Here is a 69,232-nt window from a genome sequence, read left to right as displayed (position 1 = left end):
CGAAATGCGAACACCAAATGGAGATTTATGCAGTCTGCCTAACTTTTTCTGTTCTCTCTTGTAGTTCAAGTCCCCAGGTCTCTGAAGGAGAGGCTAGGACTGTCCTCTGAGCAGACCAGTACAGAGACAGATAAGAACTGGCTATTAAGTATGCCTTCACCTTTTTCCTTTCCATGAGCTTTCATACAGCCCTAAAAGTTAATTTAAAAACACCTGCCTGATTCCTCTTGCTCGAGTGCTGAAGCTGTCCTCTTTAGCTGCTGGCTAAGTACACTTACCTAGAAGGATTGTGGGACTGTTAAGAGAACCTGTTTGTTTGTTGTTTTTTTTTCCCCCTGAGGCAGAGCAAGACGGTATCAGTTCTCTCTTCCTTTTACTCTAGCCAAACGGAAGGTGTGCCTGAAGCCTTTGGATGGGAAAGCCACCTTCCCCACAAAGCAGCCACTGAAACGTAAGGCAGCCGAGAGTCATCCCTCTGCCGTGGCGGCTGTGAAGCCATTGAGTGCCACTGGTGGCGACGGGAAGGAGCCTTCAGCTAAAAAAGCAGCTGTGGTAAGGACAGCGACTGAGGCAGTAGTGGGTCCCTAGTAAAATTGATGCCCAAGTTGTACGCTCCTCTTGGAGAACAGGTGGAAGACTGAAATGTTCTCCGGGTCTCTGTTCCCTTTTAAATCCAGAAGTGGTCGACAGGACGCTTGTAGTACCTTTCTGCTTTTTACGAGGTGAATGGCAGTGTTTACATAACGCTCTGCTACGTCCATTAATGCTGTGTTCTTTAGGAAGACCCAAGGTCGTTAGTAAACTTTAAGGGAATACTAACTTTTCTTCAGGTGTGCCCTGGTTCTGTATTTTGGTTAGGGCTCAGCAATGCCAGAGGAGAAGCAGTGGAGGAAGAATCTGCAAAGCAGTCTTTGACCTGTGTATCATAAAAACCATCTTGCTTCTTCCTAGGCCATTGTTCCGGCTTTGCCAGAGGACAGCCTCCTCTCCATATGTGGGAGAGAAAAACCCCAAGCCAGGTAACAACCACAACTTGTTCTTTTTCTTGATCAGTGTGCCTTTCACGTGAAACTGAGTTGTGTTTTTTTCACACGTGGAAAAATTAGAGTTTTGAGATAATTCATGCCAAAATCCAGCAGAGGAAAAATTTGTCTGAAAGAATAAGCTTCTAGCAGCTGGCTGGACTGCTTATTCAGATTCTTGTCTGAAAATGCTGCAAGTTGGTACAGCTTTTCAGTGGCTTCTTGGGTTTTCTGAACGCCTGCAGAGGTTGACTTGGTAACATTTTGCAGTCAAATTAGTAAAGGTGGCCAAGTACCTCTGGCTACAAAAATGGAGCCTTCTTTGCCAGACCCCAGATGCTGTGTCTTTGCGGATAAATCCCCAAACTGCAAAATGTACCTGCTGATACATTGGACTCTAAAAGCAGCCCCAGGTTAATTGAATAACAATCCCTGTGTAAGGCTGAGGTGTAGGAGGGATTAACTACCGTTTTAAGAGCTGGCTTGCAGAAAACATGTCTCTGCTTAAGGAATGTCATACACTGATTTGCTCTCTTTCTTGTTCTTCCAAGTCCTGAACTGCACCTTGGAAGCCAGGCAGACTCTGTGGCACAGTCAGAGGTCACAAGCTCGACCTCAGCTTCCACACAAGTAGCGGTAAAGACACACCAGCTGAGCTCCACAGGGGCCTGGGAAGCCCCCTTCTCTGTAGAAGATGACTTTGAGAAGTTTCTTTGGGAAATCTCAGGAGGCAAACTGGAAGACATAATTGACCCGGACCCAGAGAAGGATGAGGATGAGCTCCTCATGGAACTTGCTGAAATGCTGGACATCTGAACCGCATAGTCTTAAGGCTGAAAATAAAGAAATAAATAAATAAATTGCAACTGATTATTTTGTTGGATACCCAGAGGTGATTCTTTTTCGAGCTGAGGCTTTGCAATGAGTCTTAAAGCACAGGTGAACTGGTAGAAATTGGCAGTATCTGCACTCAGTTGTCCTGAACTTCCCTGCAGGTCAGAGGTGCGGTCTGAATTTGTGACCCTGCAGAAGACAGCTGAGACTGGGGTCTATTGTGTACCCTGCCACCAGGGATCGTTTTCCCTAGCAGCTACCTTTTGAATGATTTTCTTAAATTTTTGAAGAACTTGAGTCTCTTCTCTTCCTACGAGGATTTGTGAAGCTGCGGGGGCCCTCAGGCATTTGCTGCTGGCAGAGGAAAAATCGGTTGTCGGAGTTGATTGTCAATACTTTCTCTCTGGGAGAAAACGCTCGTGTGCTTTGATAATCCACTGTGCTGTCTTAGTTCCTAGAGGAAAGGTCTGAAACCAAAACTGAGCAAACTGCTGTTCCGGCTCCAGAAGGGTCACCCAGCCCCAAGCTGCCGACGCTTTATCCTGCTGCAGGACTTTCTCCCGCTGAGACTTCTGCGCAGACTTCGGGAGAGAGGAAGAGCGCGCGAGAGCCCGGCGAGGAAGGCTTCCCCCTCGCTGCTTCCCTCCTCCTGCTCCGTCGTCAGCCTTCGCTGCCCCCGGCCTAGGCTCTGCCCGTGGAGACGGGGTTTGGTGTACGCCATGGTTTCTGTAAATATTTTATTCTTCCCTCTTTATATTCGTATTCTCCTGAAGGTCCTGTATTAAACGTAGCCTGGGCTCCTCCGCCTTCACCGGTAGTTGAGCTGTTCCCCATGACAGCACTTAACAGGGTTTTTAACGAACCCTGGCGCAGGAAGGGTGTGGGTGCGTGGTCTGTCTGTGGGGCGTCCTTAACGCTCCGCTCCAGATCCTCATCTTCCGCTACCTGCAGAACGTGAGTACCGCCGGGCTGCCGCGGCTTCGGCCCCGTGTGAGAGGAACGTCCCGGTGCTTCTTGCGCAGGGCCCTTAGAGCCGTGTGGGGAGCGGGGCGGCACGCCGGAGGGGTCTTTCCGAGTTCAGGATGGGGTTTTTGGAGCCGGTTCCTGTTGAACTGAAGAACTTGCTGTCGTTGCGATCCGTGAGAAGACCAGCTAGTTCCGAGTTGGGCGTTTTTCCTCCTCACCTTAAGGGGTTACCTTTGTAAGAGGCGTTTGCTCTTGCAGTCGGGTGTGCAGGGATGTTTTCCGTGACAGTCTTTAAAGCCTGTGCTGTTGCGTGTCCGCCAGTGAAGGCAGAGAGTATTTCCAAAATAGTCTACCACCTTAAAAATGACCGAGGATGTAACCGAAACCACGCGTGAGAGTTACTGCCTCGAGTGTTACGAAGCTATCGGCAGCAAGGAGTTGTTAATGCACAGGAGAGAACAAAATTGTGTGGAGTGTTTATGTTCCTGTTGTGCTCTCCCCCTCCATCATTTTGCAGAGGTCCAGGATCCAGGTGTGGCTTTCTGAGCAAGTGAACATGGGGCTAGAAGGCTGCATCATTGTGAGTATCAGGATGTCTTTGGCTTGGGGTTTTTGTTGGTTGTTCTTCAAATTGATAAAACTGTTTCTTCCTGTCAGGAAAAACTAGCATGGGGGGTGGCAAGACCTCGTGCCTCTCCAATTAATAGTCTTAATTGTCCAGCCCACGTCAGCACAGCTCACGATAGTTTGTGTCGTTGTTGCTGAAGTTTAGCGCAGGGGACGTAGCTCACCGACGGCTTTTGTTGCTGATTTTTAGGGCTTTGATGAATATATGAACTTGGTGCCGGACGACGCAGAGGAAATTCACTCCAAAGCAAAACCAAGGAAAGAGCCGGGTATGTCAGTGTGTCTGTGTAACCCGAGCGATGCCTGAATCCTGGCTGCGTGAGCCTTCCCTGTAGCAAGGCTTTAAAGCACAAAAGGTGTGAAGAGTGTTGAGTTTGGAGTACAGTGAGCAGATACTGGCTAGGTCTCGGTTCCTGCTGTTTCCTGAGCTGGTGGTTTTGTTGAACGTGAAGGAGAAAGAATCTGCCTCTGCCTGAGGCGAGTCTTTGTCTTTCAAATGTGGGGAACAACGGATGGACTGCGCTGCACGTTTTCTGCAGCCCGGGTGGCTGGAGGGGTCCAGTCGAACTCCTGCTCAGGAATATGGAAGGCAACACGCAAAATGCTGAGCTGCTTGGGCACTGAAAAGAGCTAGGTCTGAGGGGATTTCTCTTGTTCCCCCCATGGTGGTGAATGTAGTAAAGTTGCACTATACAGGTGTCTCTCACTTCCTAGGGAAAAGAAATGGCGCCTTCTAGACCGTGAATTCCTCCTGATTTGTATTGGAATGCCTCTGCTGGGCAAAGCAGTGTCCCTTAATTGCCACCCATTTAAGCGTTGGCTTGTGCAAACTGCAGAAATCGTGCTTGAAATTTAATTTAATTATCAATGGCATCAGCAACACATTTGGAAGAATGTTTCTTGTCAGACTTCTACCTGAAGGAGCGCCAGTAATTTCTAGCAGGAGATGCGTAGGAATCTGTATGACACAAGAGCCTGTTTTTGAAGGTGCTAAGGGTCAAAAGTGAATAGTCCCATCAATACTGAAGAAGGGAAGAAAACCTTGCACTTAACAACTGGTCTTACTCCTGTTGTGGTTTAAGCCCAGCCGGTAACAAAGCACCACGCAGCCGCTTGCTCACTCTCCTCTCCCCCTGCCGCCCCGGGCCACGGTGGGATGAGCAGAAAACATAAGGCAGGCTCGTGGGTCGAGGTAAGGACTGGGAGAGATCACTCACCCCTTATGGTCACGGGCAAAAGACAGGCTCAGCTTGGGGAAGAAACAAAATCAATGTAGTTTACTACAAATCCAAAGAAGCCAAGGATATTAGGAAGTCAAACCAAACCTGCGAACACCTGCCCCCCACCCCTCCCTCCTTCCCGCCTCAACTCCACTCCCGGGTTTCTCTCCCTGCTCCCCCGGCGGCGGGGAATGGGGGCTGGGGTCGGTTCCTCACAGGTTGTCTCTGCCGCTCCTTCCTCCTCAGGGGGAGGAGGACTCCGCGCTCGTCCCCTGCTCCACCGCGAGGTCCCTCCCACAGGAGACTGTCCTTCAGGAAGGTCTCGTCCTTGCCGCGGGCTGCAGTTCCTCACAAACTTCCCTGGCGTGGGTCCTTTCCGCGGGCTTCAGTTCTTCCCGAACTTCCCTGGCGTGGGTCCTTTCCGCGGGCTTCAGTTCTTCCCGAACTTCCCTGGCGTGGGTCCTTTCCGCGGGCCGGTCTTCAGCCACACGCTGCTCCAGCGCGGGCTTTCCCATGGAGCCACGGCCATCTTGGGGGGCCTCTGCTCCACCGTTCGCCTCCAGGGGCTGCAGGGGCATCAACCTCCTCAGGTGCCCCTCCTGCCCCCCGACCCCGGTGTCTGCAGAGCTGTTCCTCTCACATTCCTAATCCCCCTGCTCGCTGCAGGTTCCCCTTCTGAAATAGTTTATCCCAGAGGCGCTACCACTGTCGCTGATTGCGTCGGCCTGGGCCAGAGGCGGGTCCGACTCCGAGCTGAGGGAGCTTCGAGCAGCTTCTCACAGGAGCCACCCCTGCAGCCCCTGCGCTGCTACCAAAACCCCGCCACACAAACCCATAACAACTCCCTTTGCCAAGCAGTCAAAACCCAGAAACTAACATGAGAACCCAACTTGTCCTCTCTTTATTTCAGATTTGGGAAAATTCCCTGCTGGAAAAAAGAAAATCCTGGAAAATCCGCTAGTGTTTGTGTGAGTAGAAGGTTCCAACCTTTTGTTATTAAGCTGTAAGAACTATTTCATGCCGTTTTGTCCAAAAGCGTCAGAAATACTTGCACAGAAATGCGCAGCATCTGAATGGAAGGCGTCAGAACCGCTTGAATTTGAGCTTTATCTGGTGTGGCTGCAGGTTTTGTGGCATTTAGTATCTTCAGAACAGTAAGAATCAAAGTATCTGACTTTGCATCCAAAAAACCTGCTTGTGGCTAAAGAAGATCAGTTTCAGCTCTGGAGGCACCAAAAAATCATCAGCTGTCAAATTGGACCTAAGCCATCTTTTCAAACCTTCCGTGATCTTGCTGCAATGCGTGATGATGGATATATGGATTAGAGAACAGCGTACGATGGCAAACTTGTAGCATTGGCTCTGATGTAAAAAGAAAACAAATTCTTTCCTAAAATCAAAGTAATTCCAAATTCTTGGTACCGTGCAGCCACGCCACTTGCAAAGGAAGCATTTCCCTGCCTCTCAAAGCTTGCTGTATCCTCGATCTGCTGTCTTCCTGCTGTTAATTGATTGCAACTCTGCGTGTCTGATTAGGGCTAAGAGTTGCTCTCGATAGGGATATCATACAACATATGCTGTGCACGCTCGTGTGTATAGATACGTTTATACTGTACGCGTGTACATAGGCATGCCTGTTTGTGTGCTGGCCCTAAAATCACTCGTGTTCTAAAGCATCAGCCTTGAAGGCATATTCATCAAACCATTCTGTAGATCTTTTGTTTTTACGGGTTCCCTCAAAATGAGAGACTTTTTATGCAGTCTGCTGTGGCAAATAGCCCCACATTCTAATCTTTACTATCACTCTTGTTGACTTTATCGTCACTCGCTCTTGGTGTGTGTATAAACAGGTATGTGTATGTATGTTCAGACAGTATTTAACAGGTAGAGTTGACTAAAACAAATGTAAAGAGTGGAAATTCTGACTCTTCTGCTTCAGCTTTGGACAACTTGGCTTCAGATTCTCATCCAGAGATGAGATGTGTTAGCAAGAGCTTGTTCTGTGCTTCAGACGACCCGATGGGTGGTTTGCATACGCATCATAACGCAGCATTGTCTATGTAACTTGTGACGCCTAGGGCGCTGTCAGCCTAGTGGAGTGCGGTAACAAGCAGGTAAATCATCAGCAGCTGTTTGCAGCTGGGGTAAGGCTGACGGATTGACAGGGGGGATGAGAACACGTAGTTCCTGGTGCTCTGCCTTCCTTGTGATCTGACTGTCGTAATAAACAGGGGGGGCGTTAAGCATCTTTAATACTTTTGTAAGCGATTAAAGGCACAAAGTAGAGCAGCAAGAGAGACTGCCCAAGTGGAATACTTTGTGCTTTATAACCCACAAGTACCCACAGGTAGGTGCAATAATACTCCCCTCGTGCGTTTGTTGGGGTGCAAAACAAAGTTTTGTTCCCTTCTTGGTCTTTGGTACAGGATAAAGGCAGGTCAGCAAGCTGGAAGGTTAGGCCAGGGAGTAGGACTGTTTCTTCTTTTTCACCTACTGATACCTTTCTTTAGGGTTACTTTGAAAAAGAAGATTTGACTGATCAAGCCATCAGGAGACTTTCAGTCCAAGAAAGAGCGAAGCCAGCTCTTGCCAGGACTGGAGGAAGTCCCTGTTGAGAGCGAACCCTTAGGACCTGAGCTCGTTCTCAGACTTTGTCGATTATGTCTAAGCAAGGAGACGACTGCTACTTCTATTTCTATTCCACCTGTAACAAGGTATGTTTGGGCTTCTTTTGCTTTGGGGTTTCTTGTTGAGTTTTTAGGAGAGGAGGGGGCAGAGGGGGAGGGGACATCCAGATTTCTGTTAACTGAATAAGCAGTTAGATTCTGCTTCCAGTTCTGCTAGCATGGATAATTTTTTAGGCTGTACTGTTTTAATTTCCTTTTTGTTGATTTCCTTTTGGTTACAGGGAGACAGCTGTTCCTTCCGCCACTGTGAGGCTGCTCTGGGCAATGAGAGAGTGTGCAGGCTGTGGCGGGAGGGTCGCTGTTTCGGGACTACCTGCAGGTTCAGACACATGGAAGTCGAAGTGAGTGTTTGCCTAAAGATGTGTTCTCAAACTAAATCCCTGAAAGCATTTTTCCTTGCTGTCGGTAGACTGAATGTGCTTGTACGTGATAGCTTTACTTGCTTTAAAATGATACTGGTTTCTGTTACTTGGAGGGGGGTGGGAGGAATTTGGGGGAAGAAAAATCAATTTCTTAGGTATATCTCAGCAAGACATTTTTGTATTAGGTGCTGACGTTGTTCTGACGTCTTGGGGTAGCACAGGGTGGGGAGGGAGAAGATGGGAAGGAAATAAGGCTCTGAAAGATAAATTGAGAGAGATTCAAGCTAGGCAATTTAAGGCATTTTTTCCCTCTGAATAATCTCAGTATTTTGCACGTTGTCTTAGTTTAACCCACCCTGAACTGATGTGTGAGAGCCCCCGTCTTCTCCAACGGAATGACAGGAAAGCTAGATAATATGTAGTTGTTACAGCTTACGCAAACTTTGTCGATCTGCCCTGAAATGCTTTCAGTGATAAACTGCCCTTTGGAATGATGTTTCCGCAGTGCACTGCAATAGCCCTGTCTCTGGCATGACGTGTAACTATGTCTCTTAGCAAATCTCAGGCGAGTGTTACCATGAGCTTTTATTTCTTTCTGTCTTCAGAAAAAACGCAGTGAGATTCCTTGCTACTGGGAGAATCAACCAGCTGGCTGTCAAAAATCCAACTGCGCGTTCCGTCACACGAAAGGACGTTATGTCGACGGACGCTTCTTCCCGCCAAGCAAAAGTGAGTTTCTTGGGTCCTTTTTCTTTCAGCATTAAAGAATTAATTTTGAATATTACTTAGGAGTGGGTACAATGCCGTAGAAGGCATCAGGTAACTGCTCACTGATGAGTGTAGGGAGAAGTGTGCAGTCGCAGGCTCTCAGCTAAACGGACTGTAATTCTGGTATGTAATTTTTTCTTTCATGCTCAGCTTCTCTGTGCTTTGTGTGATCTTTGCACTTCAGGTTGCTTTCCCCTCATTTAATCCTTTCTGGATGGTCGGGTGGCGAGATTAGTGTGTGAAGGGAAGCCGTTGTTCCTAGTGTGTTCATAGGGGTGGGGAATAGGAAACTCTGAATTCAGTAGCCAGGTGGGTTATGTACCTTATCTACCCTATCTAGACAGTGAGTGCAAGGTTGGGGTGAAAGTTTTACATGGCCAAATGAGAGATGATCCTCATCTTCCTCTAGCTACGCTTCCAAGTCCCCCTGAGTCTGCAGAAGATGCTGTGAAAATGGCTCAGGCGTCACTGCAGCAAAACAAACTTTCTGTCCAGTCAAATCCCTCTCCGCAGCTGAGGGGGGTGATGATAGTGGAAAACTCTGAAAAGGTCCCAAGTCCTACACATCCTCCAGTTGTAATCAATGCTGCAGATGATGACGAAGATGGGTACTTTTTACTTCCTGAAGGCATTTCTACTGGAGGTGAATGTATAAATGACAGAATGCCTGAACCGTGTAGCGTTTAAAGCTACGGACGAGAGTCTGGACTCTTAAATAGTTTTTCCCCGGTATAGCTCTTGCTTATATGAGCTTGTCAAGTCAATATAGCTGTTTAAAAAAACCCTCCTACAAACAGTTGCTTGTAGTTAAGAATACGAACAGAATGTGAACCGTGGACTGAAACGTCATTGTACGAGCTACATAAGCATGAAACGTCTCGTATAATCCCTGCTCCCTAACTGAATAGGTTTATTTTGGACTTTCAGACCAGCTTTCTGAAGAAGGAGGTGAAACTAAAACAGCTGTCCAGCAACCGGCAACAGAAGCCCCTAGTGGATCGCGGATAATTTCCACTAGGAAATGCAGCGGTAATACAAAGCAAGGTATTCTAGCAGCTGTAGTAGGATGGATTGGAAGGAGAACTTGACGATTAACTCCAAAGCACTATGTTCTAAAAGTACGGTAGAACATAGGGTAGCTGGATGGAGTCAGTTATTTCCATGAGCTCGTTCCTGTCTAATAATGTCGTATGTCCCTTGGGTCAGACAGGTCAACTCCTCCTTGTTGACTTCTGTAAAACAAAATAGAGCCACAGCGTGGAGCTTAAATGCCTGCAAATGCGTCCTTTCAAACACTGTGGGAAGCCATGTCTAACGACAGAGGAATCGAATATCATGTAGATGGATTAAAACGCTTAAAAGTGCAGGTTTTACTCTGTAGGATGGGAGGAGGGGTGCCAATTGCTTACCAAAATGCCCATCCGTTCTATGGCTTTTTTTACTTGTGGGGAGTGTTGAGAGGGTTTATTTGGAAGACTTTGGAAGGGTTCTGAGCTGTAAGAAGCTTGAGGATGTGTGCTCTTCAACATGTGCCTTTAGGCCTCAGCTTCATTAATGATTTTCTGTTTTCAGAGGACAATTTAAATTTTGGAATAAAAACACTTGAAGAAATCAAATTGGAGAAACTAAAGGAAAAAACAAAAAAGCAAGGTGGTGAGTTAATATCCCCTACTTATAGTGAATACTATTGTTTCCATTTCATGGCTCCTCAACCACAAGGTTAAGTAATAATTAAGATAATTCAGACACGTTAGCCTGCTGGTGCTGCCTTTTCTAATTAAAACCCTGCTTTTATGCTTAAAGGCCCTGGTTTGATTGCAAATATTTGGCATTTGTAGGTGCTGAGTTTGTTGTATTGCAATAAAAGATCCAGAAGTGTTTTTTATCAGCCTGACATGAAGCCGTAGCTCTTCACGTATTACAGCATCTTACAGACTCTCCAATGTGCTTAATTGGACTTTCATGTTCCTGAAGTTGAGTGAGATTTGTGAATGAGCTAATGTGTGGACAGCATGTGGCAGAAGTAGTGGTTGGGTTAAGTGCAGTAGCAGCAGAGAGAGAGGCTACTGTCAATACAAGTGTCGGTATGCAAATAAGGGGATAACCGGAAAACCCGGGGAGTAATGAAAGGGAAGACCTATAGAAGATGGTATTATACAAGTAGCCAATTTTTGAAGCATTGACGAGGCTGACGGTGGCACTTGCGGAGAGTAGCGTGATACGAGTCTGTGTATAAGTGGTGGTGTTCAGATCTGCACAAATTCCTTGGAAAGGCAAAAAACGTGTGGCACTACTACTACTCGTAGTCACTCGTTTCTGTTTGGCTACCAGAAGAGTGTCTTTTGCTGGGACGTGGGCTAGAAGGACAATGCTTTTACTGGCTACTGGTTTGTGTGCACTGAAGAGATTATTCTTTGTTTTAGGGGAGGAGCCTGTGATTCAACTGAACCTTGGCGAGAGGATGGGAAAACGGAAAGCCTCCACAGGTAAGAGCTTTTTGTGAGCCGTTGTTCGGGTGCCCTCATCTAAACGTGAACTATATTTAAGGGTATTTTTGCTGCGTGCAGGAGGAAAATACATTTTGGCAGAGATGTATGTTGACGGCAGAAGTGGCAAATTTGGTTAGCAGCTGAAAGACAAATATAAGCAAAGATCCCTGGAAGCATTGAAGTTTGTGGCTGACTGTTCTAAAATCCTCCTCCAGAGAAACGTTCTTAAAGTATTGCTTGTTTTCTCTCTTTCTGAAGCTGGTAAAAGTGTCCTTCCGCTAAAGCGCAACCTTGCTGACAGGCTGGGGAAGAAGACAGAGGTTCTGGATAGTGCTGACAAAGCAGCAAAGAGAGGTACGGCTACTGAGCAGACATCTGGGTTTGATGCACAGATTTTCTGTTTAGGTTTGCTGTTTGTCCTTTCTTCTAACGGTTCTTTTTGCGCGTTGGTTGAGGGCTCGAGGTAGCTCTGAATCCCAGTGAAGTGATGGGTCTCATTTCGAAATGCGAACACCAAATGGAGATTTATGCAGTCTGCCTAACTTTTCCTGTTCTCTCTTGTAGTTCAAGTCCCCAGGTCTCTGAAGGAGAGGCTAGGACTGTCCTCTGAGCAGACCAGTACAGAGACAGATAAGAACTGGCTATTAAGTATGCCTTCACCTTTTTCCTTTCCATGAGCTTTCATACAGCCCTAAAAGTTAATTTAAAAACACCTGCCTGATTCCTCTTGCTCGAGTGCTGAAGCTGTCCTCTTTAGCTGCTGGCTAAATGCACTTACCTAGAAGGATTGTGGGACTGTTAAGAGAACCTGTTTGTTGTTTGGTTTTTTTTTTCCCCTGAGGCAGAGCAAGACGGTATCAGTTCTCTCTTCCTTTTACTCTAGCCAAACGGAAGGTGTGCCTGAAGCCTTTGGATGGGAAAGCCACCTTCCCCACAAAGCAGCCACTGAAACGTAAGGCAGCCGAGAGTCATCCCTCTGCCGTGGCGGCTGTGAAGCCATTGAGTGCCACTGGTGGCGACGGGAAGGAGCCTTCAGCTAAAAAAGCAGCTGTGGTAAGGACAGCGACTGAGGCAGTAGTGGGTCCCTAGTAAAATTGATGCCCAAGTTGTACGCTCCTCTTGGAGAACAGGTGGAAGACTGAAATGTTCTCCGGCTCTCTGTTCCCTTTTAAATCCAGAAGTGGTCGACAGGACGCTTGTAGTACCTTTCTGCTTTTTACGAGGTGAATGGCAGTGTTTACATAACGCTCTGCTACGTCCATTAATGCCGTGTTCTTTAGGAAGACCCAAGGTCGTTAGTAAACTTTAAGGGAATACTAACTTTTCTTCAGGTGTGCCCTGGTTCTGTATTTTGGTTAGGGCTCAGCAATGCCAGAGGAGAAGCAGTGGAGGAAGAATCTGCAAAGCAGTCTTTGACCTGTGTATCATAAAAACCATCTTGCTTCTTCCTAGGCCATTGTTCCGGCTTTGCCAGAGGACAGCCTCCTCTCCATACGTGGGAGAGAAAAACCCCAAGCCAGGTAACAACCACAACTTGTTCTTTTTCTTGATCAGTGTGCCTTTCACGTGAAACTGAGTTGTGGTTTTTTTCACACGTGGAAAAATTAGAGTTTTGAGATAATTCATGCCAAAATCCAGCAGAGGAAAAATTTGTCTGAAAGAATAAGCTTCTAGCAGCTGGCTGGACTGCTTATTCAGATTCTTGTCTGAAAATGCTGCAAGTTGGTACAGCTTTTCAGTGGCTTCTTGGGTTTTCTGAACGCCTGCAGAGGTTGACTTGGTAACCTTTTTGCAGTCAAATTAGTAAAGGTGGCCAAGTACCTCTGGCTACAAAAATGGAACCTTCTTTGCCAGACCCCAGATGCTGTGTCTTCGCGGATAAATCCCCAAACTGCAAAATGTACCTGCTGATACATTGGGCTCTAGAAGTAGCCCCAGGTTAATTGAATAACAATCCCTGTGTAAGGCTGAGGTGTAGGAGGGATTAACTACCGTTTTAAGAGCTGGCTTGCAGAAAACATGTCTCTGCTTAAGGAATGTCATACACTGATTTGCTCTCTTTCTTGTTCTTCCAAGTCCTGAACTGCACCTTGGAAGCCAGGCAGACTCTGTGGCACAGTCAGAGGTCACAAGCTCGACCTCAGCTTCCACACAAGTAGCGGTAAAGACACACCAGCTGAGCTCCACAGGGGCCTGGGAAGCCCCCTTCTCTGTAGAAGACGACTTTGAGAAGTTTCTTTGGGAAATCTCAGGAGGCAAACTGGAAGACATAATTGACCCAGACCCAGAGAAGGATGAGGATGAGCTCCTCATGGAACTTGCTGAAATGCTGGACATCTGAACCGCATAGTCTTAAGGCTGAAAATAAAGAAAGAAATAAATAAATTGCAACTGATTATTTTGTTGGATACCCAGAGGTGATTCTTTTTCGAGCTGAGGCTTTGCAATGAGTCTTAAAGCACAGGTGAACTGGTAGAAATTGGCAGTATCTGCACTCAGTTGTCCTGAACTTCCCTGCAGGTCAGAGGTGCGGTCTGAATTTGTGACCCTGCAGAAGACAGCTGAGACTGGGGTCTATTGTGTACCCTGCCACTAGGGATCATTTTCCCTAGCAGCTACCTTTTGAATGATTTTCTTAAATTTTTGAAGAACTTGAGTCTCTTCTCTTCCTACGAGGATTTGTGAAGCTGCGGGGGCCCTCAGGCATTTGCTGCTGGCAGAGGAAAAATCAGTTGTCAGAGTTGATTGTCAATGCTTTCTCTCTGGGAGAAAACACTTGCGTGCTTTGATAATCCACTGTGCTGTCTTAGTTCCTAGAGGAAAGGTCTGAAACCAAAACTGAGCAAACTGCTGTTCCGGCTCCAGAAGGGTCACCCAGCCCCAAGCTGCCGACGCTTTATCCTGCTGCAGGACTTTCTCCCGCTGAGACTTCTGCGCAGACTTCGGGAGAGAGGAAGAGCGCGCGAGAGCCCGGCGAGGAAGGCTTCCCCCTCGCTGCTTCCCTCCTCCTGCTCCGTCGTCAGCCTTCGCTGTCCCCGGCCTAGGCTCTGCCCGTGGAGATGGGGTTTGGTGTACGCCATGGTTTCTGTAAATATTTTATTCTTCCCTCTTATATTCGTATTCTCCTGAAGGTCCTGTATTAAACGTAGCCTGGGCTCCTCCGCCTTCGCCAGTAGTTGAGCTGTTCCCCATGACAGCACTTAACAGGGTTTTTAACGAACCCTGGCGCAGGAAGGGTGTGGGTGCGTGGTCTGTCTGTGGGGCGTCCTTAACGCTCCGCTCCAGATCCTCATCTTCCGCTACCTGCAGAACGTGAGTACCGCCGGGCTGCCGCGGCTTCGGCCCCGTGTGAGAGGAACGTCCCGGTGCTTCTTGCGCAGGGCCCTTAGAGCCGTGTGGGGAGCGGGGCGGCACGCCGGAGGGGTCTTTCCGAGTTCAGGATGGGGTTTTTGGAGCCGGTTCCTGTTGAACTGAAGAACTTGCTGTCGTTGCGATCCGTGAGAAGACCAGCTAGTTCCGAGTTGGGCGTTTTTCCTCCTCACCTTAAGGGGTTACCTTTGTAAGAGGCGTTTGCTCTTGCAGTCGGGTGTGCAGGGATGTTTTCCGTGACAGTCTTTAAAGCCTGTGCTGTTGCGTGTTCGCCAGTGAAGGCAGAGAGTATTTCCAAAATAGTCTACCACCTTAAAAATGACCGAGGATGTAACCGAAACCACGCGTGAGAGTTACTGCCTCGAGTGTTACGAAGCTATCGGCAGCAAGGAGTTGTTAATGCACAGGAGAGAACAAAATTGTGTGGAGTGTTTATGTTCCTGTTGTGCTCTCCCCCTCCATCATTTTGCAGAGGTCCAGGATCCAGGTGTGGCTTTCTGAGCAAGTGAACATGGGGCTAGAAGGCTGCATCATTGTGAGTATCAGGATGTCTTTGGCTTGGGGTTTTTGTTGGTTGTTCTTCAAATTGATAAAACTGTTTCTTCCTGTCAGGAAAAACTAGCATGGGGGGTGGCAAGACCTCGTGCCTCTCCAATTAATAGTCTTAATTGTCCAGCCCACGTCAGCACAGCTCACGATAGTTTGTGTCGTTGTTGCTGAAGTTTAGAGCAGGGGACGTAGCTCACCGACGGCTTTTGTTGCTGATTTTTAGGGCTTTGATGAATATATGAACTTGGTGCCGGACGACGCAGAGGAAATTCACTCCAAAGCAAAACCAAGGAAAGAGCTGGGTATGTCAGTGTGTCTGTGTAACCCGAGCGATGCCTGAATCCTGGCTGCGTGAGCCTTCCCCGTAGCAAGGCTTTAAAGCACAAAAGGTGTGAAGAGTGTTGAGTTTGGAGTACAGTGAGCAGATACTGGCTAGGTCTCGGTTCCTGCTGTTTCCTGAGCTGGTGGTTTTGTTGAACGTGAAGGAGAAAGAATCTGCCTCTGCCTGAGGCGAGTCTTTGTCTTTCAAATGTGGGGAACAACGGATGGACTGCGCTGCACGTTTTCTGCAGCCCGGGTGGCTGGAGGGGTCCAGTCGAACTCCTGCTCAGGAATATGGAAGGCAACACGCAAAATGCTGAGCTGCTTGGGCACTGAAAAGAGCTAGGTCTGAGGGGATTTCTCTTGTTCCCCCCATGGTGGTGAATGTAGTAAAGTTGCACTATACAGGTGTCTCTCACTTCCTAGGGAAAAGAAATGGCGCCTTCTAGACCGTGAATTCCTCCTGATTTGTATTGGAATGCCTCTGCTGGGCAAAGCAGTGTCCCTTAATTGCCACCCATTTAAGCGTTGGCTTGTGCAAACTGCAGAAATCGTGCTTGAAATTTAATTTAATTATCAATGGCATCAGCAACACATTTGGAAGAATGTTTCTTGTCAGACTTCTACCTGAAGGAGCGCCAGTAATTTCTAGCAGGAGATGCGTAGGAATCTGTATGACACAAGAGCCTGTTTTTGAAGGTGCTAAGGGTCAAAAGTGAATAGTCCCATCAATACTGAAGAAGGGAAGAAAACCTTGCACTTAACAACTGGTCTTACTCCTGTTGTGGTTTAAGCCCAGCCGGTAACAAAGCACCACGCAGCCGCTTGCTCACTCTCCTCTCCCCCTGCCGCCCCGGGCCACGGTGGGATGAGCAGAAAACATAAGGCAGGCTCGTGGGTCGAGGTAAGGACTGGGAGAGATCACTCACCCCTTATGGTCACGGGCAAAAGACAGGCTCAGCTTGGGGAAGAAACAAAATCAATGTAGTTTACTACAAATCCAAAGAAGCCAAGGATGTTAGGAAGTCAAACCAAACCTGCGAACACCTGCCCCCCACCCCTCCCTCCTTCCCGCCTCAACTCCACTCCCGGGTTTCTCTCCCTGCTCCCCCAGCGGCGGGGAATGGGGGCTGGGGTCGGTTCCTCACAGGTTGTCTCTGCCGCTCCTTCCTCCTCAGGGGGAGGAGGACTCCGCGCTCGTCCCCTGCTCCACCGCGAGGTCCCTCCCACAGGAGACTGTCCTTCAGGAAGGTCTCGTCCTTGCCGCGGGCTGCAGTTCCTCACAAACTTCCCTGGCGTGGGTCCTTTCCGCGGGCTTCAGTTCTTCCCGAACTTCCCTGGCGTGGGTCCTTTCCGCGGGCTTCAGTTCTTCCCGAACTTCCCTGGCGTGGGTCCTTTCCGCGGGCCGGTCTTCAGCCACACGCTGCTCCAGCGCGGGCTTTCCCATGGAGCCACGGCCATCTTGGGGGGCCTCTGCTCCACCGTTCGCCTCCAGGGGCTGCAGGGGCATCAACCTCCTCAGGTGCCCCTCCTGCCCCCCGACCCCGGTGTCTGCAGAGCTGTTCCTCTCACATTCCTAATCCCCCTGCTCGCTGCAGGTTCCCCTTCTGAAATAGTTTATCCCAGAGGCGCTACCACTGTCGCTGATTGCGTCGGCCTGGGCCAGAGGCGGGTCCGACTCCGAGCTGAGGGAGCTTCGAGCAGCTTCTCACAGGAGCCACCCCTGCAGCCCCTGCGCTGCTACCAAAACCCCGCCACACAAACCCATAACAACTCCCTTTGCCAAGCAGTCAAAACCCAGAAACTAACATGAGAACCCAACTTGTCCTCTCTTTATTTCAGATTTGGGAAAATTCCCTGCTGGAAAAAAGAAAATCCTGGAAAATCCGCTAGTGTTTGTGTGAGTAGAAGGTTCCAACCTTTTGTTATTAAGCTGTAAGAACTATTTCATGCCGTTTTGTCCAAAAGCGTCAGAAATACTTGCACAGAAATGCGCAGCATCTGAATGGAAGGCGTCAGAACCGCTTGAATTTGAGCTTTATCTGGTGTGGCTGCAGGTTTTGTGGCATTTAGTATCTTCAGAACAGTAAGAATCAAAGTATCTGACTTTGCATCCAAAAAACCTGCTTGTGGCTAAAGAAGATCAGTTTCAGCTCTGGAGGCACCAAAAAATCATCAGCTGTCAAATTGGACCTAAGCCATCTTTTCAAACCTTCCGTGATCTTGCTGCAATGCGTGATGATGGATATATGGATTAGAGAACAGCGTACGATGGCAAACTTGTAGCATTGGCTCTGATGTAAAAAGAAAACAAATTCTTTCCTAAAATCAAAGTAATTCCAAATTCTTGGTACCGTGCAGCCACGCCACTTGCAAAGGAAGCATTTCCCTGCCTCTCAAAGCTTGCTGTATCCTCGATCTGCTGTCTTCCTGCTGTTAATTGATTGCAACTCTGCGTGTCTGATTAGGGCTAAGAGTTGCTCTCGATAGGGATATCATACAACATATGCTGTGCACGCTCGTGTGTATAGATACGTTTATACTGTACGCGTGTACATAGGCATGCCTGTTTGTGTGCTGGCCCTAAAATCACTCGTGTTCTAAAGCATCAGCCTTGAAGGCATATTCATCAAACCGTTCTGTAGATCTTTTGTTTTTACGGGTTCCCTCAAAATGAGAGACTTTTTATGCAGTCTGCTGTGGCAAATAGCCCCACATTCTAATCTTTACTATCACTCTTGTTGACTTTATCGTCACTCGCTCTTGGTGTGTGTATAAACAGGTATGTGTATGTATGTTCAGACAGTATTTAACAGGTAGAGTTGACTAAAACAAATGTAAAGAGTGGAAATTCTGACTCTTCTGCTTCAGCTTTGGACAACTTGGCTTCAGATTCTCATCCAGAGATGAGATGTGTTAGCAAGAGCTTGTTCTGTGCTTCAGACGACCCGATGGGTGGTTTGCATACGCATCATAACGCAGCATTGTCTATGTAACTTGTGACGCCTAGGGCGCTGTCAGCCTAGTGGAGTGCGGTAACAAGCAGGTAAATCATCAGCAGCTGTTTGCAGCTGGGGTAAGGCTGACGGATTGACAGGGGGGATGAGAACACGTAGTTCCTGGTGCTCTGCCTTCCTTGTGATCTGACTGTCGTAATAAACAGGGGGGGCGTTAAGCATCTTTAATACTTTTGTAAGCGATTAAAGGCACAAAGTAGAGCAGCAAGAGAGACTGCCCAAGTGGAATACTTTGTGCTTTATAACCCACAAGTACCCACAGGTAGGTGCAATAATACTCCCCTCGTGCGTTTGTTGGGGTGCAAAACAAAGTTTTGTTCCCTTCTTGGTCTTTGGTACAGGATAAAGGCAGGTCAGCAAGCTGGAAGGTTAGGCCAGGGAGTAGGACTGTTTCTTCTTTTTCACCTACTGATACCTTTCTTTAGGGTTACTTTGAAAAAGAAGATTTGACTGATCAAGCCATCAGGAGACTTTCAGTCCAAGAAAGAGCGAAGCCAGCTCTTGCCAGGACTGGAGGAAGTCCCTGTTGAGAGCGAACCCTTAGGACCTGAGCTCGTTCTCAGACTTTGTCGATTATGTCTAAGCAAGGAGACGACTGCTACTTCTATTTCTATTCCACCTGTAACAAGGTATGTTTGGGCTTCTTTTGCTTTGGGGTTTCTTGTTGAGTTTTTAGGAGAGGAGGGGGCAGAGGGGGAGGGGACATCCAGATTTCTGTTAACTGAATAAGCAGTTAGATTCTGCTTCCAGTTCTGCTAGCATGGATAATTTTTTAGGCTGTACTGTTTTAATTTCCTTTTTGTTGATTTCCTTTTGGTTACAGGGAGACAGCTGTTCCTTCCGCCACTGTGAGGCTGCTCTGGGCAATGAGAGAGTGTGCAGGCTGTGGCGGGAGGGTCGCTGTTTCGGGACTACCTGCAGGTTCAGACACATGGAAGTCGAAGTGAGTGTTTGCCTAAAGATGTGTTCTCAAACTAAATCCCTGAAAGCATTTTTCCTTGCTGTCGGTAGACTGAATGTGCTTGTACGTGATAGCTTTACTTGCTTTAAAATGATACTGGTTTCTGTTACTTGGAGGGGGGTGGGAGGAATTTGGGGGAAGAAAAATCAATTTCTTAGGTATATCTCAGCAAGACATTTTTGTATTAGGTGCTGACGTTGTTCTGACGTCTTGGGGTAGCACAGGGTGGGGAGGGAGAAGATGGGAAGGAAATAAGGCTCTGAAAGATAAATTGAGAGAGATTCAAGCTAGGCAATTTAAGGCATTTTTTCCCTCTGAATAATCTCAGTATTTTGCACGTTGTCTTAGTTTAACCCACCCTGAACTGATGTGTGAGAGCCCCCGTCTTCTCCAACGGAATGACAGGAAAGCTAGATAATATGTAGTTGTTACAGCTTACGCAAACTTTGTCGATCTGCCCTGAAATGCTTTCAGTGATAAACTGCCCTTTGGAATGATGTTTCCGCAGTGCACTGCAATAGCCCTGTCTCTGGCATGACGTGTAACTATGTCTCTTAGCAAATCTCAGGCGAGTGTTACCATGAGCTTTTATTTCTTTCTGTCTTCAGAAAAAACGCAGTGAGATTCCTTGCTACTGGGAGAATCAACCAGCTGGCTGTCAAAAATCCAACTGCGCGTTCCGTCACACGAAAGGACGTTATGTCGACGGACGCTTCTTCCCGCCAAGCAAAAGTGAGTTTCTTGGGTCCTTTTTCTTTCAGCATTAAAGAATTAATTTTGAATATTACTTAGGAGTGGGTACAATGCCGTAGAAGGCATCAGGTAACTGCTCACTGATGAGTGTAGGGAGAAGTGTGCAGTCGCAGGCTCTCAGCTAAACGGACTGTAATTCTGGTATGTAATTTTTTCTTTCATGCTCAGCTTCTCTGTGCTTTGTGTGATCTTTGCACTTCAGGTTGCTTTCCCCTCATTTAATCCTTTCTGGATGGTCGGGTGGCGAGATTAGTGTGTGAAGGGAAGCCGTTGTTCCTAGTGTGTTCATAGGGGTGGGGAATAGGAAACTCTGAATTCAGTAGCCAGGTGGGTTATGTACCTTATCTACCCTATCTAGACAGTGAGTGCAAGGTTGGGGTGAAAGTTTTACATGGCCAAATGAGAGATGATCCTCATCTTCCTCTAGCTACGCTTCCAAGTCCCCCTGAGTCTGCAGAAGATGCTGTGAAAATGGCTCAGGCGTCACTGCAGCAAAACAAACTTTCTGTCCAGTCAAATCCCTCTCCGCAGCTGAGGGGGGTGATGATAGTGGAAAACTCTGAAAAGGTCCCAAGTCCTACACATCCTCCAGTTGTAATCAATGCTGCAGATGATGACGAAGATGGGTACTTTTTACTTCCTGAAGGCATTTCTACTGGAGGTGAATGTATAAATGACAGAATGCCTGAACCGTGTAGCGTTTAAAGCTACGGACGAGAGTCTGGACTCTTAAATAGTTTTTCCCCGGTATAGCTCTTGCTTATATGAGCTTGTCAAGTCAATATAGCTGTTTAAAAAAACCCTCCTACAAACAGTTGCTTGTAGTTAAGAATACGAACAGAATGTGAACCGTGGACTGAAACGTCATTGTACGAGCTACATAAGCATGAAACGTCTCGTATAATCCCTGCTCCCTAACTGAATAGGTTTATTTTGGACTTTCAGACCAGCTTTCTGAAGAAGGAGGTGAAACTAAAACAGCTGTCCAGCAACCGGCAACAGAAGCCCCTAGTGGATCGCGGATAATTTCCACTAGGAAATGCAGCGGTAATACAAAGCAAGGTATTCTAGCAGCTGTAGTAGGATGGATTGGAAGGAGAACTTGACGATTAACTCCAAAGCACTATGTTCTAAAAGTACGGTAGAACATAGGGTAGCTGGATGGAGTCAGTTATTTCCATGAGCTCGTTCCTGTCTAATAATGTCGTATGTCCCTTGGGTCAGACAGGTCAACTCCTCCTTGTTGACTTTTGTAAAACAAAATAGAGCCACAGCGTGGAGCTTAAATGCCTGCAAATGTGTCCTTTCAAACACTGTGGGAAGCCATGTCTAATGACAGAGGAATCTAATATCATGTAGATGGATTAAAACGCTTAAAAGTGCAGGTTTTACTCTGTAGGATGGGAGGAGGGGTGCCAATTGCTTACCAAAATGCCCATCCGTTCTATGGCTTTTTTTACTTGTGGGGAGTGTTGAGAGGGTTTATTTGGAAGACTTTGGAAGGGTTCTGAGGTGTAAGAAGCTTGAGGATGTGTGCTCTTCAACATGTGCCTTTAGGCCTCAGCTTCATTAATGATTTTCTGTTTTCAGAGGACAATTTAAATTTTGGAATAAAAACACTTGAAGAAATCAAATTGGAGAAACTAAAGGAAAAAACAAAAAAGCAAGGTGGTGAGTTAATATCCCCTACTTATAGTGAATACTGTTGTTTCCATTTCATGGCTCCTCAACCACAAGGTTAAGTAATAATTAAGATAATTCAGACACGTTAGCCTGCTGGTGCTGCCTTTTCTAATTAAAACCCTGCTTTTATGCTTAAAGGCCCTGGTTTGATTGCAAATATTTGGCATTTGTAGGTGCTGAGTTTGTTGTATTGCAATAAAAGATCCAGAAGTGTTTTTTATCAGCCTGACATGAAGCCGTAGCTCTTCACGTATTACAGCATCTTACAGACTCTCCAATGTGCTTAATTGGACTTTCATGTTCCTGAAGTTGAGTGAGATTTGTGAATGAGCTAATGTGTGGACAGCATGTGGCAGAAGTAGTGGTTGGGTTAAGTGCAGCAGCAGCAGAGAGAGAGGCTACTTGTCAATACAAGTGTCGGTATGCAAATAAGGGGATAACCAGAAAACCCGGGGAGTAATGAAAGGGAAGACCTATAGAAGATGGTATTATACAAGTAGCCAATTTCTGAAGCATTGACGAGGCTGACGGTGGCACTTGCGGAGAGTAGCACGATACGAGTCTGTGTATAAGTGGTGGTGTTCAGATCTGCACAAATTCCTTGGAAAGGCAAAAAACGTGTGGCACTACTACTACTCGTAGTCACTCGTTTCTGTGGTTTGGCTACCAGAAGAGTGTCTTTTGCTGGGACGTGGGCTAGAAGGACAATGCTTTTACTGGCTACTGGTTTGTGTGCACTGAAGAGATTATTCTTTGTTTTAGGGGAGGAGCCTGTGATTCAACTGAACCTTGGCGAGAGGATGGGAAAACGGAAAGCCTCCACAGGTAAGAGCTTTTTGTGAGCCGTTGTTCGGGTGCCCTCATCTAAACGTGAACTATATTTAAGGGTATTTTTGCTGCGTGCATGAGGAAAATACATTTTGGCAGAGATGTGTATTGACGGCAGAAGTGGCAAATTTGGTTAGCAGCTGAAAGACAAATATAAGCAAAGATCCCTGGAAGCATTGAAGTTTGTGGCTGACTGTTCTAAAATCCTCCTCCAGAGAAACGTTCTTAAAGTATTGCTTGCTTTCTCTCTTTCTGAAGCTGGTAAAAGTGTCCTTCCGCTAAAGCGCAACCTTGCTGACAGGCTGGGGAAGAAGACAGAGGTTCTGGATAGTGCTGACAAAGCAGCAAAGAGAGGTACGGCTACTGAGCAGACATCTGGATTTGATGCACAGATTTTCTGTTTAGGTTTGCTGTTTGTCCTTTCTTCTAACGGTTCTTTTTGCGCGTTGGTTGAGGGCTCGAGGTAGCTCTGAATCCCAGTGAAGTGATGGGTCTCATTTCGAAATGCGAACACCAAATGGAGATTTATGCAGTCTGCCTAACTTTTTCTGTTCTCTCTTGTAGTTCAAGTCCCCAGGTCTCTGAAGGAGAGGCTAGGACTGTCCTCTGAGCAGACCAGTACAGAGACAGATAAGAACTGGCTATTAAGTATGCCTTCACCTTTTTCCTTTCCATGAGCTTTCATACAGCCCTAAAAGTTAATTTAAAAACACCTGCCTGATTCCTCTTGCTCGAGTGCTGAAGCTGTCCTCTTTAGCTGCTGGCTAAGTACACTTACCTAGAAGGATTGTGGGACTGTTAAGAGAACCTGTTTGTTTGTTGTTTTTTTTTCCCCCTGAGGCAGAGCAAGACGGTATCAGTTCTCTCTTCCTTTTACTCTAGCCAAACGGAAGGTGTGCCTGAAGCCTTTGGATGGGAAAGCCACCTTCCCCACAAAGCAGCCACTGAAACGTAAGGCAGCCGAGAGTCATCCCTCTGCCGTGGCGGCTGTGAAGCCATTGAGTGCCACTGGTGGCGACGGGAAGGAGCCTTCAGCTAAAAAAGCAGCTGTGGTAAGGACAGCGACTGAGGCAGTAGTGGGTCCCTAGTAAAATTGATGCCCAAGTTGTACGCTCCTCTTGGAGAACAGGTGGAAGACTGAAATGTTCTCCGGGTCTCTGTTCCCTTTTAAATCCAGAAGTGGTCGACAGGACGCTTGTAGTACCTTTCTGCTTTTTACGAGGTGAATGGCAGTGTTTACATAACGCTCTGCTACGTCCATTAATGCTGTGTTCTTTAGGAAGACCCAAGGTCGTTAGTAAACTTTAAGGGAATACTAACTTTTCTTCAGGTGTGCCCTGGTTCTGTATTTTGGTTAGGGCTCAGCAATGCCAGAGGAGAAGCAGTGGAGGAAGAATCTGCAAAGCAGTCTTTGACCTGTGTATCATAAAAACCATCTTGCTTCTTCCTAGGCCATTGTTCCGGCTTTGCCAGAGGACAGCCTCCTCTCCATATGTGGGAGAGAAAAACCCCAAGCCAGGTAACAACCACAACTTGTTCTTTTTCTTGATCAGTGTGCCTTTCACGTGAAACTGAGTTGTGTTTTTTTCACACGTGGAAAAATTAGAGTTTTGAGATAATTCATGCCAAAATCCAGCAGAGGAAAAATTTGTCTGAAAGAATAAGCTTCTAGCAGCTGGCTGGACTGCTTATTCAGATTCTTGTCTGAAAATGCTGCAAGTTGGTACAGCTTTTCAGTGGCTTCTTGGGTTTTCTGAACGCCTGCAGAGGTTGACTTGGTAACATTTTGCAGTCAAATTAGTAAAGGTGGCCAAGTACCTCTGGCTACAAAAATGGAGCCTTCTTTGCCAGACCCCAGATGCTGTGTCTTTGCGGATAAATCCCCAAACTGCAAAATGTACCTGCTGATACATTGGGCTCTAAAAGCAGCCCCAGGTTAATTGAATAACAATCCCTGTGTAAGGCTGAGGTGTAGGAGGGATTAACTACCGTTTTAAGAGCTGGTTTGCAGAAAACATGTCTCTGCTTAAGGAATGTCATACACTGATTTGCTCTCTTTCTTGTTCTTCCAAGTCCTGAACTGCACCTTGGAAGCCAGGCAGACTCTGTGGCACAGTCAGAGGTCACAAGCTCGACCTCAGCTTCCACACAAGTAGCGGTAAAGACACACCAGCTGAGCTCCACAGGGGCCTGGGAAGCCCCCTTCTCTGTAGAAGATGACTTTGAGAAGTTTCTTTGGGAAATCTCAGGAGGCAAACTGGAAGACATAATTGACCCGGACCCAGAGAAGGATGAGGATGAGCTTCTCATGGAACTTGCTGAAATGCTGGACATCTGAACCGCATAGTCTTAAGGCTGAAAATAAAGAAATAAATAAATAAATTGCAACTGATTATTTTGTTGGATACCCAGAGGTGATTCTTTTTCGAGCTGAGGCTTTGCAATGAGTCTTAAAGCACAGGTGAACTGGTAGAAATTGGCAGTATCTGCACTCAGTTGTCCTGAACTTCCCTGCAGGTCAGAGGTGCGGTCTGAATTTGTGACCCTGCAGAAGACAGCTGAGACTGGGGTCTATTGTGTACCCTGCCACCAGGGATCGTTTTCCCTAGCAGCTACCTTTTGAATGATTTTCTTAAATTTTTGAAGAACTTGAGTCTCTTCTCTTCCTACGAGGATTTGTGAAGCTGCGGGGGCCCTCAGGCATTTGCTGCTGGCAGAGGAAAAATCGGTTGTCGGAGTTGATTGTCAATACTTTCTCTCTGGGAGAAAACGCTCGTGTGCTTTGATAATCCACTGTGCTGTCTTAGTTCCTAGAGGAAAGGTCTGAAACCAAAACTGAGCAAACTGCTGTTCCGGCTCCAGAAGGGTCACCCAGCCCCAAGCTGCCGACGCTTTATCCTGCTGCAGGACTTTCTCCCGCTGAGACTTCTGCGCAGACTTCGGGAGAGAGGAAGAGCGCGCGAGAGCCCGGCGAGGAAGGCTTCCCCCTCGCTGCTTCCCTCCTCCTGCTCCGTCGTCAGCCTTCGCTGCCCCCGGCCTAGGCTCTGCCCGTGGAGACGGGGTTTGGTGTACGCCATGGTTTCTGTAAATATTTTATTCTTCCCTCTTTATATTCGTATTCTCCTGAAGGTCCTGTATTAAACGTAGCCTGGGCTCCTCCGCCTTCACCGGTAGTTGAGCTGTTCCCCATGACAGCACTTAACAGGGTTTTTAACGAACCCTGGCGCAGGAAGGGTGTGGGTGCGTGGTCTGTCTGTGGGGCGTCCTTAACGCTCCGCTCCAGATCCTCATCTTCCGCTACCTGCAGAACGTGAGTACCGCCGGGCTGCCGCGGCTTCGGCCCCGTGTGAGAGGAACGTCCCGGTGCTTCTTGCGCAGGGCCCTTAGAGCCGTGTGGGGAGCGGGGCGGCACGCCGGAGGGGTCTTTCCGAGTTCAGGATGGGGTTTTTGGAGCCGGTTCCTGTTGAACTGAAGAACTTGCTGTCGTTGCGATCCGTGAGAAGACCAGCTAGTTCCGAGTTGGGCGTTTTTCCTCCTCACCTTAAGGGGTTACCTTTGTAAGAGGCGTTTGCTCTTGCAGTCGGGTGTGCAGGGATGTTTTCCGTGACAGTCTTTAAAGCCTGTGCTGTTGCGTGTTCGCCAGTGAAGGCAGAGAGTATTTCCAAAATAGTCTACCACCTTAAAAATGACCGAGGATGTAACCGAAACCACGCGTGAGAGTTACTGCCTCGAGTGTTACGAAGCTATCGGCAGCAAGGAGTTGTTAATGCACAGGAGAGAACAAAATTGTGTGGAGTGTTTATGTTCCTGTTGTGCTCTCCCCCTCCATCATTTTGCAGAGGTCCAGGATCCAGGTGTGGCTTTCTGAGCAAGTGAACATGGGGCTAGAAGGCTGCATCATTGTGAGTATCAGGATGTCTTTGGCTTGGGGTTTTTGTTGGTTGTTCTTCAAATTGATAAAACTGTTTCTTCCTGTCAGGAAAAACTAGCATGGGGGGTGGCAAGACCTCGTGCCTCTCCAATTAATAGTCTTAATTGTCCAGCCCACGTCAGCACAGCTCACGATAGTTTGTGTCGTTGTTGCTGAAGTTTAGAGCAGGGGACGTAGCTCACCGACGGCTTTTGTTGCTGATTTTTAGGGCTTTGATGAATATATGAACTTGGTGCCGGACGACGCAGAGGAAATTCACTCCAAAGCAAAACCAAGGAAAGAGCTGGGTATGTCAGTGTGTCTGTGTAACCCGAGCGATGCCTGAATCCTGGCTGCGTGAGCCTTCCCCGTAGCAAGGCTTTAAAGCACAAAAGGTGTGAAGAGTGTTGAGTTTGGAGTACAGTGAGCAGATACTGGCTAGGTCTCGGTTCCTGCTGTTTCCTGAGCTGGTGGTTTTGTTGAACGTGAAGGAGAAAGAATCTGCCTCTGCCTGAGGCGAGTCTTTGTCTTTCAAACGTGGGGAACAACGGATGGACTGCGCTGCACGTTTTCTGCAGCCCGGGTGGCTGGAGGGGTCCAGTCGAACTCCTGCTCAGGAATATGGAAGGCAACACGCAAAATGCTGAGCTGCTTGGGCACTGAAAAGAGCTAGGTCTGAGGGGATTTCTCTTGTTCCCCCCATGGTGGTGAATGTAGTAAAGTTGCACTATACAGGTGTCTCTCACTTCCTAGGGAAAAGAAATGGCGCCTTCTAGACCGTGAATTCCTCCTGATTTGTATTGGAATGCCTCTGCTGGGCAAAGCAGTGTCCCTTAATTGCCACCCATTTAAGCGTTGGCTTGTGCAAACTGCAGAAATCGTGCTTGAAATTTAATTTAATTATCAATGGCATCAGCAACACATTTGGAAGAATGTTTCTTGTCAGACTTCTACCTGAAGGAGCGCCAGTAATTTCTAGCAGGAGATGCGTAGGAATCTGTATGACACAAGAGCCTGTTTTTGAAGGTGCTAAGGGTCAAAAGTGAATAGTCCCATCAATACTGAAGAAGGGAAGAAAACCTTGCACTTAACAACTGGTCTTACTCCTGTTGTGGTTTAAGCCCAGCCGGTAACAAAGCACCACGCAGCCGCTTGCTCACTCTCCTCTCCCCCTGCCGCCCCGGGCCACGGTGGGATGAGCAGAAAACATAAGGCAGGCTCGTGGGTCGAAGTAAGGACTGGGAGAGATCACTCACCCCTTATGGTCACGGGCAAAAGACAGGCTCAGCTTGGGGAAGAAACAAAATCAATGTAGTTTACTACAAATCCAAAGAAGCCAAGGATATTAGGAAGTCAAACCAAACCTGCGAACACCTGCCCCCCACCCCTCCCTCCTTCCCACCTCAACTCCACTCCCGGGTTTCTCTCCCTGCTCCCCCGGCGGCGGGGAATGGGGGCTGGGGTCGGTTCCTCACAGGTTGTCTCTGCCGCTCCTTCCTCCTCAGGGGGAGGAGGACTCCGCGCTCGTCCCCTGCTCCACCGCGAGGTCCCTCCCACAGGAGACTGTCCTTCAGGAAGGTCTCGTCCTTGCCGCGGGCTGCAGTTCCTCACAAACTTCCCTGGCGTGGGTCCTTTCCGCGGGCTTCAGTTCTTCCCGAACTTCCCTGGCGTGGGTCCTTTCCGCGGGCTTCAGTTCTTCCCGAACTTCCCTGGCGTGGGTCCTTTCCGCAGGCCGGTCTTCAGCCACACGCTGCTCCAGCGCGGGCTTTCCCATGGAGCCACGGCCATCTTGGGGGGCCTCTGCTCCACCGTTCGCCTCCAGGGGCTGCAGGGGCATCAACCTCCTCAGGTGCCCCTCCTGCCCCCCGACCCCGGTGTCTGCAGAGCTGTTCCTCTCACATTCCTAATCCCCCTGCTCGCTGCAGGTTCCCCTTCTGAAATAGTTTATCCCAGAGGCGCTACCACTGTCGCTGATTGCGTCGGCCTGGGCCAGAGGCGGGTCCGACTCCGAGCTGAGGGAGCTTCGAGCAGCTTCTCACAGGAGCCACCCCTGCAGCCCCTGCGCTGCTACCAAAACCCCGCCACACAAACCCATAACAACTCCCTTTGCCAAGCAGTCAAAACCCAGAAACTAACATGAGAACCCAACTTGTCCTCTCTTTATTTCAGATTTGGGAAAATTCCCTGCTGGAAAAAAGAAAATCCTGGAAAATCCGCTAGTGTTTGTGTGAGTAGAAGGTTCCAACCTTTTGTTATTAAGCTGTAAGAACTATTTCATGCCGTTTTGTCCAAAAGCGTCAGAAATACTTGCACAGAAATGCGCAGCATCTGAATGGAAGGCGTCAGAACCGCTTGAATTTGAGCTTTATCTGGTGTGGCTGCAGGTTTTGTGGCATTTAGTATCTTCAGAACAGTAAGAATCAAAGTATCTGACTTTGCATCCAAAAAACCTGCTTGTGGCTAAAGAAGATCAGTTTCAGCTCTGGAGGCACCAAAAAATCATCAGCTGTCAAATTGGACCTAAGCCATCTTTTCAAACCTTCCGTGATCTTGCTGCAATGCGTGATGATGGATATATGGATTAGAGAACAGCGTACGATGGCAAACTTGTAGCATTGGCTCTGATGTAAAAAGAAAACAAATTCTTTCCTAAAATCAAAGTAATTCCAAATTCTTGGTACCGTGCAGCCATGCCACTTGCAAAGGAAGCATTTCCCTGCCTCTCAAAGCTTGCTGTATCCTCGATCTGCTGTCTTCCTGCTGTTAATTGATTGCAACTCTGCGTGTCTGATTAGGGCTAAGAGTTGCTCTCGATAGGGATATCATACAACATATGCTGTGCACGCTCGTGTGTATAGATACGTTTATACTGTACGCATGTACATAGGCATGCCTGTTTGTGTGCTGGCCCTAAAATCACTCGTGTTCTAAAGCATCAGCCTTGAAGGCATATTCATCAAACTGTTCTGTAGATCTTTTGTTTTTACGGGTTCCCTCAAAATGAGAGACTTTTTATGCAGTCTGCTGTGGCAAATAGCCCCACATTCTAATCTTTACTATCACTCTTGTTGACTTTATCGTCACTCGCTCTTGGTGTGTGTATAAACAGGTATGTGTATGTATGTTCAGACAGTATTTAACAGGTAGAGTTGACTAAAACAAATGTAAAGAGTGGAAATTCTGACTCTTCTGCTTCAGCTTTGGACAACTTGGCTTCAGATTCTCATCCAGAGATGAGATGTGTTAGCAAGAGCTTGTTCTGTGCTTCAGACGACCCGATGGGTGGTTTGCATACGCATCATAACGCAGCATTGTCTATGTAACTTGTGACACCTAGGGCGCTGTCAGCCTAGTGGAGTGCGGTAACAAGCAGGTAAATCATCAGCAGCTGTTTGCAGCTGGGGTAAGGCTGACGGATTGACAGGGGGGATGAGAACACGTAGTTCCTGGTGCTCTGCCTTCCTTGTGATCTGACTGTCGTAATAAACAGGGGGGGCGTTAAGCATCTTTAATACTTTTGTAAGCGATTAAAGGCACAAAGTAGAGCAGCAAGAGAGACTGCCCAAGTGGAATACTTTGTGCTTTATAACCCACAAGTACCCACAGGTAGGTGCAATAATACTCCCCTCGTGCGTTTGTTGGGGTGCAAAACAAAGTTTTGTTCCCTTCTTGGTCTTTGGTACAGGATAAAGGCAGGTCAGCAAGCTGGAAGGTTAGGCCAGGGAGTAGGACTGTTTCTTCTTTTTCACCTACTGATACCTTTCTTTAGGGTTACTTTGAAAAAGAAGATTTGACTGATCAAGCCATCAGGAGACTTTCAGTCCAAGAAAGAGCGAAGCCAGCTCTTGCCAGGACTGGAGGAAGTCCCTGTTGAGAGCGAACCCTTAGAACCTGAGCTCGTTCTCAGACTTTGTCGATTATGTCTAAGCAAGGAGACGACTGCTACTTCTATTTCTATTCCACCTGTAACAAGGTATGTTTGGGCTTCTTTTGCTTTGGGGTTTCTTGTTGAGGTTTTAGGAGAGGAGGGGGCAGAGGGGGAGGGGACATCCAGATTTCTGTTAACTGAATAAGCAGTTAGATTCTGCTTCCAGTTCTGCTAGCATGGATAATTTTTTAGGCTGTACTGTTTTAATTTCCTTTTTGTTGATTTCCTTTTGGTTACAGGGAGACAGCTGTTCCTTCCGCCACTGTGAGGCTGCTCTGGGCAATGAGAGAGTGTGCAGGCTGTGGCGGGAGGGTCGCTGTTTCAGGACTAGCTGCAGGTTCAGACACATGGAAGTCGAAGTGAGTGTTTGCCTAAAGATGTGTTCTCAAACTAAATCCCTGAAAGCATTTTTCCTTGCTGTCGGTAGACTGAATGTGCTTGTACGTGATAGCTTTACTTGCTTTAAAATGATACTGGTTTGTGTTACTTGGAGGGGGGTGGGAGGAATTTGGGAGAAGAAAAATCAATTTCTTAGGTATATCTCAGCAAGACATTTTTGTATTAGGTGCTGACGTTGTTCTGAGGTCTTGGGGTAGCACAGGGTGGGGAGGGAGAAGATGGGAAGGAGATAAGGCTCTGAAAGGTAAATTGAGAGAGATTCAAGCTAGGCAATTTAAGGCATTTTTTCCCTCTGAATAATCCCAGTATTTTGCACGTTGTCTTAGTTTAACCCACCCTGAACTGATGTGTGAGAGCCCCCCGTCTTCTCCAACGGAATGACAGGAAAGCTAGATAATATGTAGTTGTTACAGCTTACGCAAACTTTGTCGATCTGCCCTGAAATGCTTTCAGTGATAAACTGCCCTTTGGAATGATGTTTCCGCAGTGCACTGCAATAGCCCTGTCTCTGGCATGACGTGTAACTATGTCTCTTAGCAAATCTCAGGCGAGTGTTACCATGAGCTTTTATTTCTTTCTGTCTTCAGAAAAAACGCAGTGAGATTCCTTGCCACTGGGAGAATCAAGCAGTTGGCTGTCAAAAATCCAACTGCGCGTTCCGTCACACGAAAGGACGTTATGTCGACGGACGCTTCTTCCCGCCAAGCAAAAGTGAGTTTCTTGGGTCCTTTTTCTTTCAGCATTAAAGAATTAATTTTGAATATTACTTAGGAGTGGGTACAATGCCGTAGAAGGCATCAGGTAACTGCTCACTGATGAGTGTAGGGAGAAGTGTGCAGTCGCAGGCTCTCAGCTAAACGGACTGTAATTCTGGTATGTAATTTTTTCTTTCATGCTCAGCTTCTCTGTGCTTTGTGTGATCTTTGCACTTCAGGTTGCTTTCCCCTCATTTAATCCTTTCTGGATGGTCGGGTGGCGAGATTAGTGTGTGAAGGGAAGCCGTTGTTCCTAGTGTGTTCATAGGGGTGGGGAATAGGAAACTCTGAATTCAGTAGCCAGGTGGGTTATGTACCTTATCTACCCTATCTAGACAGTGAGTGCAAGGTTGGGGTGAAAGTTTTACATGGCCAAATGAGAGATGATCCTCGTCTTCCTCTAGCTACGCTTCCAAGTCCCCCTGAGTCTGCAGAAGATGCTGTGAAAATGGCTCAGGTGTCACTGCAGCAAAACAAACTTTCTGTCCAGTCAAATCCCTCTCCGCAGCTGAGGGGGGTGATGATAGTGGAAAACTCTGAAAAGGTCCCAAGTCCTACGCATCCTCCAGTTGTAATCAATGCTGCAGATGATGATGAAGATGGGTACTTTTTACTTCCTGAAGGCATTTCTACTGGAGGTGAATGTATAAATGAGAGAATGCCTGAACTGTGTAGCGTTTAAAGCTACGGACGAGAGTCTGGACTCTTAAATAGTTTTTCCCCGGTATAGCTCTTGCTTATATGAGCTTGTCAAGTCAATATAGCTGTTTAAAAAAAACCCTCCTACAAACAGTTGCTTGTAGTTAGGAATACGAACAGAATGTGAACCGTGGACTGAAACGTCATTGTACGAGCTACATAAGCATGAAACGTCTTGTATAATCCCTGCTCCCTAACTGAATAGGTTTATTTTGGACTTTCAGACCAGCTTTCTGAAGAAGGAGGTGAAACTAAAACAGCTGTCCAGCAACCGGCAACAGAAGCCCCTAGTGGATCGCGGATAATTTCCACTAGGAAATGCAGCGGTAATACAAAGCAAGGTATTCTAGCAGCTGTAGTAGGATGGATTGGAAGGAGAACTTGACGATTAACTCCAAAGCACTATGTTCTAAAAGTACGGTAGAACATAGGGTAGCTGGATGGAGTCAGTTATTTCCATGGGCTCATTCCTGTCTAATAATGTCGTATGTCCCTTGGGTCAGACAGGTCAACTCCTCCTTGTTGACTTTTGTAAAACAAAATAGAGCCACAGCGTGGAGTTTAAAAGCCTGCAAATGTGTCCTTTCAAACACTGTGGGAAGCCATGTCTAATGACGGAGGAATCTAATATCATGTAGATGGATTAAAACGCTTAAAAGTGCAGGTTTTACTCTGTAGGATGGGAGGAGGGGTGCCAATTGCTTACCAAAATGCCCATCCGTTCTATGGCTTTTTTTACTTGTGGGGAGTGTTGAGAGGGTTTATTTGGAAGACTTTGGAAGGGTTCTGAGGTGTAAGAAGCTTGAGGAAGCGTGCTCTTCAACATGTGCCTTTAGGCCTCAGCTTCATTAACGATTTTCTGTTTTCAGAGGACAATTTAAATTTTGGAATAAAAACAGTTAAAGAAATCAAATTGAAGAAACTAAAGGAAAAAACAAAAAACCAAGGTGGTGAGTTAATATCCCTTACTTTCTTATCCTTCTGCCTTCTGTTCACCTTCATCCTTTTGGTTTTTTTGTTTTTGTTTTTAAGCTTCTGATACTACCTGGATAGCTGGCTATGCACTGGTGAATACAATTCTTGGCACGAGAAAGGAAATTTTGGGGGGCTGTTGGGTTCAGACTGGGAGGTGTATGCAGCTGAGAGCTGCTTGAGTGACAGACTTCCATGCTTAGTTGCAGGCCTTGAGCTACTTTGGCGTGCAGTCTGTTTTCTTAAACTCAAACAGCTGATATTCTAGATTGGAATTCCAAGGGCAAATCAGAGGGAAATTGCTCATTTCTCTTATTTACATGCAGTGGTCATTGTGTGTTTGACAGTAATGGATAACTAATGTCTTTGGTCTTTGTGATAGTTCTTCTGTTTTGGTTGGTTGGTTGGTTTTTTGTTGGTTTTATTTTTTTCCCTAAACATCCTTATGTTTTGCTTGCTCTGATCAGAAGGTCCTTCAGGAGTTTCTGTTCCTCCGCTCCAATCTCGGGCTGTTCCTGTGCCAGAAAAGGAAATTGTACGGACGGTAGTGAGAACTGTGACTCTGTCTACAAAGCAAGGTAATAGCCAATGCTATTGTTTCCATTTCACGGCTCCTCAACCGAAAGGTTAAGTAATAATTAAGGTAATTCAGACACGTTAGCCTGCTGGTGCTGCCTTTTCTAATTAAAACCCTGCTTTTATGCTTAAAGGCCCTGGTTTGATTGCAAATATTTGGCATTTGTAGGTGCTGAGTTTGTCGTATTGCAATAAAAGATCCAGAAGTGGTTTGTCAATACAAGTGTCAGTATGCAAATAAGGGGATAACTGGAAAACCCGGGGAGTAATGAAAGGGAAGACCTATAGAAGATGGTATTATACAAGTAGCCAATTTCTGAAGCATTGACGAGGCTGACGGTGGCACTTGCGGAGAGTAGCGTGATACGAGTCTGTGTATAAGTGGTGGTGTTCGGATCTGCACAAATTCCTTGGAAAGGCAAAAAACGTGTGGCACTACTACTACTCGTAGTCACTCGTTTCTGTGGTTTGGCTACCAGAAGAGTGTCTTTTGCTGGGACGTGGGCTAGAAGGACAATGCTTTTACTGGCTACTGGTTTGTGTGCACTGAAGAGATTATTCTTTGTTTTAGGGGAGGAGCCTGTGATTCAACTGAACCTTGGCGAGAGGATGGGAAAACGGAAAGCCTCCACAGGTAAGAGCTTTTTGTGAGCCGTTGTTCGGGTGCCCTCATCTAAACGTGAACTATATTTAAGGGTATTTTTGCTGCGTGCATGAGGAAAATACATTTTGGCAGAGATGTATGTTGACGGCAGAAGTGGCAAATTTGGTTAGCAGCTGAAAGACAAATATAAGCAAAGATCCCTGGAAGCATTGAAGTTTGTGGCTGACTGTTCTAAAATCCTCCTCCAGAGAAACGTTCTTAAAGTATTGCTTGCTTTCTCTCTTTCTGAAGCTGGTAAAAGTGTCCTTCCGCTAAAGCGCAACCTTGCTGACAGGCTGGGGAAGAAGACAGAGGTTCTGGATAGTGCTGACAAAGCAGCAAAGAGAGGTACGGCTACTAAGCAGACATCTGGGTTTGATGCACAGATTTTCTGTTTAGGTTTGCTGTTTGTCCTTTCTTCTAACGGTTCTTTTTGCGTGTTGGTTGAGGGCTCGAGGTAGCTCTGAATCCCAGTGAAGTGATGGGTCTCATTTCGAAATGCGAACACCAAATGGAGATTTATGCAGTCTGCCTAACTTTTTCTGTTCTCTCTTGTAGTTCAAGTCCCCAGGTCTCTGAAGGAGAGGCTAGGACTGCCCTCTGAGCAGACCAGTACAGAGACAGATAAGAACTGGCTATTAAGTATGCCTTCCCCTTCTGTCTTTCCATGAACTTTCATGCGACCGTAAAAGTTAATTTAAAAACACCTGCCTGATTCCTCTTGCTCAAGTGCTGAAGCTGTCCTGTTTAGCCACTGTCAGAGATCTGGCTCTAGGGGTGGGGGGGTGTTTTCCACTCGTGCCTCATCAAGGTTTCCGCTTGAAAACTGCTGTGAGCCGTCAGAACCTGCAGTATGCTTACGCAGAAGTAGGACAGAAGCACTACCAGGAGCAGGAGTTTGAGATGTGAACAGAGAGACAACGGTCTGAGAAAGTAACAAAATAAAATAGACTAATGCTTTTTGTGTCGCAACTCTCTCCGGATAGCACTAGTTTTCAAACTACAAGTGGCTTAAAGGAGGAGAATACCGTGCAGAATGGTGCTGTCCTAAGATGCATTCTTGGGATCACGCAAACCTAGTTTTCCTTAGTCCTGTGACAGATTTTGGAGACTTTAAATATTGCTGGACTCTCCTTAAATGTTGGTGCTTCTCTTTTTTTGATGATGACAGAGAAGGCTGCTAAGCCAGCAGGAGAGATCCATGTGAAAACAGTGGAGGAAATTCGACTTGAGAGAGCTCATCGGAGACGAGGAGAACCTCAAGCAAAACCCCAGACTGAAGGACGTTGTAAAACAGAAGATCCCAGCTCGGGGGCAAGACTTTCCCCTGCAGTTCGTGTGAAAACTTTCTCAGGATCCCTGGCTGAAAAAAACCACAAGCGATTGGAAGGAGAGAAGCGAAAACCAGAAGAGTTTCCTACCGAGACAAAAGTTGAGAGGAAACCCAAGAAGCAGAGCATACTTGCTCCGTCTGTGCTCAGCCAAGTGCGCCCGGCAGAGCCGGCAGGTAAAGCCAAGCCAGCAGGAGAAGTGCGTGTTAAAACCTTGGAAGAAATCAAGCGGGAGAAAGCTCTGCGGATGCAGCAGAGTGGAGGAAAAGTGCCAGCTCCACCAGCACAACCTGAACCTGCCCCGACAGGGAGGAGGTTGTTACGGATCACAAAGCTAATAGGTAATAAGGTGATTTGGTACCTGCCCTGGTGAAGCGCTTCCCCTGTCAAGCAAATTCAGTTTGCTCAGGATTTGCTTTGCTTTTTCCTTCTGCATATAGTAGAGGGTAGAAGAGTTTAAGGCTACGAAGTCAGAAGGCAAGGAAGTGCCAGAATATGCAACCATATTATTTTCTGTGAATCACGTGATGGTTTTCTGTATTTCCCACTGGAAAATTCTTCCACTGAGGAGCTTTGTAGCCTAGTTTCTTGCTTCTGTTTTTTTCTGCCATCCGCTTGTGGTATGGGATCTTCCCTGGGCTGAATCCAGGCTTACCTTCCTCTTTGGCATATGCGTTGTTTAACTTAGTTATTGATGTATCTATGTTTGCAAAGCATGTATCAACTTCTTAATGTGAGGGCCAGTTTTTGTCAAAATTGGCAGAGCACTAAAGATATCGTTAAAGAGGTAACTAGGTTTCTTTATTTCTGCTGTTGACAAAATGATGTGGGGTTTTTGGTTTTTTTTTTGCTTGTTTCGCAGCACCTGGAAGAGAAGAAAAGAAGATAGTGGAATTGAGCAAGCCTTTTCCCAAAGCTGTCTCTGCACCCGCAGAGGTGAGTCCTTTGTGAAGACATACATCTATCTATTCATACAATTTTTGATACATTTTGTTATGTTTTGTTTGTAACTTGCTGCATGCTCCCAGTTTGAGTGTGTTGCTACCTTTCTGCATTTGGAAAGCGCTGCAGTGATGTCGCAAGTCCTGTCACTTTCAATAGCATTTCCAGACAACGTGTTAAACCCCAAGCTTTGAATTAATCTTATTATACCTGACAACGAATAAGAAACCCTATTAGCACCAGATAAAATCTGCGAGGTTAATGTTTTTCTTCTCCGTGACTTTCTCTGTGAGACTGGAAGAAGGAGATCTTAAAATCCTGGGCTAAGAACTTTAATAGAAAAGGCTAGAGGTTTGTATTAGAGGAAGTCAGTCTGCCAGGGAATGCTGTCTTGGGGGAGCTTGTATGACTTCCTGTTGCTGAAAAAGAATGTAATAGATTACAGCTAGAGTCTTCTGCTCTATTGAAGAAGCTTGCTGTGTTGGGAATTGTAGGCTTTTGAAACTATTTCCATAGCAAAGCATGGATCCTGTTACAGGTTACAGGCAACGTTTTATGGGGAAAAATGTCAGATCTGAATGGTATTAACATGCTCTGTTCCACATGGAGCTATTTTGGAGGGATTGCTACTCAGATTTTCTTACTGAAATCTCCATAGATTTTTGTCCTCTTAGTCCTCTTCTTTTGTTTCTTTCCGGCCCTCTGATCAGAGTGCAACTAATTCCAAAGTTCAAGTGAAGAGCCTTGAAGAGATAATGTGGGAGAAGCGGCAGCTGAAGCAACGCCAAGAAGAGAAGCTTCAGAAGGAAGCAGCTGCTGTGCCATCTCCTGTTGAACAGGCAATCAAGGATAAAAGTCGAGCATCAGGGAGTCCTGAATCCAGTGTGGTTTCAGGGTCAGCTTATCAGCTTCCAAAGAGGATATTGGTGAAATCTCCGGGAGATGGGGTTGAAAGCCCAGGAAAGGGTGCTGCCGTATCACCAGGGAAACGGGCAGCTCAACTCCAGGAATGGAAAGCTGAAAGTAAGTGTTGACTGTATGTTAAAGAGTTACTTTAGGTCATGCTTTGAAAGAAAGGCAGAGGGTGACAATTTTCACGTTGTAACTCTGGCTCCTTTTTGTAATTGTTTTGCTCCTTTTTATGGCTTGTTGGTAAACAGAGTTAACGGTGTGGAAGATAGTGCTGAGAATCCAGGAAAAGGCAGTGTAGTTGTGCTGGCTAAATACATTTAACTAGAAGGGTTGTGGCGCTGTTAAGAGAACCTGTTTGTTTGTTGTTTTGTTTTTTTTTTCCTGAGGTAGAGCATGACGGTATCAGTTCTCTCTTCCTTTTACTCTAGCCAAATGGAAGGTGTGCCTGAAGCCTTTGGATGGGAAAGCCACCTTCCCCACAAAGCAGCCACTGAAACGTAAGGCAGCCGAGAGTCATCCCTCTGCCGTGGCGGCTGTGAAGCCATTGAGTGCCACTGGTGGCGACGGGAAGGAGCCTTCAGCTAAAAAAGCAGCTGTGGTAAGGACAGCGACTGAGGCAGTAGTGGGTCCCTAGTAAAATTGATGCCCAAGTTGTACGCTCCTCTTGGAGAACAGGTGGAAGACTGAAATGTTCTCCGGCTCTCTGTTCCCTTTTAAGTCCAGAAGTGGTCGACAGGACACTTGTAGTACCTTTCTGCTTTTTACGAGGTGAATGGCAGTGTTTACATAACGCTCTGCTACGTCCATTAATGCCGTGTTCTTTAGGAAGACCCAAGGTCGTTAGTAAACTTTAAGGGAATACTAACTTTTCTTCAGGTGTGCCCTGGTTCTGTATTTTGGTTAGGGCTCAGCAATGCCAGAGGAGAAGCAGTGGAGGAAGAATCTGCAAAGCAGTCTTTGACCTGTGTATCATAAAAACCATCTTGCTTCTTCCTAGGCCATTGTTCCGGCTTTGCCAGAGGACAGCCTCCTCTCCGTACGTGGGAGAGAAGAACCCCAAGCCAGGTAACAACTAGAACTTGTTCTTTTTCTTGATCAGTGTGCCTTTCACGTGAAACTGAGTTGTGTTTTTTTCACACGTGGAAACATTAGGGTTTTGAGATAATTCATGCCAAAATCCAGCAGAGGAAAAATTTGTCTGAAAGAATAAGCTTCTAGTAGCTGGCTGGACTGCTTATTCAGATTCTTGTCTGAAAATGCTGCAAGTTGGTACAGCTTTTCAGTGGCTTCTTGGGTTTTCTGAACGCCTGCAGAGGTTGACTTGGTAACCTTTTTGCAGTCAAATTAGTAAAGGTGGCCAAGTACCTCTGGCTACAAAAATGGAACCTTCTTTGCCAGACCCCAGATGCTGTGTCTTCGCGGATAAATCCCCAAACTGCAAAATGTACCTGCTGATACATTGGACTCTAAAAGTAGCCCCAGGTTAATTGAATAACAATCCCTGTGTAAGGCTGAGGTGTAGGAGGGATTAACTACCGTTTTAAGAGCTGGTTTGCAGAAAACATGTCTCTGCTTAAGGAATGTCATACACTGATTTGCTCTCTTTCTTGTTCTTCCAAGTCCTGTACTGCATCTTGGAAGCCAGGCAGACTCTGTGGCACAGTCAGAGGTCACAAGCTCAACTTCACCTTCTTCACAAGTAGCAGTAAAGAAACGCCGGTTGAGCTTCTCAGGGGCCTGGGAAGCCCCCTTCTCTGTAGAAGACGACTTTGAGAAGTTTCTTTGGGAAATCTCAGGAGGCAAACAGGAAGACGAAGTTGATGTGGACCCAGAGAATGAGGAGGATGACTTCTTCATGGAAATTGGTGAACTGATTGACGGCTGAAAATAAAGAAATAAATAAATTGCAACTGATTATTTTGTTGGATACCCAGAGGTGATTCTTTTTCGAGCTGAGGCTTTGCAATGAGTCTTAAAGCACAGGTGAACTGGTAGAAATTGGCAGTATCTGCACTCAGTTGTCCTGAACTTCCCTGCAGGTCAGAGGTGCGGTCTGAATTTGTGACCCTGCAGAAGACAGCTGAGACTGGGGTCTATTGTGTACCCTGCCACCAGGGATCGTTTTCCCTAGCAGCTACCTTTTGAATGATTTTCTTAAATTTTTGAAGAACTTGAGTCTCTTCTCTTCCTACGAGGATTTGTGAAGCTGCGGGGGCCCTCAGGCATTTGCTGCTGGCAGAGGAAAAATCGGTTGTCGGAGTTGATTGTCAATACTTTCTCTCTGGGAGAAAACACTTGCGTGCTTTGATAATCCACTGTGCTGTCTTAGTTCCTAGAGGAAAGGTCTGAAACCACAACTGAGCAAACTGCTGTTCCGGCTCCAGAAGGGTCACCCAGCCCCAAGCTGCCGACGCTTTATCCTGCTGCAGGACTTTCTCCCGCTGAGACTTCTGCGCAGACTTCAGGAGAGAGGAAGAGCGTGCGAGAGCCCGGCGAGGAAGGCTTCCCCCTCGCTGCTTCCCTCCTCCTGCTCCGTCGTCAGCCTTCGCTGTCCCCGGCCTAGGCTCTGCCCGTGGAGACGGGGTTTGGTGTACACCATGGTTTCTGTAAATATTTTATTCTTCCCTCTTATATTCGTATTCTCCCGAAGGTCCTGTATTAAATGTAGCCTGGCCTCCTCTGCCTTCAGCCGTAGCCTAGCCGTTCCCTATGACAGCAGTTAACTCGGTTGCCCTTCTCTGGACACGCTCCAGCACCTCAATGTCTTTCCTGTGGTTAGGGGCCCAAAACTGAACGCAGGACTCGAGCTGCGGCCTCACCAGTGCCAAGTACAGGGGAACAATCACATCCCTGCTCCTGCTGGCCACACTCTTTCTGATACAGGCCAGGATGCCGTTGGCCTTCTTGGCCACCTGGGCACACTGCCGGCTCATATCCAGACGGCTGTCAACCAGCACCCCCAGGTCCTTCTCTGCTGGGCAGCTTTCCAGCTGCTCTTCCCCAAGCCTGTAGCGCCGCACGGGGTCACCGTGACCGAAGCGCAGGACCCGGCCCTCGGCCTCGTTGAACTTCATACGATTGGCCTCGGCCCATCGATCCAGCCTGTCCAGATCTCTCTGTAGAGCCTCCCTACCCTCAAGCAGATCGACCCTGCCTCCCAACTTGGCGTCATCTGCAAACTTGCTGAGGGTGCGCTCAATCCCCTCATCCAAATCATCGATGAAGATATTAAACAGAACTGGCCCCAACACCGAGCCCTGGGGAACACCACTTGTGACCCGCCGCCAACTGGATTTCACCCCATTCACCACGACCCTCTGGGCTCGTCCGTCCGGCCAGTTTCTCAGCCAGCGAAGAGCACGCTTGTCCAAGCCACGAGACGCCAGCTTCTCAAGGAGTATGCCATGAGAGACAGTGTGAAAGGCCTTGCTGAAGTCAAGGAAGATAACATCCACAGCCTTTCCCTCATCCACTAGGCGGGTCACCTGGTCATAGAAGGAGATCAGGTTGGTCAAGCAGGACCTGCCTTTTGTAAAGCCATGCTGACCGGGCCCGATCCCCTGCTTGTCCCGGACTTGCCACGTGAGCGCTCTCAAGACAAACCGTTCCATAATCTTCCCTGGTACCGAGGTCAGGCTGACAGGCCCGTAGTTCCCCGGATCCTGCCTCCGACCCTTCTTGTGAATGGGTGTCACATTGGCAAACCTCCAGTCCCCTGGGACCTCCCCTGTTGACCAGGATCGCCGACAGATGATGGAGAGAGGCTCGGCAAGGACCTCCGCCAGTTCCCTCAGTGTCTTGGATGCATCCCATCTGGTCCCATAGACTTGTGAGTGTCCAGATGGCGTAGTAGGTCCCTAACTGTTGCCGAAATCCGGAATAAAACTCCTTAACAGCAATGAGAAGTTAAGAAGCAGGCACTCCTTTATTGCAGCGCTGGGCACACGGGGGATCGCTCCGCCTATCCTGTGCACCTGTCTTGTCTTAACGATACAGTTAAATACACACCTGTTACACATATTCATTAAGTTTCTGGGAAATGTTATACATAATCATCAACTTTCCAGTAAATCATTAGCATATGTATATGTCTCTTCACGCAGGCGCAGCAACGGTCTCTGGTGGTCTTCAGAAGCCCTCTGCTGGTCTTTCATAGTCTTCCTCACTTGTCCGCTTCTTGACCTCTTTTAGCTGATTCTGCGCGGTATGATTCTCATCACTATCTATATTAGTTTGCATAAAAATGTATACTATGTTCTCTTTTGAAATCTAACTTTTTCAATGATTGGTCTTTCAGTTATCAAGATGGGAAAGGTAGGGAGTTTCCAAGAACCAAATCTTCTTGGCTTCTTAAAAGAAAATATAAGCCAACGATAGTCAGCTAAAAGTACAGTACTACACATTCTTTAAGTTCTTTATCTACTGTAGTCACACACTAGAACTTTATATTCCTAAGATTTTAGCTGTAATCAGATTTGATTTCTTTTAAAATGTAACATAACTATTTCCTCCTGGATGAAGGGGGGTATGTTCTGCTCTTCATCCTTGCCTTCCAGCTCAGGGGGATGTTCGTGTATATGCGTTATACTCGTATTCTCCCGAAGGTCCTGTATTAAACGTAGCCTGGGCTCCTCCGCCTTCACCGGTAGCTGAGCCGTTGCCCATGACAGCAGTTAACAGCGTTTTTACCGAACCCTGGCGCAGGAAAGGTGCGGGTGCGTGGTCTGTCTGTGGGGAGGGGGGGGGGCACAGAGGGTCCCGGGGGGGGCACAGAGGGTCCCGGGGGGGGCACAGAGGGTCCCGGGGGGGCACAGACGGTCCCGGGGGGGGCACAGACGGTCCCGGGGGGGCTCCCCGCTGCTCGCCACGCCGACGCGGAGCAGTAGAGACGCCGGTCCTCCCAGCCGCCTCGAGCGGCCTGGTCCGCCAGCATCCCAGGGCTCCTTGCGCGCTCCCGCCCCGCTTCGCGGCTTCCGGTGGCGGTGGCGGCGGCGGCGGCGGGAGCGTGTGCCGGGCGGGAGCAGCAGCAGCAGCAGCAGCGGCAGCAGCAGCAGCCATAGCCATAGCCATGGCGTACCGCGGGCAGGGCCAGAAGGTGCAGAAGGTGATGGTGCAGCCCATCGTATCCTTCGTGTGGCGGGGGGGGGGGCGGTCTGGCGGGGGCGGGGGGCTGGGCTAGGCGGGCAGGAGCTGCTGTGTGGGCCCGGGAGGCGCCGAAGGGCCTTGTCGCCGAGGACTCGTTGCCGTGTCGCCGAGGACTCGTTGCCGTGCTGCGTCCTTAACGCTCCGCTCCAGATCCTCATCTTCCGCTACCTGCAGAACGTGAGTACCGCCGGGCTGCCGCGGCTTCGGCCCCGTGTGAGAGGAACGTCCCGGTGCTTCTTGCGCAGGGCCCTTAGAGCCGTGTGGGGAGCGGGGCGGCACGCCGGAGGGGTCTTTCCGAGTTCAGGATGGGGTTTTTGGAGCCGGTTCCTGTTGAACTGAAGAACTTGCCGTCGTTGCGATCCGTGAGAAGACCAGCTAGTTCCGAGTTGGGCGTTTTTCCTCCTCACCTTAAGGGGTTACCTTTGTAAGAGGCGTTTGCTCTTGCAGTCGGGTGTGCAGGGATGTTTTCCGTGACAGTCTTTAAAGCCTGTGCTGTTGCGTGTTCGCCAGTGAAGGCAGAGAGTATTTCCAAAATAGTCTACCACCTTAAAAATGACCGAGGATGTAACCGAAACCACGCGTGAGAGTTACTGCCTCGAGTGTTACGAAGCTATCGGCAGCAAGGAGTTGTTAATGCACAGGAGAGAACAAAATTGTGTGGAGTGTTTATGTTCCTGTTGTGCTCTCCCCCTCCATCATTTTGCAGAGGTCCAGGATCCAGGTGTGGCTTTCTGAGCAAGTGAACATGGGGCTAGAAGGCTGCATCGTTGTGAGTATCAGGATGTCTTTGGCTTGGGGTTTTTGTTGGTTGTTCTTCAAATTGATAAAACTGTTTCTTCCTGTCAGGAAAAACTAGCATGGGGGGTGGCAAGACCTCGTGCCTCTCCAATTAATAGTCTTAATTGTCCAGCCCACGTCAGCACAGCTCACGATAGTTTGTGTCGTTGTTGCTGAAGTTTAGAGCAGGGGACGTAGCTCACCGACGGCTTTTGTTGCTGATTTTTAGGGCTTTGATGAATATATGAACTTGGTGCCGGACGACGCAGAGGAAATTCACTCCAAAGCAAAACCAAGGAAAGAGCTGGGTATGTCAGTGCGTCTGTGTAACCCGAGCGATGCCTGAATCCTGGCTGCGTGAGCCTTCCCCATAGCAAGGCTTTAAAGCACAAAAGGTGTGAAGAGTGTTGAGTTTGGAGTACAGTGAGCAGATACTGGCTAGGTCTCGGTTCCTGCTGTTTCCTGAGCTGGTGGTTTTGTTGAACGTGAAGGAGAAAGAATCTGCCTCTGCCTGAGGCGAGTCTTTGTCTTTCAAATGTGGGGAACAACGGATGGACTGCGCTGCACGTTTTCTGCAGCCCGGGTGGCTGGAGGGGTCCAGTCGAACTCCTGCTCAGGAATATGGAAGGCAACACGCAAAATGCTGAGCTGCTTGGGCACTGAAAAGAGCTAGGTCTGAGGGGATTTCTCTTGTTCCCCCCATGGTGGTGAATGTAGTAAAGTTGCACTATACAGGTGTCTCTCACTTCCTAGGGAAAAGAAATGGCGCCTTCTAGACCGTGAATTCCTCCTGATTTGTATTGGAATGCCTCTGCTGGGCAAAGCAGTGTCCCTTAATTGCCACCCATTTAAGCGTTGGCTTGTGCAAACTGCAGAAATCGTGCTTGAAATTTAATTTAATTATCAATGGCATCAGTAACACATTTGGAAGAATGTTTCTTGTCAGACTTCTACCTGAAGGAGCGCCAGTAATTTCTAGCAGGAGATGCGTAGGAATCTGTATGACACAAGAGCCTGTTTTTGAAGGTGCTAAGGGTCAAAAGTGAATAGTCCCATCAATACTGAAGAAGGGAAGAAAACCTTGCACTTAACAACTGGTCTTACTCCTGTTGTGGTTTAAGCCCAGCCGGTAACAAAGCACCACGCAGCCGCTTGCTCACTCTCCTCTCCCCCTGCCGCCCCGGGCCACGGTGGGATGAGCAGAAAACATAAGGCAGGCTCGTGGGTCGAGGTAAGGACTGGGAGAGATCACTCACCCCTTATGGTCACGGGCAAAAGACAGGCTCAGCTTGGGGAAGAAACAAAATCAATGTAGTTTACTACAAATCCAAAGAAGCCAAGGATATTAGGAAGTCAAACCAAACCTGCGAACACCTGCCCCCCACCCCTCCCTCCTTCCCGCCTCAACTCCACTCCCGGGTTTCTCTCCCTGCTCCCCCGGCGGCGGGGAATGGGGGCTGGGGTCGGTTCCTCACAGGTTGTCTCTGCCGCTCCTTCCTCCTCAGGGGGAGGAGGACTCCGCGCTCGTCCCCTGCTCCACCGCGAGGTCCCTCCCACAGGAGACTGTCCTTCAGGAAGGTCTCGTCCTTGCTGCGGGCTGCAGTTCCTCACAAACTTCCCTGGCGTGGGTCCTTTCCGCGGGCTTCAGTTCTTCCCGAACTTCCCTGGCGTGGGTCCTTTCCGCGGGCTTCAGTTCTTCCCGAACTTCCCTGGCGTGGGTCCTTTCCGCGGGCCGGTCTTCAGCCACACGCTGCTCCAGCGCGGGCTTTCCCATGGAGCCACGGCCATCTTGGGGGGCCTCTGCTCCACCGTTCGCCTCCAGGGGCTGCAGGGGCATCAACCTCCTCAGGTGCCCCTCCTGCCCCCCGACCCCGGTGTCTGCAGAGCTGTTCCTCTCACATTCCTAATCCCCCTGCTCGCTGCAGGTTCCCCTTCTGAAATAGTTTATCCCAGAGGCGCTACCACTGTCGCTGATTGCGTCGGCCTGGGCCAGAGGCGGGTCCGACTCCGAGCTGAGGGAGCTTCGAGCAGCTTCTCACAGGAGCCACCCCTGCAGCCCCTGCGCTGCTACCAAAACCCCGCCACACAAACCCATAACAACTCCCTTTGCCAAGCAGTCAAAACCCAGAAACTAACATGAGAACCCAACTTGTCCTCTCTTTATTTCAGATTTGGGAAAATTCCCTGCTGGAAAAAAGAAAATCCTGGAAAATCCGCTAGTGTTTGTGTGAGTAGAAGGTTCCAACCTTTTGTTATTAAGCTGTAAGAACTATTTCATGCCGTTTTGTCCAAAAGCGTCAGAAATACTTGCACAGAAATGCGCAGCATCTGAATGGAAGGCGTCAGAACCGCTTGAATTTGAGCTTTATCTGGTGTGGCTGCAGGTTTTGTGGCATTTAGTATCTTCAGAACAGTAAGAATCAAAGTATCTGACTTTGCATCCAAAAAACCTGCTTGTGGCTAAAGAAGATCAGTTTCAGCTCTGGAGGCACCAAAAAATCATCAGCTGTCAAACTGGACCTAAGCCATCTTTTCAAACCTTCCGTGATCTTGCTGCAATGCGTGATGATGGATATATGGATTAGAGAACAGCGTACGATGGCAAACTTGTAGCATTGGCTCTGATGTAAAAAGAAAACAAATTCTTTCCTAAAATCAAAGTAATTCCAAATTCTTGGTACCGTGCAGCCACGCCACTTGCAAAGGAAGCATTTCCCTGCCTCTCAAAGCTTGCTGTATCCTCGATCTGCTGTCTTCCTGCTGTTAATTGATTGCAACTCTGCGTGTCTGATTAGGGCTAAGAGTTGCTCTCGATAGGGATATCATACAACATATGCTGTGCACGCTCGTGTGTATAGATACGTTTATACTGTACGCGTGTACATAGGCATGCCTGTTTGTGTGCTGGCCCTAAAATCACTCGTGTTCTAAAGCATCAGCCTTGAAGGCATATTCATCAAACTGTTCTGTAGATCTTTTGTTTTTACGGGTTCCCTCAAAATGAGAGACTTTTTATGCAGTCTGCTGTGGCAAATAACCCCACATTCTAATCTTTACTATCACTCTTGCTGACTTTATCGTCACTCGCTCTTGGTGTGTGTATAAACGGGTATGTGTATGTATGTTCAGACAGTATTTAACAGGTAGAGTTGACTAAAACAAATGTAAAGAGTGGAAATTCTGACTCTTCTGCTTCAGCTTTGGACAACTTGGCTTCAGATTCTCATCCAGAGATGAGATGTGTTAGCAAGAGCTTGTTCTGTGCTTCAGACGACCCGATGGGTGGTTTGCATACGCATCATAATGCAGCATTGTCTATGTAACTTGTGACACCTAGGACGCTGTCAGCCTAGTGGAGTGCGGTAACAAGCAGGTAGATCATCAGCAGCTGTTTGCAGCTGGGGTAAGGCTGACGGATTGACAGGGGGGATGAGAACACGTAGTTCCTGGTGCTCTGCCTTCCTTGTGATCTGACTGTCGTAATAAACAGGGGGGGCGTTAAGCATCTTTAATACTTTTGTAAGCGATTAAAGGCACAAAGTAGAGCAGCAAGAGAGACTGCCCAAGTGGAATACTTTGTGCTTTATAACCCACAAGTACCCACAGGTAGGTGCAATAATACTCCCCTCGTGCGTTTGTTGGGTGCAAAACAAAGTTTTGTTCCCTTCTTGGTCTTTGGTACAGGACAAAGGCAGGTCAGCAAGCTGGAAGGTTAGGCCAGGGAGTAGGACTGTTTCTTTTTTTTCACCTACTGATACCTTTCTTTAGGGTTACTTTGAAAAAGAAGATTTGACTGATCAAGCCATCAGGAGACTTTCAGTCCAAGAAAGAGCGAAGCCAGCTCTTGCCAGGACTGGAGGAAGTCCCTGTTGAGAGCGAACCCTTAGGACCTGAGCTCGTTCTCAGACTGTGTCGATTATGTCTAAGCAAGGAGACGACTGCTACTTCTATTTCTATTCCACCTGTAACAAGGTATGTTTGGGCTTCTTTTGCTTTGGGGTTTCTTGTTGAGTTTTTAGGAGAGGAGGGGGCAGAGGGGGAGGGGACATCCAGATTTCTGTTAACTGAATAAGCAGTTAGATTCTGCTTCCAGTTCTGCTAGCATGGATAATTTTTTAGGCTGTACTGTTTTAATTTCCTTTTTGTTGATTTCCTTTTGGTTACAGGGAGACAGCTGTTCCTTCCGCCACTGTGAGGCTGCTCTGGGCAATGAGAGAGTGTGCAGGCTGTGGCGGGAGGGTCGCTGTTTCAGGACTAGCTGCAGGTTCAGACACATGGAAGTCGAAGTGAGTGTTTGCCTAAAGATGTGTTCTCAAACTAAATCCCTGAAAGCATTTTTCCTTGCTGTCGGTAGACTGAATGTGCTTGTACGTGGTAGATTTACTTGCTTTAAAATGATACTGGTTTCTGTTACTTGGAGGGGGGTGGGAGGAATTTGGGGGAAGAAAAATCAATTTCTTAGGTATATCTCAGCAAGACATTTTTGTATTAGGTGCTGACGTTGTTCTGAGGTCTTGGGGTAGCACAGGGTGGGGAGGGAGAAGATGGGAAGGAGATAAGGCTCTGAAAGGTAAATTGAGAGAGATTCAAGCTAGGCAATTTAAGGCATTTTTTCCCTCTGAATAATCCCAGTATTTTGCACGTTGTCTTAGTTTAACCCACCCTGAACTGGTGTGTGAGAGCCCCCCGTCTTCTCCAACGGAATGACAGGAAAGCTAGATAATATGTAGTTGTTACAGCTTACGCAAACTTTGTCGATCTGCCCTGAAATGCTTTCAGTGATAAACTGCCCTTTGGAATGATGTTTCCGCAGTGCACTGCAATAGCCCTGTCTCTGGCAGGACGTATAACTATGTCTCTTAGCAAATCTCAGGCGAGTGTTACCATGAGCTTTTATTTCTTTCTGTCTTCAGAAAAAACGCAGTGAGATTCCTTGCCACTGGGAGAATCAAGCAGTTGGCTGTCAAAAATCCAACTGTGCGTTCCGTCACACGAAAGGACGTTATGTCGACGGACGCTTCTTCCCGCCAAGCAAAAGTGAGTTTCTTGGGTCCTTTTTCTTTCAGCATTAAAGAATTAATTTTGAATATTACTTAGGAGTGGGTACAATGCCGTAGAAGGCATCAGGTAACTGCTCACTGATGAGTGTAGGGAGAAGTGTGCAGTCGCAGGCTCTCAGCTAAACGGACTGTAATTCTGGTATGTAATTTTTTCTTTCATGCTCAGCTTCTCTGTGCTTTGTGTGATCTTTGCACTTCAGGTTGCTTTCCCCTCATTTAATCCTTTCTGGATGGTCGGGTGGCGAGATTAGTGTGTGAAGGGAAGCGGTTGTTCCTGGTGTGTTCGTAGGGGTGGGGAATAGGAAACTCTGAATTCAGTAGCCAGGTGGGTTATGTACCTTATCTACCCTATCTAGACAGTGAGTGCAAGGTTGGGGTGAAAGTTTTACATGGCCAAATGAGAGATGATCCTCGTCTTCCTCTAGCTACGCTTCCAAGTCCCCCTGAGTCTGCAGAAGATGCTGTGAAAATGGCTCAGGCGTCACTGCAGCAAAACAAACTTTCTGTCCAGTCAAATCCCTCTCCGCAGCTGAGGGGGGTGATGATAGTGGAAAACTGAAAAGGTCCCAAGTCCTACGCATCCTCCAGTTGTAATCAATGCTGCAGATGATGATGAAGATGGCTACTTTTTACTTCCTGAAGGCATTTCTACTGGAGGTGAATGTATAAATGACAGAATGCCTGAACTGTGTAGCGTTTAAAGCTACGGACGAGAGTCTGGACTCTTAAATAGTTTTTCCCCGGTATAGCTCTTGCTTATATGAGCTTGTCAAGTCAATATAGCTGTTTAAAAAAAACCCTCCTACAAACAGTTGCTTGTAGTTAGGAATACGAACAGAATGTGAACCGTGGACTGAAACGTCATTGTACGAGCTACATAAGCATGAAACGTCTTGTATAATCCCTGCTCCCTAACTGAATAGGTTTATTTTCGACTTTCAGACCAGCTTTCTGAAGAAGGAGGTGAAACTAAAACAGCTGTCCAGCAACCGGCAACAGAAGCCCCTAGTGGATCGCGGATAATTTCCACTAGGAAATGCAGCGCTAATACAAAGCAAGGTATTCTAGCAGCTGTAGTAGGATGGATTGGAAGGAGAACTTGACGATTAGCTCCAAAGCACTATGTTCTAAAAGTACGGTAGAACATAGGGTAGCTGGATGGAGTCAGCTATTTCCATGGGCTCATTCCTGTCTAATAATGTCGTATGTCCCTTGGGTCAGACAGGTCAACTCCTCCTTGTTGACTTTTGTAAAACAAAATAGAGCCACAGCGTGGAGTTTAAAAGCCTGCAGGTGTGTCCTTTCAAACACTGTGGGAAGCCATGTCTAATGACAGAGGAATCTAATATCACGTAGATGGATTAAAACGCTTAAAAGTGCAGGTTTTACTCTGTAGGATGGGAGGAGGGGTGCCAATTGCTTACCAAAATGCCCATCCGTTCTATGGCTTTTTTTACTTGTGGGGAGTGTTGAGAGGGTTTATTTGGAAGACTTTGGAAGGGTTCTGAGCTGTAAGAAGCTTGAGGAAGCGTGCTCTTCAACATGTGCCTTTAGGCCTCAGCTTCATTAACGATTTTCTGTTTTCAGAGGACAATTTAAATTTTGGAATAAAAACAGTTAAAGAAATCAAATTGAAGAAACTAAAGGAAAAAACAAAAAACCAAGGTGGTGAGTTAATATCCCTTACTTTCTTATCCTTCTGCCTTCTGTTCACCTTCATCCTTTTGTTTTTTTTGTTTTTGTTTTTAAGCTTCTGATACTACCTGGATAGCTGGCTATGCACTGGTGAATACAATTCTTGGCACGAGAAAGGAAATTTTTGGGGGCTGTTGGGTTCAGACTGGGAGGTGTATGCAGCTGAGAGCTGCTTGAGTGACAGACTTCCATGCTTAGTTGCAGGCCTTGAGCTACTTTGGCGTGCAGTCTGTTTTCTTAAACTCAAACAGCTGATATTCTAGATTGGAATTCCAAGGGCAAATCAGAGGGAAATTGCTCATTTCTCTTATTTACATGCAGTGGTCATTGTGTGTTTGACAGTAATGGATAACTAATGTCTTTGGTCTTTGTGATAGTTCTTCTGTTTTGGTTGGTTGGTTGGTTTTTTGTTGGTTTTATTTTTTTCCCTAAACATCCTTATGTTTTGCTTGCTCTGATCAGAAGGTCCTTCAGGAGTTTCTGTTCCTCCGCTCCAATCTCGGGCTGTTCCTGTGCCAGAAAAGGAAATTGTACGGACGGTAGTGAGAACTGTGACTCTGTCTACAAAGCAAGGTAATAGCCAATGCTATTGTTTCCATTTCACGGCTCCTCAACCGAAAGGTTAAGTAATAATTAAGGTAATTCAGACACGTTAGCCTGCTGGTGCTGCCTTTTCTAATTAAAACCCTGCTTTTATGCTTAAAGGCCCTGGTTTGATTGCAAATATTTGGCATTTGTAGGTGCTGAGTTTGTCGTATTGCAATAAAAGATCCAGAAGTGGTTTGTCAATACAAGTGTCAGTATGCAAATAAGGGGATAACTGGAAAACCCGGGGAGTAATGAAAGGGAAGACCTGTAGAAGATGGTATTATACAAGTAGCCAATTTCTGAAGCATTGACGAGGCTGACGGTGGCACTTGCGGAGAGTAGCGTGATACGAGTCTGTGTATAAGTGGTGGTGTTCGGATCTGCACAAATTCCTTGGAAAGGCAAAAAACGTGTGGCACTACTACTACTCGTAGTCACTCGTTTCTGTGGTTTGGCTGCCAGAAGAGTGTCTTTTGCTGGGACGTGGGCTAGAAGGACAATGCTTTTACTGGCTACTGGTTTGTGTGCACTGAAGAGATTATTCTTTGTTTTAGGGGAGGAGCCTGTGATTCAACTGAACCTTGGTGAGACGATGGGAAAACGGAAAGCCTCCATCGGTAAGAGCTTTTTGTGAGCCGTTGTTCGGGTGCCCTCATCTAAACGTGAACTATATTTAAGGGTATTTTTGCTGCGTGCAGGAGGAAAATACATTTTGGCAGAGATGTATGTTGACGGCAGAAGTGGCAAATTTGGTTAGCAGCTGAAAGACAAATATAAGCAAAGATCCCTGGAAGCATTGAAGTTTGTGGCTGACTGTTCTAAAATCCTCCTCCAGAGAAACGTTCTTAAAGTATTGCTTGTTTTCTCTCTTTCTGAAGCTGGTAAAAGTGTCCTTCCGCTAAAGCGCAACCTTGCTGACAGGCTGGGGAAGAAGACAGAGGTTCTGGAGAATGCTGACAAAGCAGCAAAGAGAGGTACGGCTACTGAGCAGACATCTGGATTTGATGCACAGATTTTCTGTTTAGGTTTGCTGTTTGTCCTTTCTTCTAACGGTTCTTTTTGCGTGTTGGTTGAGGGCTCGAGGTAGCTCTGAATCCCAGTGAAGTGATGGGTCTCATTTCGAAATGCGAACACCAAATGGAGATTTATGCAGTCTGCCTAACTTTTTCTGTTCTCTCTTGTAGTTCAAGTCCCCAGGTCTCTGAAGGAGAGGCTAGGACTGTCCTCTGAGCAGACCAGTACAGAGACAGATAAGAACTGGCTATTAAGTATGCCTTCCCCTTCTGTCTTTCCATGAACTTTCATGCGACCGTAAAAGTTAATTTAAAAACACCTGCCTGATTCCTCTTGCTCAAGTGCTGAAGCTGTCCTGTTTAGCCACTGTCAGAGATCTGGCTCTAGGGGTGGGGGGGTGTTTTCCACTCGTGCCTCATCAAGGTTTCCGCTTGAAAACTGCTGTGAGCCGTCAGAACCTGCTGTATGCTTACGCAGAAGTAGGACAGAAGCACTACCAGGAGCAGGAGTTTGAGATGTGAACAGAGAGACAACGGTCTGAGAAAGTAACAAAATAAAATAGACTAATTCTTTTTGTGTCGCAACTCTCTCCGGATAGCACTAGTTTTCAAACTACAAGTGGCTTAAAGGAGGAGAATACCGTGCAGAATGGTGCTGTCCTAAGATGCATTCTTGGGATCACGCAAACCTAGTTTTCCTTAGTCCTGTGACAGATTTTGGAGACTTTAAATATTGCTGGACTCTCCTTAAATGTTGGTGCTTCTCTTTTTTTGATGATGACAGAGAAGGCTGCTAAGCCAGCAGGAGAGATCCATGTGAAAACAGTGGAGGAAATTCGACTTGAGAGAGCTCATCGGAGACGAGGAGAACCTCAAGGGAAACCCCAGACTGAAGGACGTTGTAAAACAGAAGATCCCAGCTCGGGGGCAAGACTTTCCCCTGCAGTTCGTGTGAAAACTTTCTCAGGATCCCTGGCTGAAAAAAACCACAAGCGATTGGAAGGAGAGAAGCGAAAACCAGAAGAGTTTCCTACCGAGACAAAAGTTGAGAGGAAACCCAAGAAGCAGAGCATACTTGCTCCGTCTGTGCTCAGCCAAGTGCGCCCGGCAGAGCCGGCAGGTAAAGCCAAGCCAGCAGGAGAAGTGCGTGTTAAAACCTTGGAAGAAATCAAGCGGGAGAAAGCTCTGCGGATGCAGCAGAGTGGAGGAAAAGTGCCAGCTCCACCAGCACAACCTGAACCTGCCCCGACAGGGAGGAGGTTGTTACGGATCACAAAGCTAATAGGTAATAAGGTGATTTGGTACCTGCCCTGGTGAAGCGCTTCCCCTGTCAAGCAAATTCAGTTTGCTCAGGATTTGCTTTGCTTTTTCCTTCTGCATATAGTAGAGGGTAGAAGAGTTTAAGGCTACGAAGTCAGAAGGCAAGGAAGTGCCAGAATATGCAACCATATTATTTTCTGTGAATCACGTGATGGTTTTCTGTATTTCCCACTGGAAAATTCTTCCACTGAGGAGCTTTGTAGCCTAGTTTCTTGCTTCTGTTTTTTTCTGCCATCCGCTTGTGGTATGGGATCTTCCCTGGGCTGAATCCAGGCTTACCTTCCTCTTTGGCATATGCGTTGTTTAACTTAGTTATTGATGTATCTATGTTTGCAAAGCATGTATCAACTTCTTAATGTGAGGGCCAGTTTTTGTCAAAATTGGCAGAGCACTAAAGATATCGTTAAAGAGGTAACTAGGTTTCTTTATTTCTGCTGTTGACAAAATGATGTGGGGTTTTTGTTTTTTTTTTTGCTTGTTTCGCAGCACCTGGAAGAGAAGAAAAGAAGATAGTGGAATTGAGCAAGCCTTTTCCCAAAGCTGTCTCTGCACCCGCAGAGGTGAGTCCTTTGTGAAGACATACATCTATCTATTCATACAATTTTTGATACATTTTGTTATGCTTTGTTTGTAACTCGCTGCATGCTCCCAGTTTGAGTGTGTTCCTACCTTTCTGCATTTGGAAAGTGCTGCAGTGATGTCGCAAGTCCTGTCACTTTCAATAGCATTTCCAGACAACGTGTTAAACCCCAAGCTTTGAATTAATCTTATTATACCTGACAACGAATAAGAAACCCTATTAGCACCAGATAAAATCTGCGAGGTTAATGTTTTTCTTCTCCGTGACTTTCTCTGTGAGACTGGAAGAAGGAGATCTTAAAATCCTGGGCTAAGAACTTTAATAGAAAAGGCTAGAGGTTTGTATTAGAGGAAGTCAGTCTGCCAGGGAATGCTGTCTTGGGGGAGCTTGTATGACTTCCTGTTGCTGAAAAAGAATGTAATAGATTACAGCTAGAGTCTTCTGCTCTATTGAAGAAGCTTGCTGTGTTGGGAATTGTAGGCTTTTGAAACTATTTCCATAGCAAAGCATGGATCCTGTTACAGGTTACAGGCAACGTTTTATGGGGAAAAATGTCAGATCTGAATGGTATTAACATGCTCTGTTCCACATGGAGCTATTTCGGAGGGATTGCTACTCAGATTTTCTTACTGAAATCTCCATAGATTTTTGTCCTCTTAGTCCTCTTCTTTTGTTTCTTTCCGGCCCTCTGATCAGAGTGCAACTAATTCCAAAGTTCAAGTGAAGAGCCTTGAAGAGATAATGTGGGAGAAGCGGCAGCTGAAGCAACGCCAAGAAGAGAAGCTTCAGAAGGAAGCAGCTGCTGTGCCATCTCCTGTTGAACAGGCAATCAAGGATAAAAGTCGAGCATCAGGGAGTCCTGAATCCAGTGTGGTTTCAGGCTCAGCTTATCAGCTTCCAAAGAGGATATTGGTGAAATCTCCGGGAGATGGGGTTGAAAGCCCAGGAAAGGGTGCTGCCGTATCACCAGGGAAACGGGCAGCTCAACTCCAGGAATGGAAAGCTGAAAGTAAGTGTTGACTGTATGTTAAAGAGTTACTTTAGGTCATGCTTTGAAAGAAAGGCAGAGGGTGACAATTTTCACGTTGTAACTCTGGCTCCTTTTTGTAATTGTTTTGCTCCTTTTTATGGCTTGTTGGTAAACAGAGTTAACGGTGTGGAAGATAGTGCTGAGAATCCGGGAAGAGGCAGTGTAGTTGTGCTGGCTAAATACATTTAACTAGAAGGGTTGTGGCGCTGTTAAGAGAACCTGTTTGTTTGTTGTTTTGTTTTTTTTTTCCTGAGGTAGAGCATGACGGTATCAGTTCTCTCTTCCTTTTACTCTAGCCAAATGGAAGGTGTGCCTGAAGCCTTTGGATGGGAAAGCCACCTTCCCCACAAAGCAGCCACTGAAACGTAAGGCAGCCGAGAGTCATCCCTCTGCCGTGGCGGCTGTGAAGCCATTGAGTGCCACTGGTGGCGACGGGAAGGAGCCTTCAGCTAAAAAAGCAGCTGTGGTAAGGACAGCGACTGAGGCAGTAGTGGGTCCCTAGTAAAATTGATGCCCAAGTTGTACGCTCCTCTTGGAGAACAGGTGGAAGACTGAAATGTTCTCCGGCTCTCTGTTCCCTTTTAAGTCCAGAAGTGGTCGACAGGACACTTGTAGTACCTTTCTGCTTTTTACGAGGTGAATGGCAGTGTTTACATAACGCTCTGCTACGTCCATTAATGCCGTGTTCTTTAGGAAGACCCAAGGTCGTTAGTAAACTTTAAGGGAATACTAACTTTTCTTCAGGTGTGCCCTGGTTCTGTATTTTGGTTAGGGCTCAGCAATGCCAGAGGAGAAGCAGTGGAGGAAGAATCTGCAAAGCAGTCTTTGACCTGTGTATCATAAAAACCACCTTGCTTCTTCCTAGGCCATTGTTCCGGCTTTGCCAGAGGACAGCCTCCTCTCCGTACGTGGGAGAGAAGAACCCCAAGCCAGGTAACAACTAGAACTTGTTCTTTTTCTTGATCAGTGTGCCTTTCACGTGAAACTGAGTTGTGTTTTTTTCACACGTGGAAACATTAGGGTTTTGAGATAATTCATGCCAAAATCCAGCAGAGGAAAAATTTGTCTGAAAGAATAAGCTTCTAGTAGCTGGCTGGACTGCTTATTCAGATTCTTGTCTGAAAATGCTGCAAGTTGGTACAGCTTTTCAGTGGCTTCTTGGGTTTTCTGAACGCCTGCAGAGGTTGACTTGGTAACCTTTTTGCAGTCAAATTAGTAAAGGTGGCCAAGTACCTCTGGCTACAAAAATGGAACCTTCTTTGCCAGACCCCAGATGCTGTGTCTTCGCGGATAAATCCCCAAACTGCAAAATGTACCTGCTGATACATTGGACTCTAAAAGTAGCCCCAGGTTAATTGAATAACAATCCCTGTGTAAGGCTGAGGTGTAGGAGGGATTAACTACCGTTTTAAGAGCTGGCTTGCAGAAAACATGTCTCTGCTTAAGGAATGTCATACACTGATTTGCTCTCTTTCTTGTTCTTCCAAGTCCTGTACTGCATCTTGGAAGCCAGGCAGACTCTGTGGCACAGTCAGAGGTCACAAGCTCAACTTCACCTTCTTCACAAGTAGCAGTAAAGAAACGCCGGTTGAGCTTCTCAGGGGCCTGGGAAGCCCCCTTCTCTGTAGAAGACGACTTTGAGAAGTTTCTTTGGGAAATCTCAGGAGGCAAACAGGAAGACGAAGTTGATGTGGACCCAGAGAATGAGGAGGATGACTTCTTCATGGAAATTGGTGAACTGATTGACGGCTGAAAATAAAGAAATAAATAAATTGCAACTGATTATTTTGTTGGATACCCAGAGGTGATTCTTTTTCGAGCTGAGGTTTTGCAATGAGTCTTAAAGCACAGGTGAACTGGTAGAAATTGGCAGTATCTGCACTCAGTTGTCCTGAACTTCCCTGCAGGTCAGAGGTGCGGTCTGAATTTGTGACCCTGCAGAAGACAGCTGAGACTGGGGTCTATTGTGTACCCTGCCACCAGGGATCGTTTTCCCTAGCAGCTACCTTTTGAATGATTTTCTTAAATTTTTGAAGAACTTGAGTCTCTTCTCTTCCTACGAGGATTTGTGAAGCTGCGGGGGCCCTCAGGCATTTGCTGCTGGCAGAGGAAAAATCGGTTGTCGGAGTTGCTTGTCAATACTTTCTCTCTGGGAGAAAACACTTGCGTGCTTTGATAATCCACTGTGCTGTCTTAGTTCCTAGAGGAAAGGTCTGAAACCACAACTGAGCAAACTGCTGTTCCGGCTCCAGAAGGGTCACCCAGCCCCAAGCTGCCGACGCTTTATCCTGCTGCAGGACTTTCTCCCGCTGAGACTTCTGCGCAGACTTCGGGAGAGAGGAAGAGCGTGCGAGAGCCCGGCGAGGAAGGCTTCCCCCTCGCTGCTTCCCTCCTACTGCTCTGTCGTCAGCCTTCGCTGTCCCCGGCCTAGGCTCTGCCCGTGGAGACGGGGTTTGGTGTACACCATGGTTTCTGTAAATATTTTATTCTTCCCTCTTATATTCGTATTCTCCCGAAGGTCCTGTATTAAATGTAGCCTGGCCTCCTCTGCCTTCAGCCGTAGCCTAGCCGTTCCCTATGACAGCAGTTAACTCGGTTGCCCTTCTCTGGACACGCTCCAGCACCTCAATGTCTTTCCTGTGGTTAGGGGCCCAAAACTGAACGCAGGACTCGAGCTGCGGCCTCACCAGTGCCAAGTACAGGGGAACAATCACATCCCTGCTCCTGCTGGCCACACTCTTTCTGATACAGGCCAGGATGCCGTTGGCCTTCTTGGCCACCTGGGCACACTGCCGGCTCATATCCAGACGGCTGTCAACCAGCACCCCCAGGTCCTTCTCTGCTGGGCAGCTTTCCAGCTGCTCTTCCCCAAGCCTGTAGCGCCGCACGGGGTCACCGTGACCGAAGCGCAGGACCCGGCCCTCGGCCTCGTTGAACTTCATACGATGGCCTCGGCCCATCGATCCAGCCTGTCCAGATCTCTCTGTAGAGCCTCCCTACCCTCAAGCAGATCGACCCTGCCTCCCAACTTGGCGTCATCTGCAAACTTGCTGAGGGTGCGCTCAATCCCCTCATCCAAATCATCGATGAAGATATTAAACAGAACTGGCCCCAACACCGAGCCCTGGGGAACACCACTTGTGACCCGCCGCCAACTGGATTTCACCCCATTCACCACGACCCTCTGGGCTCGTCCGTCCGGCCAGTTTCTCAGCCAGCGAAGAGCACGCTTGTCCAAGCCACGAGACGCCAGCTTCTCAAGGAGTATGCCATGAGAGACAGTGTGAAAGGCCTTGCTGAAGTCAAGGAAGATAACATCCACAGCCTTTCCCTCATCCACTAGGCGGGTCACCTGGTCATAGAAGGAGATCAGGTTGGTCAAGCAGGACCTGCCTTTTGTAAAGCCATGCTGACCGGGCCCGATCCCCTGCTTGTCCCGGACTTGCCACGTGAGCGCTCTCAAGACAAACCGTTCCATAATCTTCCCTGGTACCGAGGTCAGGCTGACAGGCCCGTAGTTCCCCGGATCCTGCCTCCGACCCTTCTTGTGAATGGGTGTCACATTGGCAAACCTCCAGTCCCCTGGGACCTCCCCTGTTGACCAGGATCGCCGACAGATGATGGAGAGAGGCTCGGCAAGGACCTCCGCCAGTTCCCTCAGTGTCTTGGATGCATCCCATCTGGTCCCATAGACTTGTGAGTGTCCAGATGGCGTAGTAGGTCCCTAACTGTTGCCGAAATCCGGAATAAAACTCCTTAACAGCAATGAGAAGTTAAGAAGCAGGCACTCCTTTATTGCAGCGCTGGGCACACGGGGGATCGCTCCGCCTATCCTGTGCACCTGTCTTGTCTTAACGATACAGTTAAATACACACCTGTTACACATATTCATTAAGTTTCTGGGAAATGTTATACATAATCATCAACTTTCCAGTAAATCATTAGCATATGTATATGTCTCTTCACGCAGGCGCAGCAACGGTCTCTGGTGGTCTTCAGAAGCCCTCTGCTGGTCTTTCATAGTCTTCCTCACTTGTCCGCTTCTTGACCTCTTTTAGCTGATTCTGCGCGGTATGATTCTCATCACTATCTATATTAGTTTGCATAAAAATGTATACTATGTTCTCTTTTGAAATCTAACTTTTTCAATGATTGGTCTTTCAGTTATCAAGATGGGAAAGGTAGGGAGTTTCCAAGAACCAAATCTTCTTGGCTTCTTAAAAGAAAATATAAGCCAACGATAGTCAGCTAAAAGTACAGTACTACACATTCTTTAAGTTCTTTATCTACTGTAGTCACACACTAGAACTTTATATTCCTAAGATTTTAGCTGTAATCAGATTTGATTTCTTTTAAAATGTAACATAACTATTTCCTCCTGGATGAAGGGGGGTATGTTCTGCTCTTCATCCTTGCCTTCCAGCTCAGGGGGATGTTCGTGTATATGCGTTATACTCGTATTCTCCCGAAGGTCCTGTATTAAACGTAGCCTGGGCTCCTCCGCCTTCACCGGTAGCTGAGCCGTTGCCCATGACAGCAGTTAACAGCGTTTTTACCGAACCCTGGCGCAGGAAAGGTGCGGGTGCGTGGTCTGTCTGTGGGGAGGGGGGGGGGCACAGAGGGTCCCGGGGGGGGCACAGAGGGTCCCGGGGGGGGCACAGAGGGTCCCGGGGGGGCACAGACGGTCCCGGGGGGGGCACAGACGGTCCCGGGGGGGCTCCCCGCTGCTCGCCACGCCGACGCGGAGCAGTAGAGACGCCGGTCCTCCCAGCCGCCTCGAGCGGCCTGGTCCGCCAGCATCCCAGGGCTCCTTGCGCGCTCCCGCCCCGCTTCGCGGCTTCCGGTGGCGGTGGCGGCGGCGGCGGCGGGAGCGTGTGCCGGGCGGGAGCAGCAGCAGCAGCAGCAGCGGCAGCAGCAGCAGCCATAGCCATAGCCATGGCGTACCGCGGGCAGGGCCAGAAGGTGCAGAAGGTGATGGTGCAGCCCATCGTATCCTTCGTGTGGCGGGGGGGGGGGCGGTCTGGCGGGGGCGGGGGGCTGGGCTAGGCGGGCAGGAGCTGCTGTGTGGGCCCGGGAGGCGCCGAAGGGCCTTGTCGCCGAGGACTCGTTGCCGTGTCGCCGAGGACTCGTTGCCGTGCTGCGTCCTTAACGCTCCGCTCCAGATCCTCATCTTCCGCTACCTGCAGAACGTGAGTACCGCCGGGCTGCCGCGGCTTCGGCCCCGTGTGAGAGGAACGTCCCGGTGCTTCTTGCGCAGGGCCCTTAGAGCCGTGTGGGGAGCGGGGCGGCACGCCGGAGGGGTCTTTCCGAGTTCAGGATGGGGTTTTTGGAGCCGGTTCCTGTTGAACTGAAGAACTTGCCGTCGTTGCGATCCGTGAGAAGACCAGCTAGTTCCGAGTTGGGCGTTTTTCCTCCTCACCTTAAGGGGTTACCTTTGTAAGAGGCGTTTGCTCTTGCAGTCGGGTGTGCAGGGATGTTTTCCGTGACAGTCTTTAAAGCCTGTGCTGTTGCGTGTTCGCCAGTGAAGGCAGAGAGTATTTCCAAAATAGTCTACCACCTTAAAAATGACCGAGGATGTAACCGAAACCACGCGTGAGAGTTACTGCCTCGAGTGTTACGAAGCTATCGGCAGCAAGGAGTTGTTAATGCACAGGAGAGAACAAAATTGTGTGGAGTGTTTATGTTCCTGTTGTGCTCTCCCCCTCCATCATTTTGCAGAGGTCCAGGATCCAGGTGTGGCTTTCTGAGCAAGTGAACATGGGGCTAGAAGGCTGCATCGTTGTGAGTATCAGGATGTCTTTGGCTTGGGGTTTTTGTTGGTTGTTCTTCAAATTGATAAAACTGTTTCTTCCTGTCAGGAAAAACTAGCATGGGGGGTGGCAAGACCTCGTGCCTCTCCAATTAATAGTCTTAATTGTCCAGCCCACGTCAGCACAGCTCACGATAGTTTGTGTCGTTGTTGCTGAAGTTTAGAGCAGGGGACGTAGCTCACCGACGGCTTTTGTTGCTGATTTTTAGGGCTTTGATGAATATATGAACTTGGTGCCGGACGACGCAGAGGAAATTCACTCCAAAGCAAAACCAAGGAAAGAGCTGGGTATGTCAGTGCGTCTGTGTAACCCGAGCGATGCCTGAATCCTGGCTGCGTGAGCCTTCCCCATAGCAAGGCTTTAAAGCACAAAAGGTGTGAAGAGTGTTGAGTTTGGAGTACAGTGAGCAGATACTGGCTAGGTCTCGGTTCCTGCTGTTTCCTGAGCTGGTGGTTTTGTTGAACGTGAAGGAGAAAGAATCTGCCTCTGCCTGAGGCGAGTCTTTGTCTTTCAAATGTGGGGAACAACGGATGGACTGCGCTGCACGTTTTCTGCAGCCCGGGTGGCTGGAGGGGTCCAGTCGAACTCCTGCTCAGGAATATGGAAGGCAACACGCAAAATGCTGAGCTGCTTGGGCACTGAAAAGAGCTAGGTCTGAGGGGATTTCTCTTGTTCCCCCCATGGTGGTGAATGTAGTAAAGTTGCACTATACAGGTGTCTCTCACTTCCTAGGGAAAAGAAATGGCGCCTTCTAGACCGTGAATTCCTCCTGATTTGTATTGGAATGCCTCTGCTGGGCAAAGCAGTGTCCCTTAATTGCCATCCATTTAAGCGTTGGCTTGTGCAAACTGCAGAAATCGTGCTTGAAATTTAATTTAATTATCAATGGCATCAGTAACACATTTGGAAGAATGTTTCTTGTCAGACTTCTACCTGAAGGAGCGCCAGTAATTTCTAGCAGGAGATGCGTAGGAATCTGTATGACACAAGAGCCTGTTTTTGAAGGTGCTAAGGGTCAAAAGTGAATAGTCCCATCAATACTGAAGAAGGGAAGAAAACCTTGCACTTAACAACTGGTCTTACTCCTGTTGTGGTTTAAGCCCAGCCGGTAACAAAGCACCACGCAGCCGCTTGCTCACTCTCCTCTCCCCCTGCCGCCCCGGGCCACGGTGGGATGAGCAGAAAACATAAGGCAGGCTCGTGGGTCGAGGTAAGGACTGGGAGAGATCACTCACCCCTTATGGTCACGGGCAAAAGACAGGCTCAGCTTGGGGAAGAAACAAAATCAATGTAGTTTACTACAAATCCAAAGAAGCCAAGGATATTAGGAAGTCAAACCAAACCTGCGAACACCTGCCCCCCACCCCTCCCTCCTTCCCGCCTCAACTCCACTCCCGGGTTTCTCTCCCTGCTCCCCCGGCGGCGGGGAATGGGGGCTGGGGTCGGTTCCTCACAGGTTGTCTCTGCCGCTCCTTCCTCCTCAGGGGGAGGAGGACTCCGCGCTCGTCCCCTGCTCCACCGCGAGGTCCCTCCCACAGGAGACTGTCCTTCAGGAAGGTCTCGTCCTTGCCGCGGGCTGCAGTTCCTCACAAACTTCCCTGGCGTGGGTCCTTTCCGCGGGCTTCAGTTCTTCCCGAACTTCCCTGGCGTGGGTCCTTTCCGCGGGCCGGTCTTCAGCCACACGCTGCTCCAGCGCGGGCTTTCCCATGGAGCCACGGCCATCTTGGGGGGCCTCTGCTCCACCGTTCGCCTCCAGGGGCTGCAGGGGCATCAACCTCCTCGGGTGCCCCTCCTGCCCCCCGACCCCGGTGTCTGCAGAGCTGTTCCTCTCACATTCCTAATCCCCCTGCTCGCTGCAGGTTCCCCTTCTGAAATAGTTTATCCCAGAGGCGCTACCACTGTCGCTGATTGCGTCGGCCTGGGCCAGAGGCGGGTCCGACTCCGAGCTGAGGGAGCTTCGAGCAGCTTCTCACAGGAGCCACCCCTGCAGCCCCTGCGCTGCTACCAAAACCCCGCCACACAAACCCATAACAACTCCCTTTGCCAAGCAGTCAAAACCCAGAAACTAACATGAGAACCCAACTTGTCCTCTCTTTATTTCAGATTTGGGAAAATTCCCTGCTGGAAAAAAGAAAATCCTGGAAAATCCGCTAGTGTTTGTGTGAGTAGAAGGTTCCAACCTTTTGTTATTAAGCTGTAAGAACTATTTCATGCCGTTTTGTCCAAAAGCGTCAGAAATACTTGCACAGAAATGCGCAGCATCTGAATGGAAGGCGTCAGAACCGCTTGAATTTGAGCTTTATCTGGTGTGGCTGCAGGTTTTGTGGCATTTAGTATCTTCAGAACAGTAAGAATCAAAGTATCTGACTTTGCATCCAAAAAACCTGCTTGTGGCTAAAGAAGATCAGTTTCAGCTCTGGAGGCACCAAAAAATCATCAGCTGTCAAATTGGACCTAAGCCATCTTTTCAAACCTTCCGTGATCTTGCTGCAATGCGTGATGATGGATATATGGATTAGAGAACAGCGTACGATGGCAAACTTGTAGCATTGGCTCTGATGTAAAAAGAAAACAAATTCTTTCCTAAAATCAAAGTAATTCCAAATTCTTGGTACCGTGCAGCCACGCCACTTGCAAAGGAAGCATTTCCCTGCCTCTCAAAGCTTGCTGTATCCTCGATCTGCTGTCTTCCTGCTGTTAATTGATTGCAACTCTGCGTGTCTGATTAGGGCTAAGAGTTGCTCTCGATAGGGATATCATACAACATATGCTGTGCACGCTCGTGTGTATAGATACGTTTATACTGTACGCGTGTACATAGGCATGCCTGTTTGTGTGCTGGCCCTAAAATCACTCGTGTTCTAAAGCATCAGCCTTGAAGGCATATTCATCAAACCGTTCTGTAGATCTTTTGTTTTTACGGGTTCCCTCAAAATGAGAGACTTTTTATGCAGTCTGCTGTGGCAAATAGCCCCACATTCTAATCTTTACTATCACTCTTGTTGACTTTATCGTCACTCGCTCTTGGTGTGTGTATAAACAGGTATGTGTATGTATGTTCAGACAGTATTTAACAGGTAGAGTTGACTAAAACAAATGTAAAGAGTGGAAATTCTGACTCTTCTGCTTCAGCTTTGGACAACTTGGCTTCAGATTCTCATCCAGAGATGAGATGTGTTAGCAAGAGCTTGTTCTGTGCTTCAGATGACCCGATGGGTGGTTTGCATACGCATCATAACGCAGCATTGTCTATGTAACTTGTGACACCTAGGGCGCTGTCAGCCTAGTGGAGTGCGGTAACAAGCAGGTAAATCATCAGCAGCTGTTTGCAGCTGGGGTAAGGCTGACGGATTGACAGGGGGGTTGAGAACACGTAGTTCCTGGTGCTCTGCCTTCCTTGTGATCTGACTGTCCTAATAAACGGGGGGCGTTAAGCATCTTTAATACTTTTGTAAGCGATTAAAGGCACAAAGTAGAGCAGCAAGAGAGACTGCCCAAGTGGAATACTTTGTGCTTTATAACCCACAAGTACCCACAGGTAGGTGCAATAATACTCCCCTCGTGCGTTTGTTGGGGTGCAAAACAAAGTTTTGTTCCCTTCTTGGTCTTTGGTACAGGATAAAGGCAGGTCAGCAAGCTGGAAGGTTAGGCCAGGGAGTAGGACTGTTTCTTCTTTTTCACCTACTGATACCTTTCTTTAGGGTTACTTTGAAAAAGAAGATTTGACTGATCAAGCCATCAGGAGACTTTCAGTCCAAGAAAGAGCGAAGCCAGCTCTTGCCAGGACTGGAGGAAGTCCCTGTTGAGAGCGAACCCTTAGGGCCTGAGCTCGTTCTCAGACTTTGTCGATTATGTCTAAGCAAGGAGACGACTGCTACTTCTATTTCTATTCCACCTGTAACAAGGTATGTTTGGGCTTCTTTTGCTTTGGGGTTTCTTGTGGAGTTTTTAGGAGAGGAGGGGGCAGAGGGGGAGGGGACATCCAGATTTCTGTTAACTGAATAAGCAGTTAGATTCTGCTTCCAGTTCTGCTAGCATGGATAATTTTTTAGGCTGTACTGTTTTAATTTCCTTTTTGTTGATTTCCTTTTGGTTACAGGGAGACAGCTGTTCCTTCCGCCACTGTGAGGCTGCTCTGGGCAATGAGAGAGTGTGCAGGCTGTGGCGGGAGGGTCGCTGTTTCGGGACTACCTGCAGGTTCAGACACATGGAAGTCGAAGTGAGTGTTTGCCTAAAGATGTGTTCTCAAACTAAATCCCTGAAAGCATTTTTCCTTGCTGTCGGTAGACTGAATGTGCTTGTACGTGATAGCTTTACTTGCTTTAAAATGATACTGGTTTCTGTTACTTGGAGGGGGGTGGGAGGAAGTTGGGGGAAGAAAAATCAATTTCTTAGGTATATCTCAGCAAGACATTTTTGTATTAGGTGCTGACGTTGTTCTGAGGTCTTGGGGTAGCACAGGGTGGGGAGGGAGAAGATGGGAAGGAGATAAGGCTCTGAAAGGTAAATTGAGAGAGATTCAAGCTAGGCAATTTAAGGCATTTTTTCCCTCTGAATAATCTCAGTATTTTGCACGTTGTCTTAGTTTAACCCACCCTGAACTGATGTGTGAGAGCCCCCGTCTTCTCCAACGGAATGACAGGAAAGCTAGATAATATGTAGTTGTTACAGCTTACGCAAACTTTGTCGATCTGCCCTGAAATGCTTTCAGTGATAAACTGCCCTTTGGAATGATGTTTCCGCAGTGCACTGCAATAGCCCTGTCTCTGGCATGACGTGTAACTATGTCTCTTAGCAAATCTCAGGCGAGTGTTACCATGAGCTTTTATTTCTTTCTGTCTTCAGAAAAAACGCAGTGAGATTCCTTGCTACTGGGAGAATCAACCAGCTGGCTGTCAAAAATCCAACTGCGCGTTCCGTCACACGAAAGGACGTTATGTCGACGGACGCTTCTTCCCGCCAAGCAAAAGTGAGTTTCTTGGGTCCTTTTTCTTTCAGCATTAAAGAATTAATTTTGAATATTACTTAGGAGTGGGTACAATGCCGTAGAAGGCATCAGGTAACTGCTCACTGATGAGTGTAGGGAGAAGTGTGCAGTCGCAGGCTCTCAGCTAAACGGACTGTAATTCTGGTATGTAATTTTTTCTTTCATGCTCAGCTTCTCTGTGCTTTGTGTGATCTTTGCACTTCAGGTTGCTTTCCCCTCATTTAATCCTTTCTGGATGGTCGGGTGGCGAGATTAGTGTGTGAAGGGAAGCGGTTGTTCCTGGTGTGTTCGTAGGGGTGGGGAATAGGAAACTCTGAATTCAGTAGCCAGGTGGGTTATGTACCTTATCTACCCTATCTAGACAGTGAGTGCAAGGTTGGGGTGAAAGTTTTACATGGCCAAATGAGAGATGATCCTCGTCTTCCTCTAGCTACGCTTCCAAGTCCCCCTGAGTCTGCAGAAGATGCTGTGAAAATGGCTCAGGTGTCACTGCAGCAAAACAAACTTTCTGTCCAGTCAAATCCCTCTCCGCAGCTGAGGGGGGTGATGATAGTGGAAAACTCTGAAAAGGTCCCAAGTCCTACGCATCCTCCAGTTGTAATCAATGCTGCAGATGATGATGAAGATGGGTACTTTTTACTTCCTGAAGGCATTTCTACTGGAGGTGAATGTATAAATGAGAGAATGCCTGAACTGTGTAGCGTTTAAAGCTACGGACGAGAGTCTGGACTCTTAAATAGTTTTTCCCCGGTATAGCTCTTGCTTATATGAGCTTGTCAAGTCAATATAGCTGTTTAAAAAAAACCCTCCTACAAACAGTTGCTTGTAGTTAAGAATACGAACAGAATGTGAACCGTGGACTGAAACGTCATTGTACGAGCTACATAAGCATGAAACGTCTTGTATAATCCCTGCTCCCTAACTGAATAGGTTTATTTTCGACTTTCAGACCAGCTTTCTGAAGAAGGAGGTGAAACTAAAACAGCTGTCCAGCAACCGGCAACAGAAGCCCCTAGTGGATCGCGGATAATTTCCACTAGGAAATGCAGCGCTAATACAAAGCAAGGTATTCTAGCAGCTGTAGTAGGATGGATTGGAAGGAGAACTTGACGATTAACTCCAAAGCACTATGTTCTAAAAGTACGGTAGAACATAGGGTAGCTGGATGGAGTCAGTTATTTCCATGGGCTCATTCCTGCCTAATAATGTCGTATGTCCCTTGGGTCAGACAGGTCAACTCCTCCTTGTTGACTTTTGTAAAACAAAATAGAGCCACAGCGTGGAGTTTAAAAGCCTGCAAGTGTGTCCTTTCAAACACTGTGGGAAGCCATGTCTAATGACGGAGGAATCTAATATCATGTAGATGGATTAAAACGCTTAAAAGTGCAGGTTTTACTCTGTAGGATGGGAGGAGGGGTGCCAATTGCTTACCAAAATGCCCATCCGTTCTATGGCTTTTTTTACTTGTGGGGAGTGTTGAGAGGGTTTATTTGGAAGACTTTGGAAGGGTTCTGAGCTGTAAGAAGCTTGAGGAAGCGTGCTCTTCAACATGTGCCTTTAGGCCTCAGCTTCATTAACGATTTTCTGTTTTCAGAGGACAATTTAAATTTTGGAATAAAAACAGTTAAAGAAATCAAATTGAAGAAACTAAAGGAAAAAACAAAAAACCAAGGTGGTGAGTTAATATCCCTTACTTTCTTATCCTTCTGCCTTCTGTTCACCTTCATCCTTTTGTTTTTTTTGTTTTTGTTTTTAAGCTTCTGATACTACCTGGATAGCTGGCTATGCACTGGTGAATACAATTCTTGGCACGAGAAAGGAAATTTTGGGGGGCTGTTGGGTTCAGACTGGGAGGTGTATGCAGCTGAGAGCTGCTTGAGTGACAGACTTCCATGCTTAGTTGCAGGCCTTGAGCTACTTTGGCGTGCAGTCTGTTTTCTTAAACTCAAACAGCTGATATTCTAGATTGGAATTCCAAGGGCAAATCAGAGGGAAATTGCTCATTTCTCTTATTTACATGCAGTGGTCATTGTGTGTTTGACAGTAATGGATAACTAATGTCTTTGGTCTTTGTGATAGTTCTTCTGTTTTGGTTGGTTGGTTGGTTTTTTGTTGGTTTTATTTTTTTCCCTAAACATCCTTATGTTTTGCTTGCTCTGATCAGAAGGTCCTTCAGGAGTTTCTGTTCCTCCGCTCCAATCTCGGGCTGTTCCTGTGCCAGAAAAGGAAATTGTACGGACGGTAGTGAGAACTGTGACTCTGTCTACAAAGCAAGGTAATAGCCAATGCTATTGTTTCCATTTCACGGCTCCTCAACCGAAAGGTTAAGTAATAATTAAGGTAATTCAGACACGTTAGCCTGCTGGTGCTGCCTTTTCTAATTAAAACCCTGCTTTTATGCTTAAAGGCCCTGGTTTGATTGCAAATATTTGGCATTTGTAGGTGCTGAGTTTGTCGTATTGCAATAAAAGATCCAGAAGTGGTTTGTCAATACAAGTGTCAGTATGCAAATAAGGGGATAACTGGAAAACCCAGGGAGTAATGAAAGGGAAGACCTATAGAAGATGGTATTATACAAGTAGCCAATTTCTGAAGCATTGACGAGGCTGACAGTGGCACTTGCGGAGAGTAGCGTGATACGAGTCTGTGTATAAGTGGTGGTGTTCGGATCTGCACAAATTCCTTGGAAAGGCAAAAAACGTGTGGCACTACTACTACTCGTAGTCACTCGTTTCTGTGGTTTGGCTGCCAGAAGAGTGTCTTTTGCTGGGACGTGGGCTAGAAGGACAATGCTTTTACTGGCTACTGGTTTGTGTGCACTGAAGAGATTATTCTTTGTTTTAGGGGAGGAGCCTGTGATTCAACTGAACCTTGGTGAGACGATGGGAAAACGGAAAGCCTCCATCGGTAAGAGCTTTTTGTGAGCCGTTGTTCGGGTGCCCTCATCTAAACGTGAACTATATTTAAGGGTATTTTTGCTGCGTGCAGGAGGAAAATACATTTTGGCAGAGATGTATGTTGACGGCAGAAGTGGCAAATTTGGTTAGCAGCTGAAAGACAAATATAAGCAAAGATCCCTGGAAGCATTGAAGTTTGTGGCTGACTGTTCTAAAATCCTCCTCCAGAGAAACGTTCTTAAAGTATTGCTTGTTTTCTCTCTTTCTGAAGCTGGTAAAAGTGTCCTTCCGCTAAAGCGCAACCTTGCTGACAGGCTGGGGAAGAAGACAGAGGTTCTGGATAGTGCTGACAAAGCAGCAAAGAGAGGTACGGCTACTAAGCAGACATCTGGGTTTGATGCACAGATTTTCTGTTTAGGTTTGCTGTTTGTCCTTTCTTCTAACGGTTCTTTTTGCGTGTTGGTTGAGGGCTCGAGGTAGCTCTGAATCCCAGTGAAGTGATGGGTCTCATTTCGAAATGCGAACACCAAATGGAGATTTATGCAGTCTGCCTAACTTTTTCTGTTCTCTCTTGTAGTTCAAGTCCCCAGGTCTCTGAAGGAGAGGCTAGGACTGCCCTCTGAGCAGACCAGTACAGAGACAGATAAGAACTGGCTATTAAGTATGCCTTCCCCTTCTGTCTTTCCATGAACTTTCATGCGACCGTAAAAGTTAATTTAAAAACACCTGCCTGATTCCTCTTGCTCAAGTGCTGAAGCTGTCCTGTTTAGCCACTGTCAGAGATCTGGCTCTAGGGGTGGGGGGGTG

General features: G+C 47.5%; 2 protein-coding genes and 1 pseudogene across 2 annotated transcripts in view; all 3 read left to right on the top strand.

Annotated features, from left to right (window-relative positions):
• The first annotated feature begins 30,150 nt into the window (after positions 1–30,150).
• On the top strand, positions 30,151–39,450 carry LOC128154800 (zinc finger CCCH domain-containing protein 11A-like). Its single transcript, XM_052815884.1, has 16 exons — positions 30,151–30,339; positions 30,534–30,653; positions 31,281–31,404; positions 31,853–32,071; positions 32,372–32,488; positions 33,017–33,097; positions 33,587–33,697; positions 34,267–34,329; positions 34,591–34,690; positions 34,895–34,980; positions 35,510–36,010; positions 36,532–36,605; positions 37,322–37,634; positions 37,952–38,118; positions 38,521–38,588; positions 39,144–39,450. The coding sequence occupies exons 1-16, from the start codon at positions 30,286–30,288 to the stop codon at positions 39,406–39,408; spliced, it is 2,463 nt and encodes an 820-aa protein (XP_052671844.1). The 5' UTR covers positions 30,151–30,285; the 3' UTR covers positions 39,409–39,450.
• Positions 39,451–47,231: 7,781 nt separating this feature from the next.
• Positions 47,232–56,526, top strand: LOC128154824 (zinc finger CCCH domain-containing protein 11A-like; annotated as a pseudogene).
• A 7,851-nt stretch (positions 56,527–64,377) lies between these two features.
• The window catches only part of LOC128154813 (zinc finger CCCH domain-containing protein 11A-like), a 9,179-nt gene continuing 4,324 nt past the window's right edge, over positions 64,378–69,232 (top strand). Inside the window, exons 1-10 of the mRNA XM_052815916.1 lie at positions 64,378–64,446; positions 64,641–64,760; positions 65,387–65,510; positions 65,959–66,177; positions 66,478–66,594; positions 67,123–67,203; positions 67,693–67,803; positions 68,373–68,435; positions 68,697–68,796; positions 69,001–69,086. Coding sequence (XP_052671876.1) covers positions 64,393–64,446; positions 64,641–64,760; positions 65,387–65,510; positions 65,959–66,177; positions 66,478–66,594; positions 67,123–67,203; positions 67,693–67,803; positions 68,373–68,435; positions 68,697–68,796; positions 69,001–69,086 — 1,075 coding nt within the window. The 5' untranslated portion in view covers positions 64,378–64,392. The remainder of the gene's footprint in view (positions 64,447–64,640; positions 64,761–65,386; positions 65,511–65,958; positions 66,178–66,477; positions 66,595–67,122; positions 67,204–67,692; positions 67,804–68,372; positions 68,436–68,696; positions 68,797–69,000; positions 69,087–69,232) is intronic.

Source organism: Harpia harpyja, chromosome 19 (genome assembly GCF_026419915.1).
Source record: "Harpia harpyja isolate bHarHar1 chromosome 19, bHarHar1 primary haplotype, whole genome shotgun sequence".
In the NCBI taxonomy this organism is placed as follows: domain Eukaryota; kingdom Metazoa; phylum Chordata; class Aves; order Accipitriformes; family Accipitridae; genus Harpia; species Harpia harpyja.
This window is presented reverse-complemented; position numbering and strand designations above follow the sequence as displayed.

Bases quoted from the DNA above. Each gene is read 5' to 3' on its own strand.
- LOC128154800 (XM_052815884.1), top strand. From the start codon at position 30,286: ATGTCTAAGCAAGGAGACGACTGCTACTTCTATTTCTATTCCACCTGT. The intron at 36,606-37,321 runs GTGAGTCCTTTG...CCCTCTGATCAG, and splicing joins CTGTCTCTGCACCCGCAGAG to AGTGCAACTAATTCCAAAGT. The intron at 37,635-37,951 runs GTAAGTGTTGAC...CTTTTACTCTAG, and splicing joins CCAGGAATGGAAAGCTGAAA to CCAAATGGAAGGTGTGCCTG.